Raw genomic sequence first — 72,089 nt, forward strand, 5'->3', positions numbered from 1 at the left:
AAGGACATACAGATGGCTAACCAACGCATGAAAAGATGCTCAACATTGCTCATTATTAGAGAATGCAAATCAAAACCACAATGAGATATCACCTCACACCGGTAGGATGGCCATCATTAGAATGTCTACAAACATAAATGCTGGACAGGATGTGGAGAACAGGGAGCACTCTTTCACTGTTGGTGGGAATGTAAATTGATACAGCCACTATGGAAGATGGTATGGAGATTCCTTAGAAAAACTAGGAATAAAATCACCATATAACCCAGCAATCCCACTCCTAGGCATATACCTTGAGGAAACCAAGATTGAAAAAGACACATGTACCCCATTGTTCATTGCAGCACTATTTACAATAGCTAGAACATGGAAGCAACCTAGATGTCCATTGACAGATGAATGGGTAAACAAGTTGTGGTACAGATACACAGTGGAATATTACTCAGCCATGAAAAGGAACGCATGAGTCAGTTCTGATAAGGTGGGTGAACCTAGAACCTATTATACAGAGTGAAGTAAGTCAGAAAGAGAAAGAGAAATATCATATTCTAATTCATATTTAAGGCAATGACACCCCACTTCAGTACTCTTGCCTGGAAAATCCCATGGGCGGAGGAGCCTGGTAGGCTGCAGTCCATGGGGTCGCTAAGAGTCGGACATGACTGAGTGACTTCATTTTCACTTTCCACTTTCATACATTGGAGAAGGAAATGGCAACCCACTCCAGTGTTCTTGTCTAGAGAATCCCAGGGACGGGGGAGCCTGGTGGGCTGCCGTCTATGGGGTCACACAGAGTTGGACATGACTGAAGCGACTTAGCAGCAGCAGCAGAAAAATGGTACTGAAGAATTTATTTACAGGGCAACAGTGGAGAGACATAGAAAATAGACTTCTGGATATGGGGAGAGGGGAGGAGAGGGTGAGATATATGAAAAGACATGGAAACTTACATTACCATATGTAAAATACATAGCCAACGGGAATTTGCTGTATGGCTCAGGAAACTCAAACAGGGGCTCTGTACCACCCTAGAGGGGTAGGATGGGCAGGGAGATGGGAGGGAGGTTCAAAAGGGAGGGAATATATGTATACCTATGGCTGATTCATGTTGAGGTCTGGCAGAAAACAACAAAATTCTGTAAAGCGATTATCCTTCAATAAAAAATAAATTAACTAAAAAAAAATTGAATGAATTGGTCTATGAAGTTCTGCCTCATCTGCCATATTTGCCTGGCCTCTCGCCAACTAACTATCACTACTTCAAGCATCTTAACAATTTTTTGCAGGGAAAACACTTCCACAACCATCAGGAGGCAGAAAATGCTTTCTAAGAGTTTGTCGAATCCCGAAACACGCACTTCTATGCTACAGTAATAAACAAACATTTCTTGTTGGCAAAAATGTGTTGCTTGTAATGGTTCCTATTTTGATTAATAAAGATATGTTTGAGTCTAGTTAAAATGATTTAAAATTCACAATCTGAGATAGCAATTACATTTGCACCAACCTAATAGTTGTGGGGTAGGGGAATTGTATTAACATAGTCTTGTCTAAGGAGAAGGCAATGGCACCTCACTCCAGTACTCTTGCCTGGAAAATCCCATGGACGGAGGAGCCTGGTGGGTTGCAATCCATGGGGTCGCTAAGAGTCGGACATGACTTCACTTTCACTTTTCACTTTCATGCACTGGAGAAGGAAACGGCAACCCACTCCAGTGTTCTTGCTTGGAGAATCCCAGGGATGGGGGAATCTGGTGGGCTGCTGTCTATGGGGTCACACAAAGTCGGACACGACTGAAGCGACTTAGCAGCAGCAGCAGCAGCAGCAGCAGCAGCAGTCTTGTCCAAATGCTCTCCTAGAGCTGGAATCCTTTACAGTTTTTCAACACATTCATTCCCCAGCAACAGAAGCTTTCTACTTAGTGGGTTCATATATTCCAGTGCTGTTGTAAAGATTTTTGGAAGCTCATTTCTTTAACAGCTCCTCTTGGCTTATTTAACTGATTAAAAAACGCTTTATCATGAAAGTTTTCAAATGTATACAACAAATGTATGTCCCTTTACTAGAGGAAAATACACTGATAGCCCATACTGACTACTCAAACCCAACAGTTCAGATTTTGCCACACTTGCTTCACTATATCTCCCTTTTTCCTGAAGTCATTTAATCCACATTATAAACACATTACTGTTATCATACTTCACAATATTAATACAAATAGAAATTCTGTCATCAAATATACAATTTAGAATTAAATTTCCCTAAATGTCTCTGAAATATCTTTATTGTTTATTTGCTCCAATCAGGGTCAAGACAGGGTCCACACTTGACAAGAGGTGGCTAATTTTTAATTATAAAAGCAATACATGCTTATTGTTAAAAAATTCAAATAATTCAGAAATAACGTGACAAGTAAAATTCCCTCTCTCCCCATCACCCAATTTCCACGTTCCACTGTTAAGTTTCTTGCATAACCTAGAAAATTTTAACACATATATAAACATAACTTCACAAATAGGATAATACCATATATACGTTCCATAATTTTTTCATAACAAAAATCAGTACATCAAGATCTATCTTTAACAGCTACAAGGCAACCTCCTATACGTATGCGGCAAAATTTAAATTTATACTGATAATCACATGTAGGTTGTGTTCATTGGGCCACTTTGCTACAGTAAATGTCATCTTGCATACACCTCTGCCCACTGGTTCAAATATGGCTGAGGGATAAATTTCTAGAAACGGAATTGCTGGGTAAAAGTGTGAGCATCACTTTTATTTGGATTGGATACATATTCATCAAGAGTGAAAAATTCTGTTTTGCCCACACCCCCACTAAATCTGATAGATAAAATGTGGGTCATGACGACCTTTCAGATTTCCTCTGCCGAGCAGTTTTCTTTCTTTTTAAAAAATTTTATTTTATATTGGATCTCTCAGAAGTTTTTAATGACTGTTCGTTCAGATTAAAAAGTCCCATTAGAAATAGTTAATACTAGCAAAGCGTCAGTCTAAAAGATTTTTGAGTTAAGTACATACCAACAACTAAAAATATCCAAAAAATTTTAAATAATATATCCAGAAAATTAAAGCTTCACATTTCAAATAAGAGAAGCTAACTTCTGCAGTAACTCTCACTTGTGTGGGTCTGAGCTAAACAAATCCCTCAAAGGGACTTTGGAGAAAAGTTGTTTCTTTAGGTAGAGAATTACAGCATATGAGGGAAAATTAAAATTTGATAACTATTAGATTTTCCCTGGATCTGTCCTGTCATATAGAAGCCACAAACCATATGTGGCTAAATGCACTTATAATGTGGTTAATGCAACTGTGAAACTGAATTCCTAATTCCTAACTTTTATTAAATGTAAAAATATTAGAAAATATTTAAGATGCTTTGAATAACTTGAACATGTGAATATATTTTTCCACAGTAAATTTTATGAAATCTAAATACAAATTATGTCTGACAAAAACCTAGAATCTGAACTGATGTATATTTTAAGTGTAAAATACACACCAGATTTTAGAGACTTAGTATAAAAAAGGAATATAAAATAGCTTATGAATAATTTTTTATAATGATTAGATATTGAATGTTTGATATGTTATGCTAAATAAATTATTGAAATTAATTTTACCAGATTTTTTTTAAAGAGAAGCTATCAGACATTTTAAAATTATGTATTTGACTCATATATTTCTGTTAGGCAGTGGTGTTCTAGATTAGAATAACTAACTGGGAAGACTCCATTTTTCTGGGGAGAAGATTCATAGCATTCCCCGCCAATGTGAAGTCCTGTGGAGGGGAAGAATAACCATACTATAGATAGAACTGTAGATATCCTCTAGCTCTTTCTGAGGCTGCTTTCAAAACACCTTAAAGCATTTTACTAAGCCACTGTTACTGGCCCATGAAAGAGAGATCCAGCAGCCATCTCTTCTGATATTCACCCACTAGCCAGTCAGCTTGCAGCAGGCCAAGGTGTGCCGGTACTGAAAATCTTAGCTTCCCAACAGGCATTAGTGTTCCAGAGGAACATTATAACCAAAGAAATGCATCAGGAGGATTAATCTCTCCATCTTCTGCCTCTCTCCCCACACCCATGTCCTGTACTTTAAAAAAAAAAAAAAGTATTATGGGACAAAAAATGTGAAACTGTTGCATGGCTAATTAAAAACCAAAAGTAAAAACTGCTGACCCAAGACAGTAATGGGGAATACCATGAAAATCAAGTTAGCAGTGAGGAAATTAACAAGAATATTTACTTTTGAATAATAAAGCATTCCTTGTTACTCATTTCATGAAGTTAGTTAAGTGACGGTTCTATCCCCATAAAGCAGGAGGAGAGCAGCTTTCATTTGATTTCTCACGATCCATCGTTTCTGTATTTCTCTCAGAAAGCTGAACACCACTGCATTCTCTTTTCACATATTACATATCAGTTCCCAGACTTACTAGACCATAGATTCATAACTGAGAAAGACAAGTCAGGATGGAGACTGCCAGTGTCAGGACAGGGCAGAATTAGGAGAGGGCAGAGGTCTGCATGTTTTGATTCTTGAAAGGGAGTACAAGCTAAAACAAGTTTGAGGATCTCTGCCCTAAATCTACATTGCTTCACACTAGAGCAACAAAAGTAGTACAAAATGTCAGCTCACTTTTGAGCAAATCAAAATGCTAGGAATTCTTTGCACTGGAGGAGGTAACACTGACTGACATGCCCTGTGTGATAGTCCACTGGGTTCTTTAATCAAAGTAAGCTGACTTTACAGTTGACATATGCAAAGTAGGAGTTTTCCTACCTACTACTTAAAGCATGCCTATACTTATCACCCAAAGTAGGTACACTTGAAAAGAAACCACATCATTTCCACTCAGTGATCTTACAAACCAGAAAAAATTCTTAGGTCACTTTCTTATAGCCACTTTTCATCCACAAGGAAGGCAGCAGTCATAACCTTTTTGAAACAAAATAAGTAGAAAGCCAGATTATTAAGAATCTTCAGTCATGATGTCACCACCAGTCCCAGTAATTTCTAGGCCCATGCGAGCAGCAGAGTTGAGGATTAGGGACAAGTTGGAAATTTCCTTAACCTGTTGGCAGCAGTCACCACGTAGAAGTGTTTCTTTAGTGAGGGAAAGAAAAAAAAGAGGAGGGAAGCATATTTTTAGACCAATTATTTAAAGAAGAAACAATAAAATGATTTGCTTAAGTTTAGCCACTTGAGTTTGTTTAAAATTGATAACTAAAGGGGAAAAGAAGATTCCAGCAAAACTATAGTAAAACAGTCACATGACTTTCAGGGGCATATCTGGATCAAGTTTAAAGTGAGAAAATATGTTCTCCTGCCCTTTTCATGTGAAAAATGGAGTACTCTAGAATGATATTTTTTTAATTGTAATTCACAACCCACCATTGAGTCATGAAATCAAAATCATGGAGCATGATTAGAAAATTTTTAATGAAACCAAATATAGAGTAGAAAATATCAGAGCTCATCATACTCTGTGGAGCAAAAGTCACAGTATTTTTGTTTCACGCATGCGTGAGTATACATATACTTGTATGCTGGCTTTATTGAGGATCTAAGCCAACATCAAAATATTGGAAAGTCACTTCTCTGGGGGACAATTGTTTTTAAGATATGTTTTACATCCATGGTTCCAAAGAGTTCTGTTGTAAACAAAATTATAAAGCTTTTAAAGCCTAATAGGGCTTCCCTGGTGGCTCAAATGGTAGAGAATCTGCCTGCAATGCAGGAGACTCAAGTTCAATACCTGGGTTGGGAAGATCCCGGAGAAGGGAATGGCTACCCACTCCAGTATTCTTGCCTGGAGGATTCTATGGACAGAGGACCCTGGTGGACTACAGTCCATGAGGTCACAAACTGTCAGACAAAACTGAGGGGCTAACACTTTCACTTCTGGGCTTTCCTAGGCCCTCTTTCTGAAATGTGGAGGAATCAGCCTCAAACTACAGGCAGTTAGTTCTGATCACTTCACTGCAATGGTCATTGAGAACATATGTTCAAACTTCACGCTGTCACTTCAAGTGTTCACATAAGTATGAATTAAATGCTACTTTTATGCCAGTCACTTTTGGTCTGAGGCATTTTTTTAATCAAGGTAATAGGTTTTGACATGAAGCTTTTTTCTCCCTAAATAATCTATTTAGAATCAAAATGTAAGTAAAAAACTTATTACACTTCTTTCACACGACATTTAAAGAAGACAAATGCTGCTTTTACTAAAAGAAAAACAGATACCTTCCATTTCCTCTGAGCCATGTATTTCTGCAGCAATAGTTGGGATTTGAGATGAACTTTCGATTTTGAAGCTTTAGCAGGCAAATTATTCAGCCACTCATGTTTCAGGCACTGTGTGGCACTCATTCTGCAGCTGTGAAATCAAACAGCAGGTGAGACTTTTAGCTGGGGTTGCCTTTTCTGGCTGTCCAAAATCTGTTCAATTGGTAGGAAGCTGAGTCAGTGGAAGAAATTAATCATTTGGGCAGATTCATGCCATATACTAAAAAAAGACACCCTCCTACCTAAAATTCCCATCCTTAAAAGTGCAAGAATGTCGTCAGCAAAATGTTCTCAGCCCTCTATGGAAGATGTATTTTCCAGTGATTAATTACCACTTCCCAGAGTAGAGCTGGGGAATTGAGGCAGGACAGAAGGGGGGCCAGGTGAGCCTGGAATTGCTGTCAAGAACTAAAAGAATTGCTCTAAAAGAACTTCATAGAGAATAATGTCAACTTGTTCTTCTGAATTAGAAATATTTTTCATCACACATAACTTTTTACAGTCAGAGCCCAGATCTTGGGCCTTACCAGTTATTCCTGTATGTCTGAGTATTGGAAAACTCAGTGGTCCAACCCATGACCTTGATAAACCTACTGAAAAGTAAGTAGGTCTTCATCTCCAAGAAATTAGGTTTTATGTCTTTTATTCTGGGGAATAACAACTGCATATCTCAACTTTTTTCAACATTAGCCCATCAAAAGTGATAACGTGAAAATAGACCTAATTTGTAAGTATGGTCCTTTCTAAAACTCTGTCTAGATTTTATGATCCTAGTCACTTGTTTCTTAATTGATTTCCTTTGTCCCTTTCCCTGCTACTTTTTTTTTCCCCAAAGAAGTAGCAGACTAAGAAATCCTGGACGGAACTGGTCTATAGGACAAAAGGACCATTCACTTCAGCAGCCCCGCCCAGTACAGCCTGATTTCCACAGCATCCAGATGGATGGTCACCATCAGAATGGATCACGGGCGATAAGCAACGAAGGGTACCTTTTCTCTTTGACCAGCAACCTAGAGACAAAGTCCTTGGCCTCCTCTGACAGCCCTTCAAAGGTATCAGCATCAAAATCCCAGTTGCAGTTCACAATGAAATTCATGGTCTCTGCGTCTGTTTCTCCTAGAAATGGGGACAAACCACTGAGTCTACAGAGGAGAGAAAGGACCGTCAGTATGTGGAATCCGCACCTGCCAACACGCATTGACGAGACAGAGAAGACTTACAAGGTCAAGCAAAACTAACCAGAACCCAGAAGTTTCGAAAGAAAAGCACCCCCCGTTGCCTCTCCATAGGAGAAATCCACAGCACTCCACAGAGGAAGTGGAAAGACTGCGAAATTGATGGCAGGAAGGGTGTTGGAAAAAGTCCCTTATCATGCTCACTACATTCCCTCTTGTTGCTTAGTCGCTCAGTTGTGTCCAACTCTTTGCGACTCCATGGACTGTAGCCCACCGGGCTCCTCTATCCATGGGATTTCCCAGGCAAGAATAATACTGGAATGGGTTGCCATTTTCTTCTCCAACATTCCCTCTTACCCTGAGTAAATTGGGGCCCAACCCAATATGCCCATTTGTCGTGTACATTTGACTGAATTTTAAAATAGCTTGGCATGTCTCTGAGACTACCCAGGCCTCAGAGGCCAAAGGAAAACTGGCTTTACTAGGCTCATCTAGAGGAGGGCAAAGAGACAGGACAACCTCGCTGGCTGGCCTTGAGCCTCAATATTCCCCCACCTGGTGCAGCATATGCGCAAAGTACAGGAAACAGTTAAACCGTAATAATAAGACTGGGAGCAAAGCTTGATTTTGCGGTGCCCCTGAGGAAACAGCTGAGAGAACTGGAGAGAGAGGAGAATGTTAAGTCTGTGGCTGGCTCTCCTCTCAGCCCATCCTACCTCTTCTTCCTCAGCCCAGGGAGCAGAGGGACAAGGTTAGAAGACGCATGAGCTGAGCCCTGTTCTGTCCGCCCTCTCCTTACCGCTTCAGTGCACTCCGGCCCCACTTGCACTGCAGGACTTCTATTTCTTCACCAGATGGCTCTCTCTCTAGTGGAAGCTGATTTATCAACCCAGAGGTTTCAGGGAATTAATAACTCTGGGACCAGCCCACTAGCAGCATCTGATTAGAGCCAGTGTATAAATACTCCAACTCCCTCCCCCCTCAGCTGAACTAGCTCTGAGCGGGTCCCACAGCGGGTCCCATGTTCCCCACAGGATTAAACTCCAGTTACCCACAGTGGTAACTGACTCCACCACACACAGCTTGCTGGTTGCCTTCCTTCCCCATTTCACTTCCCCACTCCTCAGTGTTTCTCTTGGGGACACCTCCCCAGTAAACTCCTGGCACTCAGGTTTTTTCTGCTTCTAAGGATCCCCAAACTAAGACAAATGACCTCCATCCCCAGCGGGAAACCAGGCCCCCAGGCACTCACAGCATGTAGGTGATGACTCCCACACTCCACATGTCCGTCGGGAACGAGACAAACTCATAATTGACGACTTCTGGGGCCAGGAACTCAGGAGTGCCAAAGTTCACCTTCAGCTTCTCCCGAGGCTTGTATCTGGGGAGGAGGGGTGCAGACCACAATGGGAGTGAGCCCCGAGAGAAGCTGGGGATTCCAGGCTAATTCTTGTTGGGAGCTAAATACTCCTCAACCCTTGAGTCAGCCATGTTTTCTAGACCTCACATCCCACCATGTGTGGTTCACTGGGAAGTCGTCACACCCTCAGGCCCTAAATGCAGACTTTCCTAAGTCACTGGGGAAAATAAGAAAACCACAGTCTTCCTCCTCCAGGTATTTACAATCTGAAATGGAAGGAAGATCAATATATCTTAATTGGCCTACAGTCACATGAACGGGGGCTTCCCCTTTGGCTCAGCTGGTAAAGAATCCACCTGCAATGCAGGAGACCTGGGTTTGATCCTTGGGTTGGGAAGATCCCCTGGAGAAGGGAAAGGCTACCCACTCCAGGATTCTAGCCTGGAGAATTCCATGGACTACAGTCCATGGGGCCGTAGAGTCAGACATGACTGAGTGACTTTCACCCACTCACTCACTCACATGAGTGAGCAAAATCTGGGTAGAAGCTGTGTGGGGAGCAGTGTTCTTTTGTGCAACATGGTTAAAGGGAAGATGGTATGCGTTATAGAAAGAGGCAAAATGTTCAGCATCACTGATCACCAAATCAAAACCACAGGGAAACACAAATCAAAACCACAATGAAATAGTACCCACACCATCAGAAAAAAACAGAACATACCAAGTGTTGGCTAGGATGTGATGAAATTAGAACCCTTAATAGTGGAAATGTAAAATGATGCAGTTACTATGGAAAACAGCGTGGCAGTTCGTCAAAATCTTTTTTAAGAACTACCATATGATCCAGGAATCCTGCTTCTGGGTATATTTCCAAAAAAATTAAAAGCAGCGTCTTGAAGTCATATTTTTACACCCACATTCTTGGCAGCAGTATTCAAAACTAGCCAAAAGGTGAAAGCAACCCAAGTGTCCATCAACACATTAATGGATAAACAAAATTTGGTATATACATACAATAGAATATCATTCAGCCTTAAAAGGAAAGAAAATTCTAACACATGCTTTAATTTGGATGAACCTCAAAGACATTATAGTAAGTGAAATAAGCCAGTCACAAAAAGACAAATACGGTATGATTCCACTTATATGAGGTTCCCAGAAGAGTCAATTCAGAGACAGAAAGTAGGATGACGGTTTCCAGGTGCTGGGGGCAGGAGGAAAATGAGGGGTATTTGTTTAATGGGCACAGAGTCTCAGTTTTACAAGGTAAAAAGAGCTCTAGAAATCAGTTGCACAACAATATGAAGTTAAAGATGCTTGCTCCTTGGAAGAAAAGCTATGACAAACCTAGACAGCATATTAAGAAGCAGAAGACATCACTTTGTTGACAAATTTCTGTATAGTCAAGCTATGGTTTTTCCAGTAGTCATGTATGGATGTGAGAGCTGGATCATAAAGAAGGCTGAGCACCAAAGAATTGATGTTTTTGAACTGTGGTGTTGGAGGTGACTCTTGAGAGTCCCTTGGACAACAAGGAGATCAAACCAGTCAGTTGTAAAGGAAATCAACCCTGAATATTCATGGCAAGGACTGATGCTGAAACTGAAACTCCAATACTTTGGCCACCTGATGCAAAGAGCTAACTCACTGGAAAAGGTCCTGATGCTGGTAAAGATTGAGGGCAGGAGGAGAAGGGGGCAAGAGTGGATGAGATGGTTGGGTTTCATCATTGACATAATTGACATGAGTTTGAGCAAACTCTGGGAGAGAGTGAGGGAAGCCTGGGATGCTGCAGTCCATGGGGCCACAAAGAGTCAGATACATCTGAGTGAACAACAACTGTAACTATTCTTAGTAATTGCTAACGTTGTAAATTTTATGTTACATGTGTTTTATAAAATTACAAAAAAAGATTAGAAAAAGTACTCTGGACATGAAGTTTAAGGGAGACTGGGAAGATAACTGATTGCTGCATGGAGAAATTTGATTTTTGCTGAATGGCAAAAGTTGATTTTTAGAATCATTCTTGAAAGAGAAGAAAATCCCTAGCTAAAATTTAATGGGCAGCAACAAAAGTGTCCTTCAGTTGGTGAGTGGATAATATAAAGTGTGGTACATCCAGACAATGGAATAGTATTCAACACAGAAAAAAAATAGAAAAGAAACAAAAACCCATCAAGCCATGAAAAGACATGTAAGCATGCTAGGTCGCTTTATTTATGTCTGACTCTTTGCGACCCCATGGAATGTAGCCCAACAGGCTCCTCTGTCTATGGAATTCTCCAGGCAAGAATACTGGAGTGGATTGCTATGCCCTTCTACAGGGATCTTCCCAACCCAGAGACTGAACCCACATCTCCTGCATTGGCAGGGGAGTTCTTTACCACTAAAGCCACCTGGGAAGCCCTGAAAAGACATGGAAGATCCTTAAAAGCATATTGCCAAATGAAAGAAGCCAGTCTGAAAAGCTTACATACTGTATGATTCCAAATATATGACATTCTGGTAAGGGCAAAACTATGGAGACAATAAAAAGATCACGATTGCCAGGGTTAGGGAGGAGGAAAGATAAACAGGTGAAGCACAGAGGATTTTAAGGGCAGTGAAGATACTCTGTTGATGAGTATATGCCATCATACACTATTTGTCCAAACCCATTTGTTGTTGTTGTTCAGTTGCTAAGTTGTGTCAGTCTCTGTGACCCCATAGACTGCAGCACCCCAGGCTTCTCTATCCTTCACTATCTCCCAGGGTTTGTTCAGACTCATGTCAATTATGTTGATGATGCCACCCAACCATCTCATCCTCTGTTGCCCCCTTCTCCTCCTGCCTTCAATCTTCCCCAGCATCAGGGTCTTTTCTAATGAGTCAGCTTTTGCCATCACGTGGCCAAAGTACTGTAGCTCCAGCTTCAGCCTCAGTCCTTGTGATGAATATTCAGGGTTGATTTCCTTTAGAATTGACTTGTTTGATCTCCTTGCTGTTCAAGGGACTCAAGAGTCTTCTCCACCACCACAATTTGAAAGCATCAGTTCTTCAGCACTCAGACTTCTTTATGGTCCAGCTCTCACATCCATACATGACTACTGGAAAAACCATAGCTTTGACTATCTGGACCTTTATTGGCAGAGTGATGTCTCTGTTTTTAAATACACTGTCTCGGTTTGTCATAGCTTTCCTTCCAAGGAGCAAGTGTCTGTTAATTTAATGGCTGCAGTCACCATCTGCAATGATTTTGGAGCCGCCCAAAATAAAATCTGTCACTGTTTCCACTTTTTTCCTGTCTATTTGCCATGAAGTGATGAGACCAGATGCCTTGATCTTAGTTTTTTGATGAGTTTTAAGCCAGATTTTTTCACTCTCCAAGTCTTTCACCCTCATCAAGAAGCTCTTTAGTTCCTTTTCACTTTTGGCCATTAGAGTGGTATCACCTGCTTATCTGAGGTTAATATTTCTCCTGGCAATCTTGATTCCAGCTTGTGATTCATCCATCCTGTCATTTCACATGATGTACTCTTAATGGTGGTGGTGGTTTAGTTGCTAAGTTGTGTCTGACTCTTGTGACCCCATGGACTGTAGCCTGCCAATCACCGCCCCCCACCACTACCCCATCCATGGGTTTTTCCAGGCAAGAATACTGGAGTGGGTTGCCATTTCCTTCTCCAGCACTCTTCGTGAGTACATCACTAATCCAAACCCACAGAATGTACAATGTCAAGAGTGCACCTTAATTTAAACTATGGACTTTGGGTGATTATGATGTGTCAAAATAGGCTTATCATTGCTGATGATGCAGGAGGCTTTGCATATGTGGGAAAGGGGATAAATGGAAAATCTCTGTTCCTTCCCCCAGTTTTGATATGCACCTAAAACTCTAAAACTTAAATATTTATTTTAAAAAATCAACAAATACTTTCCATTTGCAGATACCATGCTAAAAGTTTTAGTTATATAAACTTTCATCCCCATAACAGCACCATGAAGTAAGTCTACTGTCCCCATTTTACAGATGGGGAAATTGAAAGAGAAGAATAAAATAAATATTCTGCTGATGTGGCCCAACAGGGATATGAGTTTTCAAAATAGTCTCCTCTCTTTCAAATTTGCCAAGAGCCAGGCAAATGCAAACCTTGAGCCAACACAGGCCACACCCATCCAGCGAAAGTGCAACAAACATCACCTTGGTAGCTGAGTTGTGGCAGGAAGCCAGGGAGGGGAAGAAAGTGAAAGCCTTCCTCCAGCAGCCTGTTCCTCCCCTGCACTGGCACCTACCTGGAGCTTCAGAGCCAAGCAGCCAAACTGAGAGGAACAGCCTTCCTCTTGAGGACAGAAGGTCCAGGCTCTCAGCCCCTGGACACCACTTTCCTAGGATACATTCTTATTTCTACTGCTTCATCTGCCCCACATCCACATCTTGTATCATGTGACTTTGTAGTTCCTTCCACTAGAGATGGCATATTTTACCCCATCCCATTGACGCTGAGCTTGGCCATGTGAGTTGCTTTGGCTAGTGGTATGTGGGTGGAAGTGATAGTGGGCCAATTCCAAGCTAGGCTGTAGGGATGTGCCCTCCTGCTCCTCAGCCATCACCGTGGGAAGAGAATGAGAGACACCTGGAAAAGACCTGTCCTCACCGACCTGCATCCAAGCCCAGTTCAACTCAGCCTAGATCAGAACCAAGCCCAGTTCAACTCAGCCTAGATCAGAAACTCCCTACCAGTGGTGTGTGGGTAAAAGTTTAACAACTAGCCATCTGATTTTTTAAAAAAAATCCTGATTTTTAGCATCTGCCAATGGTGTAAATATTGATTTCACCATGCCTGATTTTAAAGTACTATCAGGATGTCACTGAATAAAGAGTTGAGAAGAGATAGGCCATAGCACACCATTTTATAGTCTTTCCACAATAACAATAGGCATAAATAACCTCATGAGCATCAATAATAGTGAAATGTAGTAAAACAATTAGGAATTATTAAGTTTTAGAATATGTAATATCTTGGACTTCCCTGGTGGTACACTGGATAAGAATCTGCCTACACATGCAGGGGACAGAGGTTTGATCCCTGGTCTGGGAAGATCCCACATGCCACACAGCAACTAAGCCTATATGCCACAACTACTCAGGCCATGCTCTATGTCCCACAAGCTGCAACTGCTGAGCCCATGTGCTGCAGTTCCTGAAGCTTCTGCACCCTAGAGCTTGTGCCCTGCAGCCAAAGAACCAACACAATGAGAAGCCCGAGCACCACAGCTAGGCAGTAGCCCCCACTCTCTGCAACTAGACGAAGGCCGCATTCAGCCACGAAGACCCAGAACAACCAAAGATGAAAATAAATAACGTAAGATTGTGATATCTTTGTTTCAGTGTAATTTCTTTAATTGTACATTTATACAATTTAATTTTTAATAATGGTCATGTTTAACAACTGGCTTACAAGATTCCTTGTCATGAGCTAGTGTTAGTTGGGTCCATCATACCAATTCCCCAGCTGACTCGAAAATGTGCAGAGGGAAGTAAACAATTGTTTTAAGTTACTGTGACTTGTTATACAGCAAGGAGTGTACACGGGTGTGACTCGTTACACAACAGCACTGTGGCAATAGTTAACCAATCCATCCACCCCAAAGTGGGGTCAAAGTATCTAAGATTCTCTTTCCAAATTCCCAGAGAAGGCCCTCTGTAATCATAAGCTCACATATGCAGTCACAGTCCATAAGGTTTGGGACAAGCACCTCCTTGCCTTGCCAAAGGATCTGATTAAATGTGCTTAGATCCCAATCTGAGCCCTAGACTGGGAGTCAGGAGGCACATCTCTGCACCCAAAATTCTGGAGACCAAGCTTAAACAAGCTATTTCCCATTTGTCTCCATCCTCGACCCTTTGATATGTCTGTCCTTACTTAGACCCACTGATGACTCTTAGCACCCAGCCTGCTGTAAAACTGGTCCCTCTTGCTGGATGTCAGAGCCTCTGAAGATTTGTATGGCCCCTCCCTACTGAGGGCCATACCTCCACTCACAATCTCAGAGCCTTCTCATAGCTCCACCCAGAAATACAACTGTACTTTCTACAATTCTTGTTAGGGGGAAACTTTGTCATTTCCTCCCTCTTTACAAACATTTAAACTTCTGGAGCATAAGGCATACTCTCTCAACACACAGTCCCTCCCAGAGGTCCCTCCTCTTAAAATCACACCGCCCAGTAAGCAGGCCAGTTTGCCAAACAATCCTTTGGCTGAGTGACCAGTTTGCCTGACTACTGAGGATGTTTTTGATGTTTCCTTTCATCTCACAGCCAGAACCCATGAACCTGTGGGCCCAGCTCCACCAAGGGCCATCTCCTGAGCACCATGTTTTCTGACACCTACACTTCTCCAGTGCTCCGCAAGTGCCCTCAGCATCCACTGGCCCACCTGCAGCTCCTGCCTTCCCCAGGTCAGCCTGCTCGCACACAGAGCACATCCTATTCTCAGCCCTCGAGTCACACTAGCCCTCTTGCCTCGCCTCCACGCAGAGTCATGCTGGAGCCAGTTGTCACAGGTGCGTGAAGGCCAGCTGTGCACATCTCCTCTCAGCTCTGTACTCAGTGGTGTCATATTGGTAGCTTGAAATCAGCCAAAGTCAGCAAAGGTTACAGATCAATCCCATCCCCTCTCCCGCTCCAGCTGCAGCGGGTTGTTAAACGTTTACCAGCACTATCGCCTGCAGGTAACAAAACTTCGTCCATTCCTTTCTTCTGGCTGCTCAGAAAACCCTTCTCAGACTCCAGGGACCTCAGGTGGTTACTTCTTGCTCTGAATTCACAGTGTGTCACTGTAAATCCTCATTTGGCAATTGGTCATCTGACATTTGGGAGGGCCCTGCATACACACTAGCGTGGCAGTCTCAGTGAAGAACATACTGCCCTGCAGTTAGGAACAGTGGTTCTTATGGAAAAGTCAAACTGAAATTGTTAGTCGCTTAGTTGTGTCTGATTCTGTGAGATCCCATGGAATACAGCCTGTCAGGGTCCCTTGTCATTTCTCCAGGCAAGAGTGGGTTGCCATGCCCTTCTCCAGGGAACCGTCCTGACCCAAGGATTGAACCTGGGTCTCCCGCATTGCAAGCAGACTATGCCGTCTGAGCCACCAGGGAACACCAGTTCTGGTCGGGGTGGGGCAAAAATAGTCTTAGCTATTACAATGGCCTGTGGCTCTCCAAAGGGCCATAGTACATAAACAGATACACAGTACACCTGTGGCATCATGAAGATGGAACCTGGGGATTAGGAAAGAAATGGTTAAAAAGGCTCTTTGTGGAGAGGCAGAGACATGAAAACTAGGTTGAGAAGCATGCCCTGCAGCATAAGATATGCACCTGTATAGGATGCATCCCAATGTTATTCAACATTACTCGGAGAAATACTACGCGATTCTTTTTCTTACATTATGGGTTAAGTGTGATTTTTAAGCTTTTGGGTTGGGGGGCTTGGTATTGTTAATGAAATACAATACACTGTGTAATGAGGATCCTGAAGGTATAGTGGGATGATAAGAACTTCCCTCTGCTGTTACTCTACAACCCCACACTTGGCCTCCCATCCATCATGTGGAGCACTGAAAATGTACCTTTCACACCTACAAAGAGATAACATCGGCCACTTCAACCAGTGGAGCAGCGGCCGAGGAAGACCACCACTGGAGGCAGGTGCTGGACACCAGAGGCTGAACTCAGGCAAGCAGCTCTGCCTCCATGGAGATGAGAGTCCTTTCTCCCCTTGTGGAGAGAGTGGAAGATGCTGCAAGGCTCATAAAGTGACAAAACAACTTCTTTGTGGAAAATGATCATTAGAGAAAATTTCAAGATTTGATTGTTCAGCTGTGGTGTGAAGACCTATCTAGAAAGTATGTGATTCTCAGAGACATGTCATTTCCTGGTGGAAACAGAATTCTGGAGGAAACATGGAGGATGAGCATACATTTATTTCCATCTTTATAGACTGTGGAAAGTGTTAACTGTTAGTCGCTCAGTCATGTCTGACTCTTTGCAACCCCAATGGACTGTAGCCCACCATGCTCCTCTGTCCATGGGATTCTCCAGGCAAGAATACTGGAGTGGATTGCCATTCTTTTCTCCAAGGGATCTTCCTGACCCAGGGATTGAACCCAGGTTTCCTGCATTGCAGGCAGATACTTTTTTGGGTGTGGCGGGGGGCAGGGGGTGTGAACTTTTCTCTTTTACTTATTTTTAAATTGAAGGATAATTGCTTTACAAAATTTTGTTGTGCAGGCAGACGTTTCACCATCTGAGCCACCAGGGAAGCACTGTAGACTGTGGGTGTCCTCGCCAATGCCAAGGCTCTGCTACAGCCACCCCACTGGGTAGGCACACTGTGGACAAGAGCCCTGCAGAGGCATGGTGTTTATCACACACGACACAGGGCAGGATCCAACAGTAACGCTATCTATACTTTACTAGGCTTGCATTCTAAGGGGCTTAAAGTTTTTTTCTTTCTTTTTTTTTTTTTTTAGTTATATATAATGTTCACTATATGCACTAAAACTTGAGAACCTAACCACCCTCATAGGATGGTTCTGCACTGTTGATGTAGTATCTCATTTAAACTTCATAGCTGCCCCTATCAACAGTCACTGTATTATATCACCATTTTACCAAGAGTGAGCCTAGTCCTGAGCACCCAGAACCTCTTATCCATGGCACCATCCTGCACAGTCACACACTTTCCTGTCTAACCTCGCCACTTTCTGGAAGGCAGAGTTGCTAATGAATATATCACACATCCTGGCCCCAGGAGACCTGGGGAGTGAATAGAAATGAGCTGCCCAGCAGCCCCATTCAGCGACCTTTAACTACCACTCCCCTCTGCTCACACAAGTGGTTTGAAGTATAGTTAATTCTTTTCTTAAATTTTATTTTTAGTTGGAGGATGATTACTTTACAGTGTTGTATTGGCTTCTGCCATATAACAACATAAATCAGCCATAAGTATACACATATGTCCCCTGCCTCTTGAATCTCCCTCCCACCACACCATCCTAGCCCTCTGGGTTGTCCCAGAGCACTGGGTTGAGCTCCCTGTGTTCTTTAGCAACTTCCTACTAGCTATCGATTCTGTATGTGGTGATATATGTGTTTCACTCTATTCTTAAATCGTCCCACCTTCTCCTTTCCCTGTTGTGCCCACAGGTCTCTTCCTCATGTCTGTGTCTCTATTACTGCCCTGCAAATCATCACTACCGTTTTTCTATATTCCATATATTTGTGTTAATATACAATATTCATTTTTCTCTTTCTGATCTATTTCACTTTGTAGAACAGGCTCTCACACTGGTCAGAATGGCCATCATCGAAAAACAATACATGCTGGAGAGGATGTGAAGGAAAGGGAACCCTCTTGCACTGCTGATGGGAATGTAAATTGATCAGCCACAATGGAGAACACTACGGAAATTCCTTTAAAAAAACTGGGAATAAAACCACCATATGACCCAGGAATCCCACTACTGGGCATATACCCTGAGAAAACCACAATTCAAAAAGGTTCATGTACCCCAGTGTTCATTGCAGCACCATTTACACTAGCCAGGACATGGAAGTGACCTAGATGTCCATCGACAGATGAATGGATAAGGAAGTTGTGGTACATATACACAATGGAATAGTTTGTTTTTCAGTTGCTAAGTAACGGAACATTGAAGTGAAATGAAGTTGCTCAGTTGTGTCCAAATGTTTGCAACCCCATGAACTGTAGCCTACCAGGCTCCTCAGTCCATGGAATTTTCCAAGCAAGAATACTGGAGTGGGTTGCCATTTCCTTCTCCAGGGGATCTTCCCAACCCAGGGATCGAACCCTGGTCTTCCACATTGTAGGCAGATGCTTTATCATCTGGGCCACCAGGGGAACATTACTCAGTCAAAAAAGTAACAAATTTGAGTCAATTCTAGTGAGGTGGATGAACCTAGAACTCTACAGCCTTTTAAGGAGAAATGGAGCCTACAGCATAAAGCTGCCCCCTGTGGTAGTAAGGAGGGTAGTAACAAGGCCTGTCTATATAGTTTTTGTGAAGGCCACCAACCTTATAAGAGAGCTTTCTCATAGTAGTCTCCAAAATTCAAAAACTGGCTGAGTTGTGGGTAACCATATCCAAGAGAGCTATCAAGAGTCCCCAAGCAGTTCTGTTGAAGTACCAAAATACAGCTCCCTTACCTTCTGGCCAGCCCAAAGTCAATGATCTTAATTTGGTGTCCTGTCTGATTGACACACAGTATGTTCTCAGGCTGGGGAAGAAAAAGAAGTTTGCTTAGCTTAATCAACAACTAGGAAGGTCTGAGCTCCCCCACTTATTTGTCAATAGGCCTCAGTTTCCAAGCCTCCAAGGGAAAGCCCTGCAGGGATGGATAGATAGTGAAAATAAATGATGCGGGCTCGTGTGAGACAATAAAGAGTGCTGTGAACTATGAGAACCCGGAGGACTCCTGCCATGTATAAAAGGGCAGCCACTGCTCAGCTCCAGCCACTGGCCACCACACAGAAACGCAGGTCCAGTTGCTAGAGTTCCTCAGTCCTCAAGGGATCCCAGGAATTCAAGTTTAAGTAAAAACTCCATGCTTTTAAATGTTGACAACGGAATTCAATTTAAACACACATTTATCATATGTGGGAATCAAACGCAACATATCTGGGATGTAGATTTGGCCCATGAGCTGCTTGTTTGAGACCACTGGTTTGGAGTGGTGGTTCCAAACCTTGGCTGCATATTAGCATCATCAGCGGAGCCCTCGAAAGTCTTAACACCCAGGCCCCAGTCCTGACCAATTAAACCAGAATCTCAAGTGTGGGACCAAATCTGCAGTAGTCTGGTCAAGGAGATCAGAGCTGCCAAATGTCATCCTGCTGTTTTGCGGTGACAGCTGTGACCCATGGAATGGAGGTAATGGACTTGACATCTTCTCTTGTGTCTTTCATATCAGCTTGGAGGCCCTGAGGAAGACTGGAATAATTCTTGCTGCTTGTGGCAGACAAATTTGAAGGTGGGGAGGGGTTGAGGGCAGATGGAAGGCTTATAGAACAAAGGACCTGGAGACCTGAGGTCAGGGCCTGCAGTCCAGGGGTCCATTACCAGGGTCTGTAGCCCTAGATGAGTACTTTCCCATTCCAGAAATCTCAGTGTCTCCATCTGTAAAATGAGAATAATAACCTCTTCCTGCCTTCCTCCTGGGAAGGTGTAAAGATCAAATGATAATGCATTAAAGACTTTACAGCTTGTGAAGCAAATATATCAGGTACTATTTCTCCCAGTAGAAGATTTTATTGCTACTTATGTTACAATGGGGTTGTGAAACTCCTCAGATAGGTTCAGAAAAATGATGATTAAAAATCTCCAGGCCTTCTTTATGAGATTTAGAATAACACTGTCCAATAGAAATATAATGTGAGCTACATATATAATTCAAAAAATTCTAATAGCCACATTAAAAAAGTAAAAAGAAATAGGTGAACTTAATTTCATAAAAGCATTATTGAAATATAAGTAATAAAGATGTGATCATAAATTTACCATTTTAAAGTATACAATTCAGTGGTTTTTTAGTAGATAGTTTACCACTCTAGTTTTAGAACATTTTCATCACTTCAGGAAAAAAAAAACATCAGCAGTCATTCTCCATCCTCCTTACTTAAAACTCCTGACAACCAATAACGTATTTTCTACCTCTGCAGATTTGCCTGCTCTGGAAATTTCGTATAAATGGAATCATAAATACATATGTGACCTTTTGCATCTGACTTCTTTCACTCAGCATAATATCTTTAGGGTTCATCCATATATCGATACTTGATTCCTTTTCATGGCTGAATAGTAATCATTATAAGGACAATATACCTACCACATTTTGTTTACCTGTTCATCAGATAGTAAACATTGGTGTTGTTTCTACTTTTTGGCTATTTATGCATAATGCTGCTAAGGACATTTGTGTACAAGTTTTTGTGTTGACTTGTGTTTTCAATTCTTGAGACTATACCTAGAAGTGAAATTGCTCGTCATATGATAACTCCATGTTTAACATTATAGAAACTACCAAATTGTTTTCTAAAGTGGATACGTAACTTTACAATCCCACCAGCAATGTCTGAGAGTTCCAGTTTCTCTAAATCCTAGCCAATAGTTGTCTGCCATTTTTATTTTTTAGTATCTCATTGTAGTTTTGATTTACATTTCTCTCTTGACTAATGATGTTAAAAATCTTTTCATATGCTTATTGGCCATTTTAAAATCCTCATTAGACAAATGTCTATTCAAATTTATCTTTCTCATTGAGTTGTAAGTGTTCTTTATACACCCTAGGTACAAGTCCTTTATCAGATAAATTATTTGAAAATATTTTCTCCCATTCTGTGGGCTGTCATTTCATTTTCATGATGGTGTCCTTTGAAGCATAAAGATTTTAAAATTTTGATGAAATCTAAATTTATCAACTTTTCTATCTTGTGCTTTTTGAGTCAGATATAATTTACTCCTACACTATCTTCTAACAATTTTATAGTTTTAGCTCTGACATTTAGGTCTATGACCATTTGAGTTAACTTTTATTTATAGAATGTGGTGGGGCTTCAACCTTTATGTGGATATCAAGCATGGTGTCCCAGCATCATTTGTTGCAAAGACTACTCTTTCCCCACTGAACTGTCATGACACTGTTCTCAAAAATCCATTGACCACAAATAAAAGGGTTTAACTCTAGACTCTCAATTGTATCCCATTGATATATCTGCCCATCCTTACATCATAACAGATTTTTTATTTATGTAGCTTAGTAATAGATTTTGAAGTCGGGAAATGCAAGTCCTCCAACTTTATCTTCTTCTTCTGTTTTTCTTTTTTTGGTTCCTCTTTTTCAATATTGTTTTTGCTCTCCTGGGTCCAAAGAATTTCCATCTGAATTTTAGGATTAGATTATTAATTTCTGCAAAGAAGCTAGCTGTGAGTCTGACAAGACTGCATATAGATCATTTTGGAGAGTACTGTCATCTTAATAACATTAAGTTTTCTGACCTATTAACATGGGATGTCTTTCCATTTACTTATGTCATTGTTAATTTCTTTCAACAATGTTTCATAGTTTTCAGAATATAAAGTTGATATATCTTTGGTTAAATTCATTTCTAAGTACTTTATTCTTTCCGATGTTACTGTAAATGAAATAGTTTTCTTAATTTTATTTATAGAATGTTGATTGCTAATGTATGGAAATACAATTGATTTTTACATCTTAGATCCTGCAACATTGCTGAACTTATTATTAATTCTAATAGTTTTTCTCTACCCTCCTTAGGATTTGCTATATACAAAATCAGGTCATCTGTGAATAGAATTTTACTTTTTCCTCTCCAATCTGGATACCTTTTATTTATTTTCTTGCCTAATTGCCCTGGTTAGAACCACAAGTACAATGTTTAACAGAAATGGCAAGAATATACATCCTTGTCTAGTTCCTGATCTTAAAAAGAAAGCATTCAACCTTTTACCATTGAGTTTATTATTACCTGGGGGTTCTTCATAGGTGGGCTTTATCAAGCTAAGGAAGTTCTATATCTAATTTGCTTAGTGTTTTCCTCATGAAAAGGTGTTCAATTTTGTCAAGTGCTTTTTCTGCAGCTACTAAAATGATCAGGTGATATCATCCTTTATTCTTTTAATATGACATATTACATTGATTGATTTTCTTATGTTAAACCAACTTTGCTTTATTGGAACAAATCCCAGTTTGTGATGTGTATAATCCTTTTTATATGTTGCTATACTCAGTTTAATAATACTTTATTGAGAATACTTACACCTATATTCATAAGGGATAGTGTACTGTAGTTTCATCACAGGAAGTGAAGTCTGCCTGGTTTTGGGATGAGGATAAGTTTGGTCTTCTAAAATGAGTGAGAAAATGTTTCTTTCTCTTCTAATTTTAGAACATTTTGTGAAGGATTGGTGTTAACTCTTTAGACATTTGATAGCCATATGGGCCTAGGATTTTTTATGGGTAGTTTTTATACTAGTTGTGCTTGTTATAAGTAAAACTTATATTGTTTTACTTGTTATAAGTCTATTCAGATTTTCGGTTCCTTTTTTAGCCAGTTTTCCAATGTTTGTGCCTTTTAAGGAATCTCCATTTTATCTAGATTATCTAATCTACTGGCATATAAATTTTCATAATATTCTCTTATAATCTTTTTTAAATTTTGGTGAGGCTGGTAGTGATGTCCCCTCTTTCATTCCGTTCATTTTAGTAACTGAGTCTTCTCTCTTTCTCTCTAGTTCAAGATAGCTAAGGATTTGTCAACTTATTCATCTTTTCAAAGAACCAACTTCTTTTCACTGATTTTCTCTACTGTTTCTCTGTTTTCTGTTTCAATTACTTCTCTAATCTTTCTTATTTCCCTCTTTCTACTTGTTTTGAGTTTAACTTGCTTTTCTAGTTTCTTAAGGTGGAATATTAGATTATTAGATCTTCTTTTTAACATGTAAGAGTTTGCAGCTACAAATTTCATTTCTAGTTTAGATGTGCCCCATAAGTTTTAGCATGTTGTGTTCTCATTTTCATTCATCTCAAAGTATTTTCTAAAACTCAATTTTAATAATAATTTTATTTCGTGAAATATATCAAAATATCATCATTTTAATAGGTTACCAAAATGAAAATATTTATGAGATATTTTCAATTATTTTTATTATATAGACTTTGAAGTCCAGTGTGTATTTTACATTTATAGCGCATCTCCATTCAGACACTAAAGTTTCATCAGAAGTACTTTAGACGTATTTAGCTCTCATGAATTGGCAGATTCTTTACCAGTGAGCCACCTGGGAAACCCTTTATTTGCATTTAGATTGCATGAAATTGATAGTTTTTGAAAAGCAAATTAACATGTTGAAGTTATTCTAAATATACTTTATGGTTTTTAATAATTTAATCATATCAGTTTTTTATTTAATTAAAAACTAATAAAATTTGAACTTCAGTCCCTCAGTCACACTAGTTATGCTTCAAGTGAAATATTAAAATATTTCATATTTTAATTCAAACAACATTCCTAGGACATAGATATTGTTAATCCCCACTTTTCAATTGATGAGCTTATGCAAGACCAATCAACAAGATCAGGGAACTTATGTAAGATCTGCTGGTCAGGAAGAGGCTGAACTAACGCAAGCTCTGCTCCTGGCCAGAAACAGACCTTGGCAATGATTGTCTCCTGCTGCGGTGTCACAGGTATTGTCCCAAAGGCTGTTCGTTGATCCTGAATCACAGAACAGAATCCTAGCTTCTCTTAACTGCTCATGCCACAGAAAGCTGGCCCAGAGCCTCTAGAATTAGCTCCGGTGAGCAGGGAAGTTTGAGGCTGATTCCTCACCATCTCTACCATTTTTCATAGTACCACAATGTTACCGTCTGATGTCAATCAAGAAAGATGGTCAGAAGGAGCAGTGTGCATACATGTAGGTCCAACCAACCCACTTCCCATCTTCTGTAGAGAGCCACTAAGATTCCTGACAGAGATTGTAGAGAAAAATTCTCCTGTTGCCCAGTGGAGTGAAAAACCAGAGAAATGGCCACCATGCAAATCAAAACTACAATGAGATATCACTTTATTCCTGTTAAAATGAATGTCATCCAAAAAACAAGAGATAACAAGTGTCAGTGAGGATGTAGAGAAAAGGCAACCTTTGTGTACTGTTGCTGGGAATGTAAACTGGTGCAGCCACTATGCAAAACAGTGTGGTGTTTCCTCAAAAAATTAAAAATAGGACTACCATGCAATCTAGCAATTCCACTTCTCGGTATATATCCAAAGGAAACTAACACTGTCTTGAAGAGATACTTGCACCCCACATTCATTGCAGCATTATTTACAATAGTTAAGTGGCCATCAACAGATGAATAATTTTTTAATGTGTCAGAATATTATTCAGCCATAAAAAGAAAGAAATTCTGCCATTTGCAACAACATGGAATTTGACAACATTATGCAGAGTGAAATAAATCAGACATAGAAAAACACAGTAAGTACGATTTCAGTTATAAGTAGAATCTATAAAAAAAAAAAAAGCACCCAGAACTCATATGAACAAATGAGTGGTTTGTTTAGGGAACAAATTAGTGGTTGCTAGAGGTGGGGAGGGGGAGGGTTTGGGGAAACTGGTGAAGGTGGTCAAAAGGAACAAACTTCCAGCTATAAAATAAAAGTCCTGAGGATATAATGTACAGCATGCTGACTATAGTTAACAACGCGGTATTATATATATGAAAGTTGGTAAGTGAGGAGATCTTGAAAGTTCTTATCATAAGAAAATAAACTGTAACTATGTGAGTGATATAACTAAACTTACTGTGGAATCATTTTGCAGTGTATACATTTATCAACAATTATGTTTATACTTTAAACAAAAACAATGTTACCTGTCACTTATATCTTGATAAAACTGGAAACAAACTTTACAGACAAGGTGACTCAGATGGTAAAGAATCCGAATGCAGGAGACCCGGGTTTGATCCCTGGGTTGGGGAGATGCCCTGGAGAAGGGAATGACTACCCACTCCAGCATTCTTGCCTGGAGAGAGTATTCTTGTCCATGGACAGAGTAGCCAGGTGGCTTATAGTCCATGGGATCGCAAAGAGTCAGACATGACTGAGCAACTAACACTTTCATTTTTCACTTTTCAGACTCACCAAAAAAGAGAGAGAGAGAGGAATTTATTGCCAACAAACTGGACAACCTAGAAGAAATGAATTAATTCCTAGTATCGTAACAACTACATAAGACCAAATCATGAAGAAATAGGAAATCTGAACAGACTAATTACTAGTAATCAGAAATATCCCAAAAACCAAAAGTCAAGAACCAAATGGCTTCACTGGTGAATTTTACCAATCATTAAAAAATTGGTATCAATCCTTCTCAAACTCTACCAAAAAATAGAAGAGGAGGGAACACTTCCAAACTCATTTTATAAGTCCAGCATTACCCTGATACCAAAACCAGACAAGGATATTACAAAAAAAGAAAATTACAGGCCGATATATCTGGTAAGAATAGATGTATAAATCCTCAACAAAATATTAGCAAATCAAGTTCAGCAATACATAAAAAGATTATACACCACAATCAAATGATATTTATTCTAGGGCTGCAAAGATGGTTTAATGTATGCAAACCAATCAGTGTGATACAACACATTAACAAAATGAAAAATAAAAATCATACTATCATCTCAACAGATACAGTAAAAACACCTAATAAAATTCAATATCCATTTCATGATAAAAACTATCAACAAACTAGGTACAGAGGGAATATACCTTAACGTAATAAAGATCATATATGACAAGTCCATAAATAATATTCTCAATGGTAAAAAGCTGGAAGCTTTTCCTCTAAGATCAGGAACAAGACAAAGATGCTCACTCTCACTACCTTTATTCAACACAATATTGGAAGTCATAGACAGAGTAATTAGGTGATAAAAAGAAATAAAAAGCATCCAACTCAGAAAGAAGTAAAACTGTCACTACTTGCAGATGACACAATATTAAGTCTTCACCAAAATACTGTTAGAACTTAAGAACAAATTCAGTATATTTTCAGAATACAAAAGCAATATACAAAAATTCAGTTGTGTATCTATACAATAAAAAGAAACTATTAGGAAAGAGAAATTAAGAAAACAGTCTTACAGTTGATCAAAAAAATACTTAGGAATAAATTTAACAAGTTAGTGAAAGACCTATAAACTAAAAACTGTAAGACGTTGATGAAAGAAATTAAAGAAGACAAATAAATGGAAAGATATCCTGCACTCTTCGTTGGAAGGATTAATATTAAAATGTCCTTACTATTAAATGTCCTTACTAGCCAAAGCAATCTACAAATTTAAGGCAGTCTCTATCAAAATTCCAGTGACAATTTTCACAGAAATACAGTGAACAATCTAAAATCTGTATGGAACTACAAAAGACTCTAAATAGCCAAAGCAATCTTGGGGAAGAAAAACAAAATTGGAGGCACTACAAATTGCACTCATCTCACATGCTAGTAAACTAATGCTCAAAATTCTCCAAGCCAGGCTTCAGCAATATGTGAACCATGAACTTCCAGATGTTCAAGCTGGTTTTAGAAAAGGTAGAGGAACCAGAGATCAATTTGCCAACATCCGCTGGATCATGGAAAAAGCGAGAGTTCCAGAAAAACATCTATTTCTGCTTTATTGACTATGTCAAAGCCTTTGACTGTGTGGATCACAATCAGTTCAGTTCAGTTCAGTTCAGTCGCTCAGTCGTGTCCGACTCTTTGCGACCCCATGAGTCGCAGCACGCCAGGCCTCCCTGTTCATCACCATCTCCCGGACTTCACCCAGACTCACGTCCATCGAGTCCGTGATGCCATCCAGCCATCTCATCCTCCATCGTCCCCTTCTCCTCCTGCCCCTAGTCCCTCCCAGCATCAGAGTTTTTTCCAATGAGTCAACTCTTCTAATGAGGTGGCCAAAGTACTGGAGTTTCAGCTTTAGCATCATTCCTTCCAAAGAAATCCCAGGGCTGATCTCCTTCAGAATGGACTGGTTGGATCTCCTTGCAGTCCAAGGGACTCTCAAGAGTCTTCTCCAACACCACAGTTCAAAAGCATCAATTCTTCGGCGCTCAGCCTTCTTCACAGTCCAACTCTCACATCCATACATGACCACAGGAAGAACCATAGCCTTGACTAGATAGACCTTAGTCGGCAAAGTAATGTCTCTGCTTTTGAATATGCTATCTAGGTTGGTCATAACTTTTCTTCCAAGGAGTAAATGTCTTAAACTGTGGAAAATTCTGAAACAGATGGGAATATCAGACCACCTGACCTGCCTCTTGAGAAACCTATCTGCAGGTCAGGAAGCAACAGTTAGAACTGGACATGGAACAACAGACTGGTTCCAAATAGGAAAAGGAGTACGTCAAGGCTGTATATTGTCACCCTGCTTATTTAACTTCTATGCAGAGTACATCATGAGAAACGCTGGACTGGAAGAAGCACAAGCTGGAATCAAGATTGCCGGGAGAAATATCACTAACCTCAGATATGCAGATGACACCACCCTTATGGCAGAAAAGGAAGAGGAACTAAAAAGTCTCTTGATGAAAGTGAAAGAGGAGAGTGGAAAAAGCTGGCTTAAAGCTCAACATTCAGAAAACAAAGGTCATGGCATCTGGTCCCATCACTTCATGGGAAAGAGATGGGCAAACAAGAGTGGAAACAGTGTCAGACTTTATTTTTTTGGGCTCCAAAATCACTGCAGATAGTGATTGCAGCCATGAAATTAAAAGACACTTACTCCTTGGAAGAAACGTTATGACCAACATAGATAGCATATTCAAAAGCAGAGACATTACTTTGTCCACAAAGTTTCATCTGGTCAAGGCTACGGTTTTTCCTGTGGTCATGTATGGATGTGAGAGTTGGACTGTGAAGAAGGCTGAGAGCCAAAGAATTGATGCTTTTGAACTGTGGTGTTGGAGAAAAGACTCTTGAGAGTCCCTTGGACTGCAAGGAGATCCAACCAGTCCGTTCTGAAGGAGATCAGCCCTGGGTGTTCTTTGGAAGGAATGATGCTAAAGCTGAAACTCCAATACTTTGGCCACCTCATGTGAAGAGTCGACTCATTAGAAAGGTCTCTGAAGCTGGAAGGGGTTGAGGGCAGGAGGAGAAGGGGACGATGGAGGATGAGATGGCTGGATGGCATCACCGACTCGATGGACGTGAGTCTGAGTGAACTCCGGGAGTGGGTGATGGACAGGGAGTGCTGCGATTCATGGGGTCGCAAAGATTCGGACATGACTGAGCAACTGAACTGAACACTTCCTGATTTCAAACTGCTACAAAGCTATACTAATCAAAATAGTGTGATATCAGCATAAAAACAAACAAACAGATCAATGGAACAGAACAGACAACTGAGAAATAAACTATGTATCAAAAAGAAAGAAAAGAATGGCCACCACATGCTTACTTTTCATCAAGTAGACAAAAGAAGCTGCAATGCATTCATTCAATGGGCTATATGATGGCCCTTAAAAAGAATCAGACAAGATGTCCATGCTATACTTAAAAAGGCAAGTTTAAAAACGGAATATACAGTAAGCTCCCCTTTGTGAGTGTTTTCATGCCAACGTGCTAATACAGAAGACCTCTCAGCACAGAGGCTGGGGGAGGAGAACTTTCACTGTGCATTTTATATATTTCTATATTGTCTATATTTGTTACTACATGCATGTGTTTCTATTTTAATTTTTTAAAAACTAATTTTTGAGTTTTTTAATAGGAAAAAAAAAAGGTGTTTCATTTGATCTTTAAAGAGCACTTAATGAGGTAGCTATTTTCCACATCTCACAGATGGAGAAACTGAGGCTGTGAGACTTGGCCTGCCCTAGACTCTAGAACTAGGCCATGGCAGAGCCAGGAAAGGAAGCCAGGCCTGTGTGACGACAGAGCTCTCAAAGATGAGAGAGCCACAGAGGCTCAGGAACAGGGGCACCCACCCACCACATGCCCAGGGCGGAGCCTGACCTTGAGATCCAAGTGCAGGACGTAATGCTGATGGAGGTAATGGACACCCTCACAGATCTGCTTGGTGAACAAAACCACATCCAGTTCAGTCAGGTGGTACTTCTCTTCTGTGATCCGGTCAAAGAGCTCACCCCCATCCACACTGCCAGGGCAAAAGGAGAGGCAGACACTGACTGAGCAAGGCTCTCAGAGGACTGGTCTACTCATCACCAGGTGAGACGAGGGCACCACTCCCACCTGGGGTTTTATGGGGGGCAGGCGGGCGAACCTCTGCTCTGGTCTATTCCCAGCTCAGAGTGTGGCTGATAAAAACGAAGTTATAGGCCAAATGGGAGACTGGGGCTTGTCTGCAATACTGATCACCCAGGCTCACTCTGGACACTCACTGTCAATACTCCAGACCAAGGTTATAAACTCATTGGCCTACAGGGTCCAATTAGCACCTACATGGCAAGAATCTAAGTGGGCAAATCAGACCAGATGTGAGACAAAAGTTTTCTTGGAATACACAGCCTTTAGTCTAACGTTTGTTTTTCCATTTTTTATAGAGATATGACATGACAAATGTTTCACTCTCCTCAGTTGCACCAGAAGGAAAACAGCAACAGAAGCACACTAATAAATGTCCCCTGAGCCCTTGGCCTCAGCACTGTGGGTAGGTGAAAGTGGTGGGACTGTAGCAAATGGGAAATTGGTTGCCCTGTGTACAAAGGTCAGTTACTACAAGCTCCATCATACCACTTCCACCTGAGAATGCAGAGCCAGCATTATTAGATCTTCTATATTTGCAAGAAAAATCAGGCACCTAGGTTTTAATGTGAAATTTCCCAATTTCCAACTGTAAGCACTAAATCAAAATTACTAAAAATTGTGTAGGTAGGCCAAAATAATATCTGCAGGTCAAACCAGGCTCACTGGTCACTGGTTTCTGACGAATGGCCTTGTCCTCTGTGTTTTATGTTGGGGGTCAGGTAGAGGAAGTGATGACATTCCCTGGGTGTCACAGAGAGTGGAAAGGGAGAGTTTTGCTGCAACTTTGGCTTCTAGCCCAACCCTGAGCCCTGGCCCTGCCTCCCACTCACTACTCCATGACGAGGGTAAAGCTGTTCTTGCTCTCAAAGGCGTCGTAGAGCTGGATCAGGTTCACATGGCTGAGCTGGTTCATGATGTTAATCTCATTCTTGACATCCTCCTTGTGAAGCCAACAGGGAGAGGAGTTTCCAAGAAATGGGTTAGGAAGAGCAGTCAGTTGCATCTCCCAAGTCACACACACACACGCACCCTGCATCCTCATTTCCTGCAGCATCACCAGATTTCCTCAGCTCACCATCCACACCAGCTTCTTACAACAGAAGGTGAAGGTGAAGGTGCTCAGTCGTGTCCGATTTTTTGCGACCCCATGGACTGTAGCCTACCAGGCTTCTCCGTCCATGGGATTCTCCAGGCAAGAATACTGGAGTGGGTTACCATTTCCTTCTCCAGGGGATCTTCCCGACCCAGGGATCAAACTTGGGCCGCCCGCATTGGAGGTAGACGCTTTAACCTCTGAACCACCAGGGAAGCAACAGAAGGGACCCACCCATTTCCCAGATAGGAACCTTGAGACCCCAGAAAGAACCCTGGAGATCTGGGAGGACCCTGTTCCCCAGGGTGCAAGGTGACTGCTGACTAGAGTGTGGGAGCCAAGGAAAAAAGGCAGGAAAGGTGGCCAGGTTTCCTGCTCAGCTTGGAGGGGCCTGAGGCAGTGCAGGACCCAGAGGGGCCTTGAAGGAAGTGAAGGAGTCCTGAGCTTGGCCCGGGGCACCCGTTGGCCTGGGGCAGACACCTCACCCGGTCCTTGGCGCTCTTCACTTTGATGATCTTGGCCGCCAGCGAGAGGCCTGTGGCCTTCTCTGTGCATCTGTGAACCTGGCCAAACCGGCCCCTGCAGAGAGAGACACGATGACACAGCAGGCTCAGAGCCCCAGAGGCATACCCTGCATGTGAGTGGAGGCCAGCCGTATCTGGGACCCTGGACTGTCTGGTCCTACCTCAACTCCACATACGCTACAGCGATTACCCTGCCCACCAGAGGTATCACAGTCACTGCCCCACACTGCTACCTGAACCTGGAGAAGAGCTTCTTCACCCCAGGTATGGGCCATCCCGCACCCAAGGAGAGTGCTCCACAGCCACACCACCCAGGCCGTCCTGCACCCTAGAGGTCATCCCTCTTAACCCACCCCATGTCAGCTCTCATTTCACCTGCAGTACATGGGCCCCAGGCCCGCACTGTGGGCCCACCTGTACCCTCCACTTCGTCTCACTCACACCACATGGGCCCTCCTGCTCTCTGCAGCTGTCTCCTCACCCACTATTTATGAGCTCTCAGCTCACACTCTCGTCTTTCGGGACATCCTGCTCTTGGCTGTGGCTCCCTCAATCAGTTCCTGAGAACCAGCAGCAGTGCCCGGTTGTCCAGTTGCCCTCCCCACCCCCATCAAGGCAGAAGGCCCGCTTACCCTCCCAGGACTTCATGCTGGCACACTGTGTAGCCCGCTGAGGTCGAGGTCTCCCTGACACTCACTACCCGGTGCTCGAAAGGGGCTGGCGGGGCTGGACTGTCATCTGTTCAGGAGACAGCAGCCCGTGAGTCTTCTTCATGCAGCCCCTACCTCTCAGCTTCCCCCTCACCCCCCATCACCACCCCGACCCCCAGACCTGGCCCCTCTTGGTTCAAAAAGGCTTCTGCCGGTTTGCTGGGGGTTTATCCAGGAAGCATTCAGAGTGTTCCCAGGACAGCTCCATGATTTCTGCAACCCTGGACCCAAAGCAGGGGAAAATACTGCTATTTTCTCTTAGTTTGTCTCACAAGCAACTTTCTGCTCCCCAAAGTAGAAGGTTGGATGTGCTTTGAGAGCATTCTTGTGTGTGTCTGCCAAGGTGAGCCTGAGCCCTAGGTTACAAGGGGGTAACTTTTGTAGGGGTTTTTGGTTTTCTGGGCCCCTGGAAATGGTTGTGTGGCAGAGACTCTACTTTTAGAATTCCAGTCTGAAGTCTCCTTCACTGCAAAGTAACTGCCTTCTGTTCTCAAGGTTTACACACAAGGTTCAGAAGCCCAGTGGTCAGATCCTGGCTCTGTTAGCGCAGACCCTGTGGCCTTACAGGTGCTTCTCAGCCTCTCCTGTGTCTGATGTGTCCTCACTCCACAGACCTGTGAGTATAAACACCGCCACAAATACTTGAGGCTCGGCTCACAGACAGTCCTCAGCTAACATTGGCTTCATCACCATCTCAAGTCTCAGAAAAGACTAAAGTCACAGGTTGCTCTCAGCTATGTTTCAGGAATTAAGGGAGGCCGTGTCCACATCTGAACCAAGTCATAGAAGGGGAAAGGAAGCAACCAGAGCCATCAGAGCAACTTCAGAGCTTGGAAGAGCCAAGAGGCACCAGGATGACCTGCACAACACTCAGCCCTTCCTCAGGGCCTCTAGAAATTCTGGGACAGGGAATTGGCAAAGGGTGGCCTTCCTGCAGCCACATGGGATGAGGGCTCCCATGAGGGCGTGGCCCTAAGGGCTGAAAGACTCAAGGCCCTTTGCGTCACAGGAACACAAGGACACCTACCACCGCCACTGGGACAGAAAGCAGCTCAGCAGCCCCTTCCTGATCCTGGAGGAGAGTCAGCACACTGGGTGCAAATGGCTAATAGTAGGTTATATGCATCAGGTAGTGGAGGAAGAAGCCTTCCCTATCTCAATCCAGAATGATGCCAGTTCTATTGGGCAGGCAGGTGGCTTTGAGAAATCCACCCAGGTGAGTCCCCCACGTTCCCTCCTCTCCCGTGGCTACAGCCAACCTGAGCTCACCTGCTGCATCTCTATGCCTTGGTCTCCAGCTCTGGGATGTGCTGGCAGGCTGTTCTGAGTCCTGGTATCCCAGACATTATCCCCACATTATCTCTACCTGGAAGCTTCAGGGAGGCCCTCCCCACCGCCCCCCGAGAGTAGGTCTTTCAAATTCACTCACCTTGGGGCACATAGCAACGGCCTCACTTACCTAGAACCAGGCTGCCCGCCTCAGCTCCTGGGGGTGTCCTGCTTCCTGCTTCGGCTCTGCCTGCACCCCCAGCCGTGCAGTCCTTCCCAGGGTCAGGGTTCCCTGCTTCTGGGTTTGTGTCCTGCTGTGGGCCTGGGGCCCCGGAATCAACTCCCTTGTCCCTCCTGGCCCTGCTTGGCGCCATGGTCAGCTCAGACCCAGGTCCTTGCTTCTCTTTGGCCTTTGCTCCCCCGTCACAGCTCCGCTTTCTCACACTGGCTCCTCTGAGGATAGGTTTTCCTGACTCAGTTCCAGGGGCCTGGGGGCAGCACCTGGGCCCAGGTGGGTCCTGCTCACCTGGAGGCACAGCTGCTGGAGTCTCAGCAGGCGGTGAGGTTCTGAGGCTGCCCCCTCGTGTCACAAGCAGCTCCCCAGGGGTATCTGTCTCCTGCACATGGATGGAGATCCTGGGACAGAGAGAAATGTGGCAAGAACTCAAATCAGAGCATACCTGGGTTCAACTGCCTGCTGCTGCCATTCACTAACTGTGGTCTCTTAGTCTCAGTTTTCTCATCTGTTAAAAGTGTCCTTTGAGTTGTTATAATAGTAAGAGTTAGCTTGTGGTTGAAACTAGCAACCAACCCCTACCCATCTCTGCCCAGACACAACACTGGGGAGAGGCTAGTTTCAGTGACACGCGGTGCCACCAGGATTCCACTGGGTCAGCATCTGCGGGAGACTTGAAGAACCTGTGGTGGATGGCGGGTGAGAGGAGTGGGAGGATGGGCACCAGACATCTCTGTGGCCCCTTGAAAACATGATTCTGCCCCACAAGTGTTGTGGCCTGGAGGCAGGAGACCTGGGATGTTCCCTCCCTTCTCTGGGCCTCAGTTTCCCTTCTCTTAAGTGAAGAGAAGGGTGAACCAAGTCAAACATCACACTAGAAGCCTCAGGTTAGACATATGTTAGTAAAATCAGGGAATTGTTCATAAGACTCTGGACTTTCTGTTTCTCCTGAAGAAACAGTCCTGGCTGTGCTGGGCCTGCATGCTTACACACGTGAGGAAATTTTCTGCCTCCCTACAAGTCCCCAGTGCCACTGGGCCCATCTCATCCATACTCGTTCCCCAGACCAAGCAGTACTGTGGTTTGGGACCCCAGCTGGAGGTCGGGGAAGTCCTCTACGCCCCAAGATTCACAGGAAAGGACCTTGACTCTGGGAGCTTCAGACCCTGCTGCTCTGCCAACAGGTTACTAGGCAGGGCTGGGTCTGGGCAAGTCTAGCCTCAGCAACCACTTCTGTCAAATAAGGATGATAACACCTCATGGATGTACTGAGAGTCAACTAAGAAAAGAAAACACAGAGGTTCTAACAGTGAAGGCTAAAATGGTGCAGCCACTGTGTAAATCAGTATGGCAGTTCCTCAGAAATGTGAAAATATATTACCAGATGATCCAGCAATCCCACTTCTGGAAATAAACTCAAAAAAATTAAAAGCAGAACCTCAAAGGGATATTTGTAGAGCCTTGTTCATGGCAGTCAAATGTGGAAGACACTGAAGTGTCCGTTGACAGATGAAAGAATAAATAAAATGTTGCATATACACGTAATGGAATAGTATTCATCCTTATGCCAAGTGAAATAAGCCAGTGACAGAAAGGCGGATTCTATATATTTGAATGAATGAGTTATAAGAAGGACCCGTGCTGCTGCGCTCAGTCACTTAATCGTATCTGACTCTTTGCAGTCCCATGGACTGTAGCCTGCCAGGCTTCTCTGTCCATGGGATTTTCCAGGCAAGAATACTGGATTGGGTTGCCATTCCATTCTTCAGGGGATCTTCCCAACCCAGAGATCGAACCCACATCTCCTACATTGGTAGGCAGATTCTATACCACTGAGCTACCTAGGAAGCCCATAGGAAGGACTCAGAGTAGTCAAATTCATAGAGACAGAAAGCAGAATGGTAGTTATGGTAACAGTTTCAGATTTACAGAATGAAAAAGCTCTGGAGATCTGTGTCATAACAACATGAATATACTTAACACCACTGAACTATACATTAAAAAATGGTTACAACAATGAACATTATGCTACATGTTTTTTAACCAAAAAAAAATTTTTTTTAAATAGGGCTTCCCCTAGCAGCTGGAGGCCTGGGTCCTTCCTTTGCCTGCGCCTGAATGCACCTGGTTCTGCATACTGTTCACAGCTAAAGCTTGGATAGGATGTAGCAAAATTCCCCTGACATCCCTCAGGAGCAATTACAGGTTGGTGATGACAGGAAAGGATGGGAAAGGTGGCATCCAAGCCCAGCTTAGGCATTGCCTTGATCAAGGAACATGGGAAACTGCAGGAAGCCAGTGTCTGGAAGAATATACAGGTAGTCAGGTGGCCGCTGCCAATTAGAGCCAACATTTTCCTCAAGATATACTCATGTGGTAGATGAGGGAGGGTAGGTAGTGATCTCCCCAGTTCCTAAGCCCAATTTGGTGTGTCTGAAATTCACCTCAAGGTTGAAACTTACATAGAAACCTTTCTCTGTCACCCAGAATCTTTTTAGGGCCCCTACCAAGTTCATGGAAAGTTCATCCCCACTCTAGATTCTACATTTAGAGCCCTGGCAAGGATCCAGGGATGCCTGCCAGGAAGCCCTCCCTCCAGATGGTTAGGTCTCCTGGGGACTCACATTTCCTTGCAAAACAAAGGCAGACAAAGTATCTGGGCTTCCCTGCCAGTCACCACAGCATACACAGACACCAGCTCCCCTCCCTACAGCAGGCCTTGAGGGGCTTGGTTACAGGTCAGAACAACGGAGGGCAGGTGTAGAAGGGTACCAGGTTGTTTAGAGAGAAGCCCAGGAAGCAGAGTGCCCCTTAGTGCACTGCCCTTGGAGAACACTGCTGGATAACACAGAGACCTGACAATCATCAGGTTCTAACTCATTATTCTCCTGTACCATGTTGGCTGATGGCAGGTCCTGAGGCTGAGTCCTGAGGGTTAGGATACAACCTCATCTCCAGGACTCCAAGCATAATCCTTCTGAAACTCCCTTGGCTTGATTCAGCCTATATTAACCTCCCACCTCTGAAGACCCATTATTCTTTCCCTACCATAGTGTTTAGGACTTAACAAATGCTGACAAGAAACAGGATGGTGCAGTGATTAGGGGCACAGATATTGGAGTCCAGAAACCTATGTCCATCCTCTTAAATTTTTTGAGACTTGCGTTATGGTCTAGCATGTGATCTAGCCTGAAGAACATTCCATATGCACTTGAAAAGAATGTGTATTCTTATGTTAAGTATCTTTTCCAGCCACAGTGATATGAAATTAGAAACCAATTGCAGAAAGAAAAATGAGAATAGAACAAACAAGTGGAGACTAAACAGCATGCTACTAGAAGACCAATGGGTCAATGATGAAATCAAAGAAGAAATCAGAAAATACCTTGAGACAATGTAAATGGAAACACAATGCTTCAAAACCTATGCATACATGCGTGCTAAGTTGCTACAGTCATGTCTGACTCTGTGTGACCCTATGGACTGTAGCCTGCCAGACTCCTCTGTCCATGGGATTCTCCAGGCAAGAATACTGGAGTGGGTTGCCATGCCCTCCTCCAAGGGATCTTCCTGAGCCAGGGATTGAACTGTGTCTCTTACATCTTCTGCCTTGGCAAGCAAGTTCTTTACCACTAGCACCACCTGGGAAGCCCCCAAAACCTATGGAGTTCAGTCAAAGCAGTTCTAAGAAGGAACATGATAGTGATACAGACCTTCCTCAATAAACAAGAAAAATCTCAAGCAACCGAATCTACCACCTAAAGGAATTAGAAAAGAAGAATAAGTAAAGCCCAAAGTCAGCAGTAGGAAAGACAAAATAAAAATTAGAGAGGAAATAAGTAAAATAGAGATCAAAACACAATAGAAAAGATCAATGAAAAAAAGGCCTGGCTTTTTGAAAAGACAAACAAAATTGATAAACCTTTAACCACTCTCATCAAGAAGAAAGGAGAGAGGTTCAAATAAACAAAATAAGAAATACAAGAGGACAAGTTTCTACTGTATTGCACAGAGAACTTTATTCGCTACCCTATGATAAACTACAATGGAAAAGAACATTTTTTAAAAATACATATATACATATATATACTTGACTTATTTTGCTGTAGAGCAGAAAATAACACATTGTAAATCAACTATAATTAAAAACAAACAAAAGAAATGAAAGAGGAGAAATAACAAATAGCATAGAACTACAAAAAATCAGAAGAGAATATATGAACAAATCTGATAACTCAGAACAAATCAACAAATTTCTAGAAACATACAGCCTGCCAAGACTGAATCAAGGGCAAACAGCCAATCTGAACAAACTGATCCCTAGCAGTGAAATTAAATTTGTAATTTAAAAAAACCCCAGCAAACAAAATCCAGGGTTGGACAGCTTCACAGGGTAATTCTCTTTTGTATTCTATAAAGAAGAGCTAGGACTTATCCTTCTCAAATTAGTCCAATAACCTGAAGAGGATAGAACACTCCCAAATGTATTCTATGAGGCCACCATTACAATGACATCAAAACCAGAAAAAGATACTCCATAAAAGCAAGTTATAGGGTAGTATCTTTGATGAATATAGATGTAAACATCCTCAACAAAATACTAGCAAGCTAAATTCAACAATATGTAAAAAGGATCATACACCATGATCAAGTGGAATTTATTCAAAGGACCCAAGGATGGTTCAATATTTGCAAATCAATCAATGTGATACATCATTATGACAAAGTAAGTAGTAAAGTAAAGTAAAGTTGCTCAGTCGTGTCCGACTCTTTGCGACCCCATGGACACCAGGCTCCTCCGTCCATGGGATTTTTTGGCAAGAGTACTGGAGTGGGTTGCCTTTTCAAGGGAAGGATAAAAATCACATGATCATTTCAATAGATGCCTAAAATGTAATTGACAAAATTCAACATCCATTCATATATTCATGATAAAAATTATCATCAGAGTGGGTATAGCGAGAACACATCTCAACATAATAAAGGCCACTATGACAGTCTCATAGCTAATATCACACTCAATGGTGAAAAGCTAAAAGCCTTTCCTCTAAATTCAGGAACAACACAAGGATCTCACTCTTTCCACTTGTATTTAACATAGTATTGGAACTCCTAAACACAGCTATCTGACAAGAAAAGGAAATAGAAGGCATCCAAAATGAAAGAAAAGAATATCACTATTCAACAAGAAAACTGTCACTTTTTGCAAATGACATGATACTTTAAATGCAAAACTCTAAAGTTTCCACCCAAAATCCATAAAAACCGATAAATGAATTCAATACAGTTGCAAGATACAAGATTAGTATACAGAAATCTGATTTTCTATATGCTAATGGTGAACTATCAGAAAGAGAAAGTAAAAAATCAATCTCTTTTAAAATCACATTTTAAAAATACCTAGGAAGAAACTTACCAAGGAGATAAAACACATTTATTCTGAAAACTATAAAACACTGATGAAGGAAATTGAAGATGATATAAAGGAATGGAAGGATATCCCATTTTGGGATTGGAAGAATTAATATTGTTAAAATAGGCATACCACCCAAAGCAATCTACAGAATTAATGGTCTCTATCAAAATACCCATGACATTTTTTGCAGAATGAGAATAAATAATCCTAAAATTCATATGGAGCCACAGAAGACCTTAAGTTACCAAAACAATCTTGCTTAAAAAGAACAGAGCTGGAAGAATAACCCTCCCAGTCTTCAGGCTCTATTACAAAGCTACAATAATCAAAACAGCATAGTACTGGCACAAAAACAGAATCATAGATCAATGGCACGGAATAGAGTCCAGAAATAAACCCATACACCCATGGTCAGTTAATCTATGACGAAGGAGGGAAGAATATACAGTGGGGAAAAGACAGCCTCTTGAATAAACACTGTTGGGAAAACTGGACTGCTACATGCAAAAGAATCAAACTGCACTACTTTTTCACATTGTATACAAGAATGAATTCAGAGTGTATTAAAGATCTAAATATAAGACTCCACACATGAAACTCTGGAAAAGAATGGTTAGTCAGAATAGTCTGATGTAAATTATAGTAACTTTAAAAAAATCTGTATCTTAAGTCAAAAGAAATAAAAGCAAAGAAAACAAACAAACAAATGGGGCCTAATTAAAAGCTTTTGTACAGCAAAGGAAACCACTGAAAAAATGAAGACAACTTACCAAATGGGAGAAAATATTTGCAGATGATATGACCAACAAGGGGTTAATATCCAAAATATACAAATGGCCTATTTGTTTATATAGACTCCATATAAAAAAACAAACAACCCAATGAAAAAAATGGGCAGAGGGCCTCAATAGACAATTCTCCAAACGAGACATACAGATTACCAAAAAGAACATGAAAAGATGCTCAACAATGCTAATTATTAGAGAAATACAAATCAAAACAACAAGCTATCACATCACACAGTCAGATCACCTATCACCAAAAAAACTACAAATAACAGATGTTGACAAGGATATGGAGGAAAAAGGAACACTTATACATTGTTGGTGAGATGTAAATGGGGGTGGTGATTATGAAAAACAGTATTGAGGTTCTTCAAAAAACTAAAAATAGAACTAACACATAACACAGCAGTTCCAATCTTGGATATACATCCAGAAAAAAACAAAACCATCCATTTGAAAAGATACATATGCCCCCAATGTTCATAGCAGCACTGTTTACAATAACCAAGATATGGAAGCACCCAAGTGTCCACCAACAGATGAATGGATAAAGACGATGTGGTAGATATGTACAATGGAATACTACTCTGCCATAAGAAAGAACGAAATTCTGCCTTTTGTAGCAATGTATATCAACTGGAGAATATTATGCTTAGTAAAGTAAATCAAACAGAGAAAGAATTATTGTATGATATAACATATATGGAATCTAGAAAAAAATAATGCAAATTAAGATATATAGCAAAAAATTAAAAAAAAGATATATAGCAAAACAGAAACAGACTCAGAGAACAAGCTACTGGTCGGTTACCAGTGAGGAGGGAGAAGGGGATTAAGAGGTACAAACTACTGTGTATGAACTAGAAAAACAACAAGGATATATGGTATAACAGAGGGAATTATAGCCATTAGCTTATAGTAACTTTTAATGGGGTGTAAACTCTCAGAAATCTGATCACTATGCTGTACGCATGAGTGTATGCTCAGATGCTCGGTCGTGTCTGACTCTTTGCAACCCTGTGGACTATAGCCCGCTAGGCTCCTCTGTCCATGGGATTCTCCAGGTAAGATTAATGGAGTAAGTTGCCATGCCCTCTTCCAGGGAATCTTCCTGACACAGGGATCGAACGCACATCTCCTGCGGCTCCTGCATTGCAGGAGGGTTCTTTACCACTGAGCCACTGGGGAAGTCCCATATTCTGTATACCTGAAACTAATATAGTATAGTAAATCAACTATACTTCAATAATAAACAAACACCTGGATTCAGATTCCAACTCTGAACCCCTAGCTGTGTGACCCTGGGCAACCTGACCCTGATTCCTCATCAATAAATTGAGGATACCTCCTGGGGATGTTTTGAGAATAAAATGAGATGATATCTGTGAAATGCTCAGCCAATGACTGTCACTTGGGATGTGTTCTGTGAACCCCATCTTTTAGGTGTCATTATCGCTATTACTGTGGCTGTCAGAACTGGTGATTCTCAGTCTTGTTCCACATGGGACTCACCTGGGAAGCTTTAAAAACAAACAGACAATGTTTGAACCTTGTTCCAGACTGAATAAATCTGAATCTTTGTTCATTGGTATCTTAAAAATTCCTTCCGGTAACTCTTATGGGTACCAGGTAAGAACCAGTGCTCTAAGCTCCTGAAAGCAGGGCCTTGGCCTTCTCTTATCTTCCCCTTATGAGGCTGGCCAGCACTGCGCACAGTGGACACTCTACAGGAGCAGCTGTCCCCTTGGCCACGCTCTAGCCTAGGGGCTGCAGTTAATTCCCCCTTCCTTTCCCAGCTTGGAGGCACATGCCTTACCTTGGAGGTGTTTCTCCACCACAGTGAGCTGCCTTGGCCTGAGCTGGTGGTGCTGGAGTCAGCCTCATGCCCTCCACCGAGGGCCGAGGGTCAGGCCTGCTGGGTGATGTTCCTCGTCCTGCACTCGATGCAGCCTCCTGCCCAGTGGGAGCCTCACTGACCCTTTCAGACACCACAGACAGCTCCAGGCCAATCCCGGGGTTCTCGCTGGATGCTCTAGGAGCTTGGACTTCCACCTCTGGGCCAGAAATTCCGTCTCTCTGCTCTGGTGGGGCCTCTGCCTGGGTAGGAAGGTCAGATTCTGTCCCTTCTGGCAGGTCCGCCTTCTGGCTCTCTATAGGAAAATAAGCAGGATAACTCTCTCATTTGGAGGAAACTTTCCAAAGAATATGTAGCAGGCCATTCAGTGCACCATGTTTATAACGCTAGGCTGACTGGAAATAACCCGAGTGACCATCAAGATGGAGCTGTTTGACTAAACCAGGGCCACTCAGGCATAAAAAAGGAGAAACGACTATCTCCATATGCGGCTATGGAGCGATCTCAGGTTATACAGATGGAGAAAACAAAGTGGAGAAGTGTGTGATGTGTTTCTGTTTGTCTAAAGGGAGGCTGTGTGTGAGTGTGAGCACACACATACATGTGTATAACCACTTACAATGTGGTCTAAAGAGATTTGACCTTAAAGGAAAGATAAGACAGTTTTTTTTTTTTTAATGGTTACAAATGTGGGGGAGAAAATGAGATGCAGGGAACATGCATAGAAGCTAGACTTAGTATAGCTTGTTTTATCAATTCAGCTTTGGAAGCATGTAAATATTATGCAAAAAGTATAAAAGAAAATTAAACCTTAAAAAATGCATAAAAATTTAAATCCAAGTGAAATAAGCATAGCAATACAGAGTGGGATAAACATAAAAAAAAAAAAAAAAACTTCAGGAAAAGAGAAAGAAGGCATTTCAGCAGTTTTTCAGTAATCACATTTGTTATGGTGGTGGTATCTTTAACCCTGAAACTGTTGGGTGTGCATGTGGGATAAAGCAGATGGGGCCCTACTCACCTTCCCAAGGGCCCCTGAGCTCAGCTTGTACACCTCTGGTGCTCAGCGTGTGCTTTGGTTTTGCTTCTTTCTCTTCCACTCGCTCTTTGTTCTAAAAGAATGACCATAAAACCTATCACTGTCATCACTGAGGCCACAAACATTTTGTTGAGTACCTACCTTGGGCTTGAAATAGAAACACTTAGGTTATTTCATGTAGTCTCGCAGTAATACTAGAGGGTACGAATTACTATTGTTACTTTAGAGATAAGGACACTGAGGTTTTCCCAAGGTCACCAATTCCTTTCAAATGGGTTACTGTATTGCAGGTAAGGGGCAGACCTAGTCCCCGATCTAAATAGACCAGACCTCAAAATACTAGATCAGGCTTGGAAAATAAATTTGAGTCAATTTAGATTAGTCAGTTATGACGATTCCAGTGTTGGCTTGGGTTGGATACTGAATCCATGTTAGTAATGGGAGTGTCACTGTTAATGAATACCTGCCTGGGAGCCAGGTAGGTGGATTCTATGGTTCTGTCTATATAGAACAGGACCCTTGAGCTAAACTTGATGGATTTAAACCCGGTTTGACCATTTGATAAGATCCTTAACTTCTCTGCCTCTCACTTTTCTAGTCTGTGAAATGGGGAGAATAATATCTAATCACAGAGCAGTGGGAAGATTGAGGGAGTTTATTTGTAGAATTTCTTGAGGAGTTCTCCCAACACAAGGTGATTAGCTCTGGTGATTTTATCCTGTCTGAACAGATGAGTGGATTGTGTACGATGCTCAGAGCCTACCCACAGAGGCTCTCAGCAATTCTTCCTTAACTGAACGGTCCACACCAGACCAGTGCATGCGCTGTGCTCCTGAAATCATCCAGAGCACTCAGTATTTCTGAGTGCAAATATTTCTAGGTGCCCTGACCCTTGTTGGGTCCCCCTGGTACTTCTGAGTCTTTGACTTCATAGAACAGGACGCTTGAGCCAGACTGGTTGGGTTTAAACCCCATCTAGAGTATGGCCCGTAAGATTCCTCCTGGCACTTGTCACAGACCCAAGTCTGGTCTAAGCCTAGAGACTGAAGGCCCTTTCTCCTATCTTGGCCAGAGAGGCCTCAACTGGGAGCCCAGAGTCCAAAAAGAACTAGAGTTTTATTTGGCTTGCACAGCATTTTACATCAAAATTCTAAGCTGCCTTTTGGGCTTAGAGAATTGTTCTACATTTTGATTGTGGTGGTGCTTATTAGTGTACATACATTTGTTAAACTGTGTACTTAAGATGTACATATTCAGTTGTATATATACAGTTTATTGTATGGAAATTATATCTTAATAAAAATGATCAGAAAAAATTCTAGGTTCCCAGCTTCTCTTGAAAAAAAAAAAAAAAAAAAATCTGATGACCTGTCAACTCTAAGCCCAAATGGCAAAAATCACCTGGAGCAATTCCCTCAAACTGAGTCACCACAGTCCTCACCTCTCTTGCATGTCTCCCTGACACTAAGGGTGAAGGTTAGGTTTGTTACTGACTCAGGTTCAGCTGCCTGTTGTTCAAAAATCAATACTTGAGAGAGGCAAGTGTTGGTAGAAAGTTGCTTTCAATCAGAATGCCAGCAATCTGGGGAGATGGTAGACTCTGTTCCCCCAAAAACCACCTTCAAAGAATCTGCTCAGCCATGAAAGCTTTTAAAAGGGAAGAAAAAAGTAACCTCAGTTAATCACTGAGATAAGGAGTCAGAATCATCCTCATCCCCCGCTGTATGCAGGCTTGTGGAGGCTATCTTGTTCATGGTTTGTTCACAGTTAGTTACATTGTGAGATTACTAAAGAAGAAACTAAGGAAGAGATCTGGTCATCTGTTAATTACTTACTCTTCATTTCTAGTTCTTTGATCTACAGAAAGAACCAACATGTTAGGCAAGGGATTGTGTGATTAAAAGATCTGAACGGTGTGTTTGGGCCAGAGATGAGTAGAGCATGGAGGTGCCTGGTTTAAGTTTGGTGACAAGATAAAAGGGTGCTCCTACAGAGAGCTCTTTCTTGCCAAATGTTGCTTACAAATCCCCACTTGTCAAAACATCATTCCATTTCTATGGAATTACGGGGAAAAACCCATCTCCTGTAACTCTTTCATGCTGACACAGGGTGCCATATTCCATTTCTATGGGATTAGGGGTCTGTCTGACTTCTGTAAATTCTTCATGCTGACATAGGACACTATATTTTCAGAGTGAAGATGTTGACATGAATCTGTACCATCTCTGCTGACAATTTTAATTGCCTGCTTACATATATGGTCAGAGCAAGCTACAATTATTCAAATACTCACAAAGTTATAGATTATTATGAGCAACAGTGATAATCCCATTCTCTTGAGGCCAGTTCTTGAAATTGCCCTAGCCATAAATTCAGTACTGCTCAGGATGGAGCAGTTTGCGGCATGGCTGCAGTCTGGTCAATATGCAGCTGGCCTTTTCCCTCTGGTGGCAGTTTAGTATCTGTGAAACAACTTAGGAATGTGCATCAGACCTGGGTCTGTGACTCTAGTGTTCTAATCATTAGCTGCTTGAGCCTGCTCTTTTGTGACTCAGCGAGGCCTGGAAGACTTCAGCTTTTTTACAAACAAAAGGTAGGGGGTGTGGAGGGGCCTTTGTACTTGGGGCTGCTTCCAGGTTGGTTCCACTGATTTTCCTACCCTGTGACCACTTCTCTCGGCCTTGTTTATGTCTTTGTGATTCCAGGACAGCAAGTTTTGCCCTCTTTATGGTAACAACATAATACATGGGAACACTTAATAAAGTTGGCTGTTGTCATCATGATTATCACCAGCATCATCGTGACCTGGATCCCCTGCTCTATGGAGATCTCTCCCTGGGTCTCTTCCTACAGACTCTGTCCTGCCACCCCAGTAGTTGGGGAACTGGAAGCATTATCATGGCTGCCTCCTGCTTCACCTACCAGTGGAGAAAGATTCAAACAGACTGATTCAAACAGATTGTCCTTTGGCAGACCTTGTGGGGTTCAGACTATCTTCTCCCTCCCCCTGTGTTTGGTAGAGGGAGGTGCATGCACACACACACACACACACACACACGCAGGCAGGGCAGGATTTTGACTTCAAGGCTCAATCTTTTGGTCCCAGCCTTGTTTTGATGTATTCAGAAGGAGGATAAACCCCAAACACCTGGGCACCTTGAGGGCTGATGCATTCTGAGCAGTTTGACTGCGCTTCTGTGCACCCTGACTGAGCCTGACTCCCTCCATGAGAGAGTATACAGCTTCCAGTAATAATCTGATCCATTGCTACAACCAAATGAAGTGTCACTGGGCAATCCAGACCTGAGGAGAAGCTTCATGAAGTCCTGGCAGCCAGAACTACCACTGAATTCAATTCCACAAATTGCAATGCCCATACTCTCCTAGGAAATAGAAAAGGATCTCCAGAAAGTCTCCACAATGCACTGTTTTACACAGTGCGTGTAAAAGCTGGGGCTCAGTCTCAGCTATTTAATGGCCCCTTTTCTGACACCCTCTGTGAGAAAGCCCTGCCAGCACACAGAAGGAAGCAGAGGCCTCTCACGGGGGTAAGGTAAGGAGCTGACAGCCTAACAGGGAGACTAGATCAGCCCTGTAGATAGCTACTGACATGTATATTAAATACAAAGACCAGAAGAGAGATCAATCGTGTTCCAGATCAATCGCAGGCAAGAACAGTGGCAAGAAAATAGAAAGTTCCGTGACTTTGCCTTATCCAGAAATGCCTAAATATCTGCAACATGTGTGACAGCTAACTTCACTTATATATGAAGAATTCTTAAAAATCAAGAAAAAGGCAAAAAAAGAAATGGAAAAGAGGGAAAATGTATGAATTTTTTAAAAAAAGAGTTTACTTTAAAAAGATATAACCAACTGCCTTATTTGGATTTTAACTCAAATAAACAAATTTTAAAAGTAAACAAATAAAACATTAGCTGATCAGGGACATTTGAACACTGGTTGGTAACATCAAATTACTGTTTACCTTTAGATGTGAAGGGTATCATGATAATGTTTTTTAAAAGACCCCTTAGGTTTTAGATATATTAGCTGAGTTGCTTATGGAAGAAATGATCCAATGTCTCAGATATTCCTTAAAATAATCTGGAAAGAGGGAAGTGGGTGGGAAAGAGCCTCTATTTGTGGGCTGACAAGGTTCATTATACTAATCTATTTTTATTCATTTGACATTTTTTATATTAAAAAAATGTCTTTTAAAGAAACATGCATAATAAGATGTTTTCATTTGCCAGACAATGAATGAAAAACTGGATAAAATGCTTTGTTAGCAAAAATAGGAATGCAACAATCATTCCCATATGTTACTTAATTAGAATAACTTCTTTGAAGGTTGGTTTGGCATTATTTATTGTATAAATTTACCCATTGGCTTAGCATTGTCACTTCTAGGAGTGTGTCATATAGATAAACTCACAATTCCATGGATAGTCACTGCATCATTATTTATAAAAGCTAAAAATGAGAAATAATGTACATAATGATATGGGACTGATTAATAAATTAAGACACATTCTCAAAAATAGAACTCTCTGTAACTTAAAAAACAAAAACAAGAACACTTTCTAGTTATAAATATGAAACAATGCCCAAACTAATGCCCAAAAAACTTTAAAAATAATCAAGCCCAGTACAATGTGAATAATATTTTAGTTAAAACAAAGAGGGTGGTGTGTATACCAGTGGGCTTATAGATTAACAGTCTCTGTCAGGAAGGTTTCACAGGAAATAGGCTCCTATGATTGTTGGGAGAGGAGGGTTGTCCTGGGGACTGGGGGATAAGTAGGAGGGAGAATGATTTTTGCCATGTGCATAAATTATATTTCTTTTTTTTTTAAAGCTGAGGTTGGTTATCAGAGTCAAGAGCAGAAGGTCCTATTTTCCCTACAGGCTCGACTCTCAGGGGAGGTGCAGAAAGCAGAGAGCTGCGTGGGAGGGGCCCACTGTGGAGAAGCTGCAGGGCAAGAGGGAAAGGGGTCTGCAAAGCACTTCTGGCCTGACTGGGGGCGGGGAGGAAGGCAAAGTCCTGCAGCCTTGCTCCGGAAAGCCTCAGTCACTGATAGAGTCAAGCTCAGATTCCGTGAGGGGGAAGCTGCAAAGATCTGAAAGGGTAGCTCCAGGCCAACATCTGCGAGTTGCTAGGTGGCTGACCCTTAGCTGTTCCCAAACAGAGTTTTGCCTCTACACACCTCACACACATGCACACACAAACACCCCACACCCCAGCCAAGCGTCCTTTAGCCAGTGGATCTGATTATGCAACCCTTGGGAACAGCCACTCTCAGAAATGCCACACTCCACCCCCAGGCTCTGGCTCTGGCCTGTGTCCCCCGTAGGTCACTGTCAACACTCATCTCCCCACAGGCAGCTGCATACTCTGCCCACTCAGGGACACAGCACAAGGTTGGGGACAGGAAGGGGGGGATCTGGGTTTCCAAAGGAGGGGCTCTGTCAGGGTAAACTGAGTGCTTCCCACCTCTCGCCCACCCCAGGTGTAAGGAGAGAAGTCCCTGGGATGTCAGAGAAGTGTAACTGCCCTCCTCTCCCTAGTGGCTCATTTGTCCCCCACTTTTAGGTGCCCTGCACTGCCCAGGGCCCCACAGTCTTCACCAGGGCACAAGGGAGAAACCCAACTGTCCTGCTCTGTCTGGAAATCCACCTATGGCCTTTAAGCTTCCACCTCTCCTTTTTCCCATCAACAAGTCATGCAGCAGACACTAGGGGAGAAAACAGTCCTCCCGCTCTCCGAAGACTAGCTTCCTATCTGGGCAACCCACCAGGCCCCTGAGCCTCCCTTCCAGCCAGAAAGGCACCGGGGCACAGAAGCAGGAACCAACCTCCTCAGGGACGTCGGCCAGGCTTCCCTTCCTCCAGGGGACACTCCCTTGCATGATGAAATCCACCACCTTCGAGTTCTGGAGCACGGCCCCCACCAAGGCAATGGCCTTGTCCACAGCCATCACCATCCGGAAGAGGGCTTCAAGCCTGGCGCCCTGCTGGGCGGCATCCTGCCTCCCGGCCCGCACCAGCTCCAGGACCTCCGGCCACCCAGCCTGAGCATCAGACGGTGGGGAGCGGTCGGCTCCAGCCGGGCCCAGACCGCGGGAGGCCTCTAGCCGGTGCAGGCCTTGCTCCAGGTGGCCCATGCCTTGGTACACACACTGCAGTTTCTCCGTCACGTCTTCTTGGAAATGTAACAGTTTGTCAACCTTCTCATTCAGCATGTTGAGCTTTTTGTCCATGGTGGTTAAGCAGGCCTTGCCCAGCGCCGGCAGCCCCTGGGGCCCCAAACTCTCCTTAGGGGCTCCTGACATCCTGAGGAAGACTCTCCAAGGGTGAAGATTCAGAAGAGCCACAGACCTCTGGCTTTCACTTGGGCAGTGCTGTCTGGAAGTTCATTGTTCTTTAGCTAGGGACTGCCTGGGTTGTTCAGGGAGACCAGAGGACCAGGCTTTCTACGAGCTGTTGCCTTTGCTTATCTCCCACTCTGCCGTGGCCATGAGTGACAGGCTGGGCTTGGCCCAGGCCCTTCTCCTCGGGGCCCCTTTGACATCATGGCAGCATTTAACATTCCTCTCTGAGAGGCTGCTGATGGGCAAATATTTTAAGAATCTGCCCAGGACAGGCAGGCGTTCATGTAGCTGAAACTAAAGGTTAGAAGAAAAGAAATCCTTTAGGTAATGTCCCCAAAGCTGGCCTCTATAAGGAACACCAGAGCAGAGTAAGGACCTAAGAGATCCAAAGCACTGAGGAGTACATTGCTCCCACCCAAACCACATACACACCCAATTCACAATAAGAAGCAAGACCAAAATAGGAAGAAATGTGAGGCCATTCAACAGAGTTCTGATCTTTGCTATGATGAAAAAATTTGATTCTTTAGCAAATTAAAAACAAAATTTTGTTGCCCTTACTTTGCTGATACCGCAAAGGTGTTTAGGCTGCTGTAGAGGTGGGTGTGCATGTCCCTCCCCACATGGGGCCCCCAGTCACGAATCACTTGAAACTAAAAATAGAAGTGAGGGGCTAGCGAGGGCCTAGGTTACTCCCCAAGCGTCATCCTGCAGGCCATGTCCCTTGCAGAGCCCTCTGGGGACCATTTGCCAGCCACCCCTTTCTCCCGCAAGGATGACTGCACAGGCATCAGGCATCCAGTCTGTAAACTGAAAGACTGACACAGACACAGGAGGGCCTTAGAGAGCAAGGGGACCCATGTTTCCTGTGGTTTCCAAATGTTTTAGCATCAGAAACCCTTGGTTCAAATGAAACTTTGACAGAAATATCAATAATACAGCAGACAAAAGGACACGCTCAAGCTAACACTAAGGTGGGGTGCAAGGGGGCACCACAGTGCCTGAGGCTGCCATGAAGCAGTCCACAGGCACCACTTGCCTCCAGGTCCTCACAGAGAGAAAGCAGGGCCAGAGAGGGACTCTGTCCAAGGTGGCCCTGGGCATACAACCTCCTGAGGACAGCATATCTCTGGTGAAGGCCGGCAGCAGGGAGGCTGAGTGTTAGCATCCCCTTAAACCCCCTCCTTCTGAATGAAAGCAATTACAAGAATAAATTCGACCTGGAACTCTGACATCTAAAAGCACCTTGGGATCATTTAGCTGTCTGAAGCTGCAAGTGAGTGGTAAACGCAGTGTGCAGCCTGACCACAAACCCCTTGCCACCCTCCTCTGTCAGGACAACTGCCCTTAGCAGCCCATACAGAAATCCAGACCCGTTTCTGGGAGCACAGACCAGGTGTCATTGGTGGAATGGCCCAGAACATGCTCCAAAGAGCAATGGTCTGTTACATTTACTGTGATTTAAAACACACAGATAAACTGTCCTTGGAAAAAGAAATTTGGGACACACTGGGCACACTGCCGGGGCCTCACTCTGTACCTCAGCAGCAGTCATCTGCCACAGAAAGAAATCAGCGTCCTACCAGGGACTCGCTCCTTCCCCGTACTTCCTGCTGAACACTTCCCTGTGGAACTGTGGTTCCCTGGACCCAACCTTGGGAAATGTCTGCCTAGAGAAAGCTCTGGAAGTCTAACACTCAGCACAATGTCCTTCAGTAGGTCCTGATAATCTTTGTGAAAGAAAGTCCCCATAGTCTAAAGAGACTGATGCCGCCTCTGGGAGACCGTTCCTGCCAATGCTTGGCACAGGCTGCTTCACTATGACCGCTGCTCTAGAGGTCTCAGAGCAGCCTGCCTCCAGGCAAGTCCTAGGTTAATAAAGTCTGGAAAGATATTCTGAAAGTCTAGATGAGCACAATGGTCACAAGTAAGTGTCCCAGACATCTATTTATATCAAAAGCTAATTATTTGCGTTGCAAAAGGATTTGCCCCTGGTCTCCCTTAAGCGACAAGTAATTACAAGTCAGCGGGTTTATGGTGAATGTTGGCTGTGTCATCCACTCTTCCAGAACTACTTTGAAGGCCCTTGAGCCCAGAACAGCACCCCTTTGGCTTGCCATGATCCCCAGCACACCAACATGCCTGGGATGTAGGTATTCAAGGCAACTATATAGAAGGAATGAACTAAGCAGGCTCCAATAGGAGCAGGGGGCTGGGCTGATCCCTGGGAGAAAGTGGAAGGAGGAGGCTGCAGCTGGGGTTTCCCAGAACAAACAAATGAGCAGAGGGCAAGAAGCCCTCACAATTCCCAGAAGTAAACTCTAGGACCCTCTGGGAGAAAGCTCAGAATATGCCGACAGGACAAGTCCTTAGGCCTCCTTGATGAACAGGACCAACTGTGAAGCCCTTTCACTTCTCAGCCTCCAGAAGAAATGAGTTTATGAGCACATCGGTTTTCTGAGGGCTGGTGCATGGCTTCTCTCTAGCTCCCTGAGTTAAAGGGCACGGCAAGAGCCACAGAAAATTCTTTTGGGACAATGGTGCCTGCCCAGAGGACAGGAGAGGCATTCCACCCACCAAGCCAAGAGAACGCAGGCCAGAGAAGAGGCAACCAAGCTGGATGGTCCCAGAGTAGCAAGTGCAGTGACACCTCATCTCTCCTGGGTGATGACTGGCAGCCAATCCACTTCCAGCAAGGCACAGGGAGACCTCTCTTTGCAGGAGGCTGTGGTCAGCATGCACGGAACCCCAAGAGTCTTCCAATGTCTTTATGGTGATAGCCAGCTTTTCCTGAAGAACCTTAGAGAAGCTTGTGGACCCTGAGATCCCAGTTGGAGGAAGAGGGGAGCAGAAACTCAAGGCTGAGGAGTCCATTCAAAGCCGTGACTCTTCTCCTGCCTCCCCTTCCCTGCAGATCACAGATCTGTTTCTGAAGAGCTGCAATGGTCCACAATACAACAGTGCTCTGCTCTGAGGATCATCTGATCCTCAACAGAGCCAAGGGATCACCAGGTATTCAGAGAAAGCTCCCAAGATAAAAAGGGGAGCCCAAAACAAATGAACAGAAATATATTGTGGCAGAAACAGGGAAAAAAGAAACAAGAAAGTTTCAAAAAAGGCTCTCATTAGTAACCACAGAAAAGTGTGAAAGACTCTTCTTTCCATTAAAAAAGAGGAGGGTACCGTGGAAAAAGAACAAGCATGGAATAAAAGAGAGGTCTTGGGAATTACAAATACGAATGTTAACATTTAAAAATCCAATACAGGGATAGGAAGATATTATCTTATCTGGAATAAGATACTATTCCAGAAAACAGAACTGAAAGCAGAAGACGTGTATATTAGGAGAAAAAAGAAAGAGAGACAGTGGATTAAGCTGGTCCTACATCTAATTAACTGGAGTTCAGGTGGAGAAAGGAAAGAAAGAGGAAAGGAATTTATTAAAGAAATACTACAGACATTTTGAAATATAATAGAGTTAAAGACATGTAAATGGTTACGAATATGGGGCCTAGGGTCAGATGACCAGGATTTAACTCCTGCCTCTGCCCGTTATTAGGCAGAGTCATGGGCCAGTTTATTTAACCTCTCTCAGTCTGTACTTCCTGGAGTGTAACATAATAACAGCGCACAGGCTTCATGGAGTTGTCAGGAGGGTCACTTGAGAATGCTTGTGAGGCGCCTGGAACAAAGCTTGGCACACAGCGAGTGCTCAGATGTTAGCCATCAGTATGATGCCAGCCACGGGGCAAAAGGGGAACAGAAGGAATCAGAGTCTCCAAGAAAATCAGAGTCCAGGAAAGAATGAAATCAAAATACACGATTACAGGGAGACTGGCGTGGAGCTCTGTGATGACCTAGAGGGGTGGGATGGCAGCAGGGGAGGGAGGCTAAAGAGGGAAGGGTTATATATATAATAACTGATTTGCATTGTTGTACAGCAGAAATCAACACAGCATTGTAAAGCAATATCTTCCAACTAAAAAATTAAAAAAAAATTTTTTTAAGTACATGATTGAATTTTCAATGAATAATATTTATATAGGAGCCTGGATAGCTCAGTTGGTAAAGCATCAGACTTTTGGACTTCCCTGGTAGCTCAGCTGGTAAAGAATCTTCCTGCAATGCAGGAGACCCCTGTTGGATTCCTGGGCCGGGAAGATCCCCTATAAAAGAGAATGGCAATTCTCTCCAGTATTTTTGGGTTTCTCTAGTGGCTCAGATAGTAAAGAATCTGCCTGCAATGTGGGAGACCTGGGTTCAGCTCCTGGCTTGGGAAGATCCCCTGGAGAGAGCATGACAACCCACTGCAGTATTCTTGCCTGGAGAATCCCCATGGACAGAGGAGCCTGGCGGGCTACAGTCCATGGGATCACAAAGAGTCAGACAGTGGCTAAGCAAAGCACACACATTTTAATGTTACATTATATATATATTATATTATGCCATAATAAAGTAAATATTGTATTAAGTTAAAGCAGTGATATATAATATTATAAGAGTTGTAAAGGGAAAATGGAGAGAGCTAAATCTTTATTTCTCTTAAAAGGAAATCCATAAATAATGAACAAAACTGATGAGGAGAGAATTGGAGGCAAACACCAGAAAGAACTGCTCAAAGACGTCATTGTGTTTGCTGCTGGGAAGCAGGATGGGAAGCAGGTTTTGCGGAGCTCACAGGTGCAACATCTGGGGGAGCCCAATGTGCGGTAGAATTTGCGTGTTTGTGGACTCATAACAAGTGTGGCGGCACAAGGCAGTGAAGGGTCTGGTCCTAACAAAATCAAATATGACAAATTTCTGAGAGATGGAGGCCACATATCTTGAGGAAAGGTGTGCTTACCTAGTTGGGTAGGCAAGTACACCTAAGTGCCCGTAAGGGCCAGCTGGAACTTAACCTCTGTGAACACAGTGTTCCTCATTTGTAAAAGGGGCTCATAATAGTGCAATAGCCTCAGAGCTATTTGAATATTCAGATAAGCAAAACACTCAGCACAGCACTTGGCACACAGTAAGTACATGAAAACAGTAGAGACTGGGACTCACCACCCCTCACCACGCCCATCCCACCCCAGACGGACAGCCCACGAGCACAGCAGTCTACTCAGTCACCGCATTGTGGGATAGGGGCAGGGGACAAGGGTGTGTCTTCCCAAACCTAAATCAGCTCCCCCAGCCACCTGACCTCCCCCAGGCCACCACCCCGCATGCACGGCTCGTGCTGTGCAACCAGAAAGTGCAAACATGTCCTCCACGAAGCTGCACTTACTCCCGAAAGGAAACCAGAGATGAAACAGAACCTCAGAAAGTCTCACGGGGTTCAACGTGGACAACTTCGGGGTTAGCTGCCCCTAGGCCTTATCTGCCCACTGCATCAGGAAAGGCCTGCGCTGACCACCCCCAGGCTGTACTCATCAACCAAAAGTTTCTGCTGACGGAGTTTCTTGGTCCAAGAGGACTCAGATCTGGGCGACAATTGTCAGAGAGGCTCCCTTTGTCCTGTGTTTTAACCTAATAATTTTACTTGGGTTCCTACTTCAAAGCAGACCGGCCTGCTTACCGCAAATATCTGGGTGTAATTCGACGCCCGCTGCTGGCCTCTGGCGCTGGGACTGTGAAGTGCTGGAGTGAGGCACAGAGTCCTGTCCTGCTGCTGCGGCCGTGCCAGCCCAGTGTTTACTCTGCTTGGAGATGCCCGACTGCCTGGAGCCCAGGGAACGAGGTGGGCTGGCCAGGATGGCTTCTCTAGAACTCGGGCTGCAGCGATAAGCCTGGCATTTCCGCTTATCTCTGAGCCTGCCCTGGGCCCCAGAGGCTTCACTTGGTTATCTGCTTTGCTGGGCGGTATCTGCCTTCCCCGGGGGCCTACTTCCTGCATCACTTAGCTGAGTGTCCAGTGTGAAACAAACACCGTGTGGTCCAACAACAGAAAAAAGAAGGGATTGAGTCCACAGACAGAGCTGACCTGAGTTCAAAGTCCAGAACCTGGGTGCAGGGGCCAGAGAAGAGCTAAGACTCCTTGCCTTCGGGCAGCCCTTCAGGACAGAGCAAAGCCCTGGACAGCGATAGAACAGGTTGCTTTCTTCTTGGGGGCTGCTTGCATCCAGGCTGGGACGGATCAGTTATTGCCTCTTCAAGTAAAACTACTCAAGAAGCAATGAAGGTATCTGGAGCCTCAAAGACTGGGACATGCTGCAGTGAAGAGAAGGCCATGAGTGGGGGCTTCTGCTGAATGAGATGCCTGCTCCAACTCAGCTGTTACCCTCAGGGAGGCTCCTTGGACAGATCTTCCCAGAGTGCTCTGGGGGAGGCCAAACCCTCCACATGCCCTGGCATGCATCCACAGACAGACATACATATATGCACACATATCACTCCAGGGCCCAGTTCACCTGGCCTGACTGACAGCAATCACAGTACGGGGTGCAGAGTTTTGATATTTAGTTTGCTTTCTTGAACCTGACCATGGGCAGATTCTGTACTAAGTACTTTAACTGCAAATGTCTTAATTTAGACTTTGCTACAAACCTATAGTGTGGGTTTCCCAGATGGTTCAGTGGTAAAGAATCCACCTGCCTATGCAGGAGACTCGGGAGACTTGGGTCTAATCCCTGATCTGGAAGAGCTCCTGGAGGAGGAAACCCACTCCATTATTCTTGTCCGGAAAATCCCATGGACAGAGGAGCCTGGTGGGCTACAGTCCGCAGGGTGGCAGAGTCAGACGTGACTGAGGGACTGAGAAGGCATGCATAACCCTATAGGGTAGATTACTATTTATCACCCCATTTTACAGAGGGGGATCAATCTAAAGAACTTAAGGGGCTCACCCAAGGCCACACAGTCAGAAAACAGTGGAGCCAGAATTCCAACCCAGGTTGATGACTCACACCACTCTGCCACTTTCAGAGACAGGAGGAACTTCAGAGACTGTAAGGGTCAATCCTGTCATTTCGTAGATGGAGAGTCTGAGATCTGGAGAGGAGAAGGGACTCTTCAAAGGCCACTGAGTAAGTCAAAGACCGGACCAAACGACTACCCTCAGAGTGACCATGGAAATCTCCACCCTGCTTTCTGGATTTGAGCAGGGTGTGTGTATCATGAAATTGGCCTCTGCCCACAGGCTCATCCCTGACAGTTGGCTGAGGAGATGGGGTGGGGGGTGGGGGGAGTGGGCACAGGGTAGGGGCCCCTAGATATTATAATAGTTACTTATTATTTTGTAGAAAATCGTTTACTGCTTATCTCATCTGGCTACCCAGAAAAATACCAAAAGTCCTGCCAGGATGAATCCAGGAATTACACTTAGGAATAAAACCAGAGGCAAGCTGGGCGCTCTGAAGAAGCAGAGAGGGAAACAGCAGCTTAACGACAGGCCTGGGCCTCAGGGACCCTCCTTGCTAGCTCTCAGGTGGCTGGTGGGTTTGCTCCCAGAATCTCACTGTCTTCTACAGTCAGCATTTCTACCCCTGGTTGAAGCTTTTCATTTTCTCAATTCCTTTCTCACATGCCTAGTCAAAATTGTTCCCAGCCAAGCATGGTCAAATGGAATAAGCCTGAAAATATCAGAGAAGAAAAAAAAAAACACCCTCATAAATCAAATCCACACTACCAGCTATTCATTCATTCCACATGTCCAGAGCAACACTTCTTAGGAAATAATAAAAGGACTATTATTTATCAAGCATTTCTATGTGTCAGGCACTGTGCTATACTGTCACATAAATTACTTTTGCCCCCACAACAATTCTAAGAGAAAAACTATATCCCCATTTCACAGGTGAGTAAACTGAGGCTTGGGATGCAAAGTCACTTTTCAAAGTCTGTGTTCAGTTCAGTTCAGTTCAGTTGCTCAGTCGTGTCCCACTCTTTGGGACGCTATGGACTGTAGCATGCCAGACTTCCAAGTCCATCACCAACTCCTGGAGCTTACTCAAACTCATGTCCATCGAGTCGGTGATGCCATCCAACCATCTCATCCTCTGTTGTCCCTTCTCCTCCTGCCTTCAATCTTTCTCAAAATCAGGGTCTTTTCCAGTAAGTCAGTTCTTCGCATCATGTGGCCAAACTATTGGCGTTTCAGCTTCAGCATCAGTCCTTCCAATGAATATTCAAGACTGATTTCCTTTAGGATGGACTGGTTGGATCTCCTTGCAGTCCAAGGGACTCTCAAGAGTCTTCTCCAACACCACACTTCAAAAGCATCAATTCTTTGGTGCTCAGCTTTCTTTATAGTTCAACTGTCACATCCATACACGACTATTGGAAAAACCATATCTTTGACTAGACAGACTTTTATTGTGTGTGTAAGACCCAGTACATCAATGCAGGCAGCCAAACTCCCGAGTCTGCTTACAGCCGGAGGAGTCTAATTGAAACATCTTGTCTAGAACCCGATTTTCTCTAGGGGGCTGCATTTTCCAACTGCCAATTTAGAAACACAATTTTATTTGCAAGTTGGAACTGGGTCAATAAGTTTCATGCCAACATATTGTACTGCCAATCGGCTCATACTGGTAAGGCGTCCCCACCTGCAAAGTGCTTTGACATGTGCTCACATTTACACTCATCTAAGTTGCATGGATTATGATTCTTATTTTCCTCAAGAAGAGACTGAGGGTCCCAGGGAGAGTCAGTGCGGAGCTGGCCATGGCCCCAGGGCCTGTGTTCCCTATAGTAGGTAGGGTTTCTGGCCATACACACACACACACACCCCTACCCCTATCACACCTGGCTTGACAGGAATCAGAGAAAGAGTTGCAGGCTTTTTATTTTAGCCCCGAGCCTGGCCATCGCAGACATTGTGCTGCTTAGCATTTTAACAGCAATATCTTATTTAAATCCTTTATTGTGCTGATACCTGTGAGCCGAGATCTCTGCTTGTGCCATGGGAAACTCAGAAAGTTGGGTGGGAGCAAGGGTAACACACTGGAACAGCAGAGAAGATGGGACAGCCACTAACTGCTGGGTGTGAAGGATGTGGGTGGGACAGGGCAAAATCGTGTGATGTACCAGCGTTTCCCGGCCTCCCGTATCTGATAAAAAAGAAGCCCACCGTCATCTGCTCCAATTCTCAGTCCTCAGTCTATCCCTACCCTCTGAGGAGAGCTTGGTCTCAGGACTTTTCCTGTCAAATCTAGAGAACGGGTGGAATCTGAGGTCTGAAGGAGAGAATTTGGTGAGCTGGGTAGCAAATCACCAAGAAGCGGAAGGAAAGAGGGGGCTTCAGACCGGGAGCAGGGTTTGGGGCTGGGGATCAGCAGACCTGAGGCAGCCCCATGATGCAAGCGAATGGGTGAGAGAAGGAAGGAGGGTTTGGAAAACTGTGTGCTGCTGCCTATGGAGGGTCACTGGGAATAGTAAGTAGGAACGGCAGAGTGGCCTGCCTTCCATGGGCCCAAGTCTCTGCAGAAACTTGCTTACTTGATGTCAACGAATTCAGAGTGTAAGTGGGAGGTAAAGAAATTGGAAACAAATTTTAGCAAAGTGAAAGGACTTCCTGGTGGAAACAGGACTTGAGCCGAGCCTTGAAGGATGGGTGAGATTCAGGCAGGCCAGGGAAAGCTGAGGGCATGGAGTGAACAGAGCTCCAGGTAGAGTGACAGTGCAGATACTAGTCTTGGGCCGGGAGGTGTCAATGGAGGCCCAAATGATCCAGCAGGCAGGACTCTCTAAGAAAGTGAACCTGCAAGTCAAGCAGAGACATTTAGACCCAAAGGAGCAAGATAAAGGGGCAATAATCCTGTGGAATGTTTTTAGGTGGGAAATAACATGGTACAATCAGTGTCTAAGACTGAACAGAGTGATTACCTAGAGGTAGGAGGGGCTGACTCAGAGGGGACACAGAGCCACTTCTGGGATGTTGGAGATGTTTTATACCCTGGGTGGTGGTTACCATGGTTCATGTATATGTGCATACAGGTCCAAAAGGCTCTAAGATTTGTGTATTGTGCTGTATGCCTTACCAAGTTCTGTTAGTGTGGAAAAAAGGGAGGAAGGTGGAACCAGTGGATCTGGTGGAATGTAAATGGATCGGGAGGGCACAGAATTGTCATCCACACAGAAACTAAAAGCAGCAAGTGTTTACCAGTTCTGGGATGTATGCTGTTGCCAACACACATTAGCGCTAAGGAAGTGGAGTGACATCTGAGAGAACAAGTCTTTGAAACTCCTTTCATAAATGCTGACTGATGCTCTGAGGCCCTCATTCCACTCCCACCCACCCCCCCACCCACCGCCATGCCTGCAACCAAAGCAGGACCCCTCCTCACCGTACAGGGCCAGACACTCTGAGGATCTATGGTGTTCCTCCCAGATCCAATAGGTGAAGGTTTCACCACAAAAGCAGGTTGCAAAACAGCCAAGTACAGACATTAGAATCCCATTTTTGTTTAAAATATACATATATGCCAATATGGCTAATTCTGCATCAGAGAATTGCAGATGGTCTTTCTTTTCTATATTTCATTTATATGATTATTCTAACTTTAAAGTTTATTATTTGTGTTATTTTTTTCTGTAATAGTCATGATTCATCTGGACCCACAGGAATTATTCTAGACAACAATATGCACGAGAGAGGTTAATTGACCAAGAACAGACTCCCCCAGGAACCCAGCTGACAGAAAACAACATTTAATAACCTTATAGGGAGGTCAGACTTTGATTGCTTAGCCTTAAATGAACACAACAAATGTATATGTAACAGACTCAGGACTCCTCAGAAACAGTAAACCCCCAGGATAGAGAAAGGATTCCTCTTTGCACTTTGTTTTTTAAATAGATTTTTGCCCCCTTCTGACTTGGAAACAAACATTCCAGACTACACATGCAACTCATTAAACTATACAGTAGAATTAATTTGGGAATTTTTTTAGAGCAAAGTTGGCAAACATCTGCAAACAATCAACTACAGCATTCTCAAATGATCTGAGCCTTAAGTAGGACTAATCACAGCAATGTTTGAAAATAAAATAGTTTTGAAGTCTGAACTACACATGTAATTCCCCGATAGCTGCACAAAACCAAAGACAAATCCATGCACTTAAGATGGTTAGTTTTTACTATTGTTTGCTTTTGGTCAGACTCTAAATGTGTTTTCTGGAGGGTCTACATGCCCTTAAGGCACCTGCTGAAAACACACACACACAATAAGTTTACCATCTGCACTTACATACCACCTTCCTTCCATGGATCCCGAGTGGTCTATCAGAAATGTTGTTTTCATAAGTCCCCTGTGAGATGCGTATTGTTCCCTCCATCTTACATGCAGATAAACCTAAACATGTGGGCATTTAAGTGGCTTGTCAACAGTCATAGCCCAAGACAAAATCCATGCAAGCCACTCTATGGTCTCCCTTCCTCTGCTGACCGTGCCTTTGAGCTTTCTTGTTGGCCCCTGTTTAAATCATGCACGCAGACCATTGTTTCCCTGGTGATGGAGGTGGCATTCTATTTCCTGCCCTGAATCTGGCCTGGGGCCCTGGCGGCACCGCATTTAGCCACAAGTGCATCAGCCATGCGTGAGTGGGGACAGCTTGGCTCCTTGGAAACCTAAGTGGCATGTGTCAGCTGGCACCAGCCTGCAGAGAGCCACTCCAGGCCACCCTGCTAACTCCTCCATCACTGGCCCAGAGCAACCCATAATGAAGGCAATGACGTCTCTCTGGGAGCTGGATGAACACATGGGAACAGCTCAAAGGCAAACTCTCTGGCCCGGCTCCTGTCCAGCCCTCAGAGAGAAGTAATCCTTACATGCCTGGGAACCAGGTCCCCAGTCCAGTCCAGCCCTCCCTCTGTTCATTTCTATGGACAAAGTGTCGTGGTCACAGATTACATTCCTGATAGGCAAGCGAATTTACACTTCCAGTCTCCAGTTGCAGTGTTTATTTTTATGGTCCATTAATTAACGTGTCCTGGAATGACCATTCAGAATCACCTCTAGAAAAATAAGAAAGTCACTGGGGCATCCACCAGGTAATAAGAGTTATCACCTGAAAAGAGTTTCTCTGATGATTGCAGTCACTCTTAGAAATTAGGGGTGGAGATTTTTTTGTATGTGTGAACTCTGTCATTTGGCTTAAAAATCAATTAAATCAATTTTAACTTCTTCATTAACCTTACTGGATGGTCAGGTGTGTTTATGAACCGGAGGCTGGGTTAACAGCCCCTCTTTCTTGTGTACTCCCAAAGCACCACAAATGTCTTCCTATCAGATCCTAAAAGTGGTAATAGTTCTGTCAAGCATTCACCTTGTGCAAGCTAAAAGCTAGCACTGTACATTTCTAAATTCTAAGTATTACCATTAATATTCTCATTTACATAAGGAAACTGGCCCAGAGAGGTCACAAAGTCACCTGTGATTGCCATAAACAGTTACCACGAACTTAATGGCTTAAAACAACAGAAACTTATTCTCTCGCAGTTCTGGAGGCCAGAAGTCTGAAACTAATATCACTGGGCCAAACCAAGGTGTCAGCAGGGCTATGCCTTCTCCAGAGGCTCCAGGAGAAAATCATTCCTCCCCTTCCTAGCTTCTGGTAGCAGCTGGCATTTCTTGGCTTCTGGTCGCTCACTGCACTCGGCTCCCACGATCACACTGCCTTCCCAGTCCTTCTGCGCATGTGTCAGACCCCCTGCCGCCCTTGCACGATGCTATATGTGACTGTATTTAGGTCTCACCTGGATAATCCAAGATAATCTTCCCATCTTGAGGTTCTTAATCACATTTGCAAAGTCCTTGTTCACCATAAAAAGGAACATTCACAGGTTCCAGAGATGAGGATGTGAATATCTTTTGGGGGGCCGTCGTCTACCCTCCCAGCGAGGTTTCTCTTCTCACGCAGTCATGAGGGTTCACCGGCTGAGTGGTGAATGAGCAGCATAGAGGCCAGAGCTCAAGCTTTGGTGTTAGGCAGACCCAGGTTTGAAGCTTAGCTCTACCACTTACTGTCTGACTTAAACAAGTAACTTAACCTCTCTAAATCTAATGTGTGGGACTATTTTGAGGATTAAATGAGATAATGAAAATGAAATGCATATAACAGTGCCTAACATAGCTTCCTTCTCCAATGCATGAAAGTGAAAAGTGAAAGTGAAGTCGCTCAGTCGTGTCCGACTCTTTGCAACCTCATGGACTGCAGCCTACCAGGCTTCTCCGTCCATGGGATTTTCCAGGCAAGAGTACTGGAGTGGGTGCCATCTGTGGGGTCACACACAGTCAGACACAACTGAAGCGACTTAGCAGCAGCAGCAACATAGCTTAGTGCTCAATGAATTTGTTAAAAGCAGAGTGTAAGCTGGAGTTGTGATCCAACCTTACAAGAGGAGGCCAGCGAGCACAAATTTCTACAGATGAAGAAATGTGAAAGTGGGGAGTGGAGGAAGTGGGGGTGTATAGCGGTATCATTCTGCCACAGAGTCAAGGAAAGTGTGTATTTTTGGCATAGATATGCTTATACATTGTTATAAAGAGGATTCATCTGAAAATTAACACTGATTTTTTTTTTTTGAGGTTAAACTGATTCCAGTTTCAAGACCTATAACAAAAAGAATAAGGAATAAATCAAGAACTTAAAACATGGTGAACAAACCAGAAAAACAGTCAGGGAATAGTAGGAAAAGAACAGTAGGAAAAAAATAAGAATGTTTTAAGCCTGGACATTTGTTATTAGTACATTTGAGAGATAACATTCAAGCTGATTTGCCTTCTTAACTGTGAGCAAAATAACTGTGATTTGATTTTGTTCCATTCACTACCTGAGGTAGGATAATATGAATTTTAATAAAGAAGTTTTAGTACTGTACCTCTAAATATTATCACTTATTATGATCAGTTCAATTCGCTATATTTCATCGTCACTTTTTTTCAGTTTAATTCACTGGGATTCTTTATAGTTATGACAAGGATTTCTCAGTTTGAGTGGAAAGCATGCTAAGGGTCAAAGAAATAGGAAAGTAACAGGTTTTGTCTTTTTGGAAAAAAAAGAACAAAACTACAGGCTCCTTAAATGGCAACCAGTGGAGGAAATAATGATAGCTGTACATCTACTCAGAGAAGGCAATGGCACCCCACTCCAAGTACTCTTGCCTGGAAAATCCCATGGGCGGAGGAGCCTAGCAGGCCACAATCCATGGGGTCCTGAAGAGTCGGACACAACTGAGCGACTTCACTTTCACTTTTCCCTTTCACGCATTGGAGAAGGAAATGGCAACCCACTCCAGTGTTCTTGCCTGGAGGATCCCAGGGACAGGGGAGCCTGGTGGGCTGCCGTCTATGGGGTCGCACAGAGTTGGACACGACTGAAGCGACTTAGCAGCAGCAGCGGCAGTACATCTACTACCATGAAAAGCTAGCCAAGACATATGCCTGAGTTAAAATTCACAAAACAATGTATGAAACTTGATCCTATCTAAATAAAAAGGACAAATAGCCTGATAACCAGAAACATATGGGTATACAAATACATTAGGAATAGTCAAGGATACATAGCCAGTGATTAACAGCAGCTACTTCCTGGGGAAAGAGCAGAACTGTGTTGGGGAAAAAAAAAAAGGGAAAAGCCAAATTCTCTTTATAATCCACGTTTCTGTAATTGCATTTCTATAAGAAGTATGTTTTTTTAGGTATACTTTTTTAACTTATAAAAAAATTATTTGTTTATTTTAATGAACCATTACATTACAGTTCTTTTGCTAGAAATATTACTTGCAGCATAACAAACAGTAAATGTGTATTGTTGTTTTTTATTAATGAACCAGACATGCTCTCTCTGCCTTGACTGTTTATACAACAGGAACAAAAGTACACAAAGGAATAAACTCATATCTAATGGAGAACAGAGGAAGGAGGTATCATTTGGGGATGAAACAGTTGGCATATATCTGGAAGCCGGAAAGTTGATGGAAGAGGCTTACAGGTAAAAGGTGCCTTAGACAGCCAGCCCAGGACAAGCTATGAGAGTTGCAGAGAATGACTGCCAGTCAGCCCAGGGAACCCGGCAAGCTCTGAAGGTGGATCACCTGTACCCGCCTGCTTTTCTCCACCACCCACTTCCACCCTCCAGCCCCTCCCTCACATGTAGTAAGTACAGGCAACTGGCCTTTACCCTCAGGCAAAAGCAAACAAGCCCCAGACAGCTCTTCTCTAAACAAATTAGACAGTTCTCCACACTGGAGAGCTGAGGATTTTGGTCATCAACGTTATGTCTCACAGTAAAGTTCTCATTCTGACCATCAGGCGAGCTCAGCCTAAAAATGAACTTCCACTCAACTCTCCCACCTCATGTCCAGAGCACCCATTCAGAATTATCAGTGGAGAGATGTCACCCCACTTGCATGGACCTTCTTTCTTAAATATGAGCAGGTAAGCAAAGATCACCAAGATAATGGCAGATCCAGCAGCTAGAGAGCAAAAGATCAAGATATATAAATGTGAAAAATTCTGGTGGAAACAAAATTATCAGGGAATAGAATAAAAGTTGACTCAAGAGAGTTAAGAAAGATTTTACAAAAACATAAGATTTTAAAAAGAATAATTAGAGAAGCAATTAGAGACTTAAAATGTGATAACCGAAATAAAATGTTCACAAATTATAATATAAAAGGGAGGAAATCTCCTACAGCATAGGATGAAAAGAGAGAAATGTGAAAGAACAGATGAAATCCAAAAGCCCAATGTTCAGTAAATGGTGTCCCAGGAAAATAGAATAGAGAAAAGGCTGGGAGTAGTGGTGTGGGAGACTAGTGAACTTCAGCCATTTCCCTATCTTGGCATTACTTACTCCCAGGGGAGCTCTAATGGCAGTCGCTTTAAGACTGGAGGATAATATATTCAGGAAGGGGAGTCAAGGGTGGTCAGAAAATGACAAATGACTATCACTTTCTTAATGTGGCCTGATAGCACCAAGGAATCCAGGGCCATAGCCTCTGATCATGTGGGCACTCGCATTCCAGTGAGAGCTCATCTGAATCCCTGAGAGTAATGCCAAAATCAGGGCAGGCTGAGCAGAGCCTTCCAGCTCATCACTAATGACCTGCCTGCAGGGTAACATCAGTGCACCTTCTTTGCATTTGGTTGTTCAAATACTTACAATTGCACCCAATTCCCCAGGATTCAGTTTATGTTTCTCCATCTTGTTTACAAGGACATCATAAAGTTTTCCTGTGCCCTGGTCTACAGAGTATAGAAGGCACCTCTTGGATGAGTACCTGGCTAGTAAACATTTTGTCTTTTCTAGGAATGCCCCTAACAGAGTCTGTATCAGTAGACTCCCAGCAGCCATGTTTGTACGGTGGGATTCTGGTCCCTACCCAACTGGTCATGATTGATTGATCCAAGAGTAGATTTATGATCAATTTGAAAAAAACTAGTTTTTTCATTCTAGAAAGTTGGTCTAGTAAGAGAGATTCTAGAAACTTCTTTCTTTAGGCTTTGACCTAAAAGAAAAGGGCCACAAATTTTAAAAGGCATGGCAGAAAAAAGCCAAAAACAAACAAAAGGAAAACAAAAAGGTCACAAATGAGGAACTATAAGACAAAAATCTCTAAAGTATGGATGTCAAGAACCAAAAACTATAATACAGACAAACATATATTAACTGGAGACTTTCAAATGAGGAAACTGAATCCATTAAAGACAGGTTTAGGGAAAGGCTTTGAGTTGAAAGATGGGGGCATGGTAAGAATCAGGAAAGGAGACATTTGAAGTAGCATTTTGTTCAGAAAGAAGTAGTAAGTCCAATGAGGAGAGAATAATAGACAATACAAAAGCCAATCAAAACATAAACAAAGTATTTTAATCCAAAATTTGAAAATGAAAAGAAAAACTGCAACGCACTTAGAGAAGATACTAGCATCAGTCAAGAAGTTTAAGATGAGCACTTGGCTTTCCACATTTTTATGAAACATTTCCAACACAGTTTAAAGAAAAAGTCTATCTACTTAAATCTCCTATTTTCTAGATGACATCCCTTTTGTCTTCAGCCAGTCACAATAACATTAAACTATTTGAAATGTATTTCTTTGTTTTTCCTCCATCCAGCTGTTGTATTTCTGTTACAGAGTCACACTCACCTGATTTTATATCCAATCTCTGCCATTTATCAAGTATGTGACCTGAGCACTTTTCTTGAATCTTAGAGCTTCGTTCTCCTGATTTGTAATCTTTAAACACAATCATACATGGGAAACATCTGGCACGGTGCCTGGGATGTAGTGAGTACTCCATATATGGTAGTTCTTCTCTATTGTTTCTGCTATTGTTCCTTTTAATTGAACCCACATGTTAGCACTGCCATAAAAGACATAAAGAAATGTACTCAGATGTGTTCAATTGATTCTTTTGTTACAAACATGTTTGACACTTTTAAATGTGCTTTACAGTTCTACAGCCTCAAAACAACACATAAAAGTTTTAACCTTGAGCTTCCTGATAAAGGTCAGGAGTTAGCTGCATTTATCAATATCTCTAGCACCAAATTTATTTAGCTCTTGGGTATTATAGCTTTTAAGTTAAACGAGCATGTGGCAAACTTGTGTCAGAGCTGCCATTGCTGGAGCAGAAGCAGATTCTCTCAACACTGACATGTGAAACTGAATTTGAATGAATTTCAGTTAGAAAATGAAATTCATTTTCAATCAGAAATGAATTTCTCATTTGCAAGTCAAAGAGTGAAGATGCTTTTGTTCACTGAAATAAAAATTTCAAACTCAAAGAAAAGTGAAGTTTAACACTGAAGCCTTGGGAGCAACACACACAGATCAGTTCAGATCAGTCTGGTCAATAATTCTTTTCTGGAAGTATGCCATACAGAAACAAGAGGAGAACACTGAAAAGAGCCCAGGTACATGGGAAGCAACTTGGAATCATTGTCTGCTTCATCCATTACAAAGGAAGATCTGCCCCATATGTGACACCACTGTCAGAGAAACATGAACAAATTTCCTGTGGAGCATTTTCTAGATATGTTAGACATAAAATGCCAAATGAACATCAGAACTCCCAGAAGATCTTCAAAGAACAGATAGATTTGGGCATATAGCTCTGCCCCTAAACCAACAAACCAATTCAAACATGGGCAAAGGAGGACTTCCCTTGTGGTCCAGTAGCTAAGACTGTGCTCCCAATGCAAGGGGTCCAGATTCGAACCCTGCTCTGGGAACTAGATCCCATATGCCACAAATAAAGATCCCACAAGCTGGAACAAAAAAAACACCCTGTGCTGTAATTAAGATCTAGTGCAGCCAAGTAAATAAATAATAAAATTTTAAAAATAAACAAAATAAACAGATGCACAAAGGATTTGAATAAATATACAACAGACAGTAAGCACATGAAAAAATGTTCAGTATCACTAGTCATTAGGGAAATGAAAATCAAAACCACAATGAGATACAACTTTGCCCCCAATAGAACGGGTTCTATTTTTTTAAATGGAAGGAAGAGAGAAGGAAAAGAAGAAAAATAAGTATTGGTGAGGATGTGGAGAAACTGGCACCTTTGTGCATTGTTGGTAGGCATGTAAAATGGTGCAGCCACGATGTAAAACAGTTTGATGATTTCTCAAAATTAAACATAAAATTACCATGTGATTCAGCAATTCCAGTCCTAGAAACACACCCAAAAGAACTGAAAGTAGATATTTATATACTCATGTTCACAGAATACATAAATATATGAACATATATACTCAGTTCATAGCCAAAAGGTAGAAATAAATAAAGTGTCTATCAACAAATGAATAAACAAAATGTGTTATATACATACAAGGGGATATCATTCAGCCTTTTAAGAAGGAATAAAATTCTAATACACCCTACAGTATGGATGAATTAAATATTATTCTAAGTGAAGCAAGCTAGATACTAAAGGCCAAATGAGGGGCTTCCCATGCAGCACAGTGGTAAATGACCCACCTGCCAATGCAGGAGACACAAGAGATGTGGGTTAGATTCCTGGGTCGGGAAGATCCCCTGAAGAAGGATCTAAGAACCACTCCAGTATCCTTGCCTGGAAGCTTCTGTGGACAGAGGAGCTTGACAGGCTATAGTTCATGAGGCTGTAGAACTGGACATGACTGAGCAGCTGAGCACACAAAGGACGAATATATTAATATGATTCCACTTACATGAGGTACCAGATGAGGCAAAATCATTAAGAGAGAAAGCAGAATAAAGATTACCAGGAGGTGGGCGGAGGAGAGAATGGGGAGTTATTTTGATGGGTACAGAATTTCTTTGGGGTGATGAAAAAGTTCAGAAATAGTGGTGATTTTTCTACATCATTGTGAATGTATTTTATGTCACTGAATGATACACTTAAAAGGGTAAATTTTGTAAATTCCAGTTCAAGATGGTAGAATAGAAGACTGTGCTCATCTCCTCCTGTGATTGCACCAAAATCACAACCATCCACAGGAGGACGCTGGAACCCATCCAAACAAGGTACCGTGCATCCAAAGACAAAGAAGCCACAGCAAGACAGTAGGAGGGGCACAATCATGATAAAATCAAACCCATACCTGCCAGTAGGGCGACCCATAAACTGGAGAACAATAATAAAAAGGAAGTTCTCCCACTGTTGTGAAGGTTCGGAACCCCACATCAGGCTCCCCAGCCTGGGATCTGAGAAAGGGACTGGGAATCCCCAGGGAATCTGACTAGGAAGGCCAGCAGGATTTGATTACAAGACTTCACAGGATTAGGGGAAACAGATTCCAGTCTTGGACGGCACAAACAAAACCTGCACGCACCAAAACTCAGGAAAGGAGCAGTGACTCCACAGGAAACTGAACCAAAACTACCTGCTAGTGTTGGAGGGTCTCTTGTGGAGGCATGGGTCAGCAGGGGCTCACCACAGGGATGGGGGGACTGGCAGCAGCTGTCTGGGAAGGTCCCCCTTGGCATAAAACCTCTTGGAGTTCCCCATTAACCCAACCATAGAGCCCAAAGACCCCAGAGTTGGGTTGTCTCAGGTCAAAAAACTACCAGGAAGGGAGGGTAACCCCTCCCTTTAATTGGATTAAAGCTTTACTGAGCAAGTGAAGCAGAGCCCACCAGAGCAACATCCAGTTTTTCCCACCACCAGTCCTTCCCATCAGGAAGCTTAATAAGCCTCTTAGCCTCCTCCATGAGAGGACAGACAGAAGCAGCAAGAAGAACCACAATCACACAACAAATAAAACAAAACTACATTACAGAAAGTTTATCAATATGAAAAAGCAGAAAGTTAAGTCCCAGATGAAGTGAAGTGAAGTGAAGTGTAGCCACTCAGTCATGTCCGACTCTTTGCAACCCCATGGACTGTAGCCCACCAGGCTTCTCAGTCCATGGGATTTTCCAGGCATGGATACTGCATGAATACTGAAGTGGGTTGCCATTTCCTTCTCCAGGGGATCTTCCTGACCCAGGGATTGAACCCAGGTCTCCTGCACTGCAGGCAGATGCTTTACCATCTGAGCTACCAAGGAAGCCTAAAAGGAAAGGAAAGTGAAGTCACTCAGTCGTGTCTGACTCTTTGTGACGCCATGGACTGTAGCCTACCAGGCTCCTCCATCCATGGGATTTTCCAGGCAAGAATACTGGAGTGGGTTGCCATTTCCTTCTCCAGGAGATCTTCCTGACCCAGGGGTTGAACCTGAGTCTCCAGCACTGTAGGCAGATGCTTTACCATTGGAGCCACCAGGGAAGTAAGTCCCAGATGAAGGGACAGATAAAATCCCCAAAAAAACAACTAAATGAAGTGGAAATAGGCAACTTTCTAGAAAAGAAATTCAGAATAATGACAGTGAGTATGATACAGGATCTTGGAAAAAGAATGGAGGCAAAGATTGAGAAGATGAAAGAAATGTTTACCAAAGACCTACAAGAACTAAAGAATAAACAAACAGAGATGAATAATATACCAGAAGGAATCCATAGCAGAATAACTGAGGCAGAAGCACAGATAAATGACCTGGAGAACAGAATGGTGGAAATCACTGCTGCAAAACAGAATATAGAAAAAAAAAAAAAGAAAAGAAATGAAGACAGTCTGGGAGACCTGATGTGAAGAGCCTACTCATTGGAAAAGACCTTGATGCTGGGAAAGACTGAAGGCAGGAGGAGGAGGGGATGACAGAGAAGATGGTTGGATGGCATCAGCAACTTAAGGGAAGTTTTCAGCTAATCTCTTCAAATATTAAACTTATCAAAAATAAGTTTGAGCAAACTCTGGGAGATGGCCAAGGACACGGAAGCCTGGCATGCTGCAATCCATGGGGTTGCAAAGAGTCAGACACAGCTGAGCAACAGTCATGTAGTTATGTCTGAACAACAATAAGACCTCTGAAAGTGAAGTATCAGTTGCATGGTCATGTAGGACTCTTTGCAAAACCATGGACTGTATCCTGCCAGGTCCCTCTGTCCATGGAATTCTCCAGGGGCAAGAATACTGGAGAGGGCCGCCATTTCCTTCTCCAGGGGGGTCTTCCTGCCCAGGGATCGAACCCAGGTCTCCTGCATTGCAGGCAAATTCTTTGCCTTCTGAGTCACCAGGGAAGTGTTAAAACATGAATATTTGCATTATAGGGGTCCCAGAAGGAGAAGAGAGAGAAAGGACTTGAAAAATATTTGAAGAGCTATTAGCTGAAAACTTCCCTAACATGGGAAAGGAAATAATCAACCAAGTCCAGGAAGCACAGAGAGTCCCAGGCAGGATGAACCCAAGGAGGAACACACTGAGACACATAGTAATCAAACTGACAAAAATTAAAGACAAAGATAAAATATTAAAACCAACAAGGAAAAATGACAATTAACATACAAGGCAACTCCCATCAGGCTATCAGCTGATTTCTCAACAGAAACTCTACAAGACAGAAGGGAATGGGATGATGGTGATAAAAGGGAAGAACCTACAACCAAGAATACTCTGCCCAGCAAGGCTTTCCTTCAGATTTGATGGAGAAATTAAAAGCTTTCCAGACAAGCAAAAGTTAAGATAATTCATCACCACAAAACCAGCTTCACAAGAAATGTTAAAGAAAATTCTCTAGGCAGAAAATAAGAGAAGGAAAAGACCTACCTACAGAAAATAAACCCAAAACAATTACGAAAATGGTAATAGGATCATGCATATCAATAATCACCTTCAATGTAAATGGATTAAATGCACCAACCAAAAGACACAGACTAGCTGAGCAGATGAAAACATGTGCATGGATACAGTTCCTCTTGCCACAAAACTCTGCTTGACCCCCCCCAAATTATATGTAATTATTTTATATTGCTAAGTTAATCATGTTCCCATTATGGTTTAAAATTGTAACTATCTTTTTTGTCTGGCTATTGATTGTGAAAACGATAAACATCTTTCATTATAGTGATTATGTGGGGCTTCCCTTGTGGCTCAGCTGGTAAAGAATATGCCTGTAATGTGGGAGACCTGGGTTCGATCCCTGGGTTGGAAAGATCCCCTGGAGAAGGGAAAGGCTACCCATTTTTTGTCTGGCGAAAACTGATAAACATCTTTTACTATTGTGATTATGTAACTGCTGCTACTGCTAAGTCACTTCTAATACGCACTTAATCACTTGGATCACAGCCTTGTCTAACTCAATGAAACTATGATACATGCTGTGTAGGGTCACCTAAGACGGACAGGTCATGGTGGAGAGTTCTGACAAAACGTGATCCACTGGAGAAAGGAATGGCAAACTACTTCAGTATTCTTGCCTTGAGCACCCCATGAACAGTATGAAAAGGAAAAAGATGTAACACTGAAAGATGAACTCCCCAGGTTGGTAGGTCCCAATATGCCACTGGAGACCAGTGGAGAAAGAGCTCCAGCAAGAATGAAGAGGCTAAGTCAAAGCGAAAACAACTCCCAGTTGTGGATATGACTGGTGATGGAAGGAAAGTCTGATGCTTTCGGACAATATTGCGTAAGAATCTAGAATGTTAGGTCCATGAATCAAAGTAAATTGGAAGTGGTCAAATAGGAGATGGCAAGAGTGAACACTGACATTTTAGGAATCAGTAAACTAAATGGACTGGAATAGGCTAATTTAATTCGGATGACCATTATATCTACTACTGTGGGCAAGAA

General features: G+C 43.0%; 1 protein-coding gene across 9 annotated transcripts; it reads right to left on the reverse strand.

Annotated features, from left to right (window-relative positions):
• Window positions 1–2,267: 2,267 nt before the first annotated feature.
• Window positions 2,268–60,383, reverse strand: MYLK3 (myosin light chain kinase 3). Of its 9 annotated transcripts, XM_012189708.4 has the most exons (14): window positions 60,177–60,383; window positions 48,491–49,300; window positions 42,618–42,708; window positions 41,558–41,891; window positions 33,496–33,941; window positions 31,959–32,064; window positions 31,288–31,381; window positions 30,540–30,649; window positions 29,458–29,599; window positions 19,065–19,135; window positions 8,747–8,875; window positions 7,309–7,461; window positions 6,278–6,410; window positions 2,268–5,137 (listed from the first exon to the last, which is right to left on the reverse strand). In XM_012189708.4, exons 2-14 carry the CDS (start codon window positions 48,965–48,967, stop codon window positions 5,078–5,080), a joined length of 2,346 nt encoding a protein of 781 aa, XP_012045098.1. In that variant the 5' UTR covers window positions 48,968–49,300; window positions 60,177–60,383; the 3' UTR covers window positions 2,268–5,077. The 9 variants fall into 9 exon arrangements, 8 of the variants coding, with proteins under 8 accessions (XP_012045098.1, XP_012045101.1, XP_012045103.1 ...); XM_012189711.4 differs by lacking the exon at window positions 48,491–49,300 and having other exon boundaries at window positions 60,181–60,383; XM_012189713.4 differs by lacking the exon at window positions 48,491–49,300.
• Between the last annotated feature and the right edge of the window lie 11,706 nt (window positions 60,384–72,089).

The sequence above is a fragment of the Ovis aries genome, chromosome 14 (assembly GCF_016772045.2).
Source record: "Ovis aries strain OAR_USU_Benz2616 breed Rambouillet chromosome 14, ARS-UI_Ramb_v3.0, whole genome shotgun sequence".
NCBI classification, from domain to species: domain Eukaryota; kingdom Metazoa; phylum Chordata; class Mammalia; order Artiodactyla; family Bovidae; genus Ovis; species Ovis aries.

What these genes read in the sequence shown, in the direction of transcription:
- MYLK3 (XM_060398298.1), bottom strand. Translation starts at nt 48,967, where the DNA reads ATGTCAGGAGCCCCTAAGGAGAGTTTGGGGCCCCAGGGGCTGCCGGCG. An exon ending in GGCGGGCAGCCTGGTTCTAG is followed by an intron (nt 32,065 to 33,495) that starts GTAAGTGAGGCC and finishes TCTCCTGAACAG; the next exon opens with ATGACAGTCCAGCCCCGCCA. An exon ending in TCCTGCACTTGGATCTCAAG is followed by an intron (nt 19,136 to 29,457) that starts GTCAGGCTCCGC and finishes TTTCTTCCCCAG; the next exon opens with CCTGAGAACATACTGTGTGT.